This window comes from Nicotiana tabacum, chromosome 23, assembly GCF_000715075.1.
Source record: "Nicotiana tabacum cultivar K326 chromosome 23, ASM71507v2, whole genome shotgun sequence".
Classification (NCBI taxonomy): Eukaryota; Viridiplantae; Streptophyta; class Magnoliopsida; order Solanales; family Solanaceae; genus Nicotiana; species Nicotiana tabacum.
Genome location: NC_134102.1, coordinates 70,704,152 through 70,776,240, shown reverse-complemented (window position 1 = coordinate 70,776,240; position 72,089 = coordinate 70,704,152). Strand labels below are relative to the sequence as shown.

General features: G+C 37.5%; 3 protein-coding genes across 3 annotated transcripts; all 3 read right to left on the bottom strand.

The window, feature by feature from the left end:
* Positions 1-15,614: 15,614 nt before the first annotated feature.
* LOC142177211 (putative mitochondrial protein AtMg00820) lies at positions 15,615-15,920 on the bottom strand. The gene has a single exon (XM_075245677.1). The coding sequence runs from the start codon at positions 15,918-15,920 to the stop codon at positions 15,615-15,617; it is 306 nt and encodes a 101-aa protein (XP_075101778.1).
* A 3,030-nt stretch (positions 15,921-18,950) lies between these two features.
* Positions 18,951-19,984, bottom strand: LOC142177210 (uncharacterized). The gene is made up of 3 exons (XM_075245676.1): positions 19,640-19,984; positions 19,389-19,580; positions 18,951-19,340 (listed from the first exon to the last, which is right to left on the bottom strand). The coding sequence occupies exons 1-3, from the start codon at positions 19,982-19,984 to the stop codon at positions 18,951-18,953; spliced, it is 927 nt and encodes a 308-aa protein (XP_075101777.1).
* Positions 19,985-29,233: 9,249 nt separating this feature from the next.
* On the bottom strand, positions 29,234-44,071 carry LOC107785039 (protein TORMOZ EMBRYO DEFECTIVE). The gene is made up of 14 exons (XM_016606258.2): positions 43,673-44,071; positions 43,143-43,325; positions 42,469-42,627; positions 41,519-41,736; positions 40,481-40,763; positions 33,583-33,717; positions 33,305-33,423; positions 31,944-32,100; positions 31,575-31,821; positions 31,403-31,479; positions 30,982-31,101; positions 30,363-30,493; positions 30,068-30,239; positions 29,234-29,676 (listed from the first exon to the last, which is right to left on the bottom strand). The coding sequence occupies exons 1-14, from the start codon at positions 43,961-43,963 to the stop codon at positions 29,380-29,382; spliced, it is 2,589 nt and encodes an 862-aa protein (XP_016461744.2). The 5' UTR covers positions 43,964-44,071; the 3' UTR covers positions 29,234-29,379.
* Between the last annotated feature and the right edge of the window lie 28,018 nt (positions 44,072-72,089).

Here is a 72,089-nt window from a genome sequence, read left to right as displayed (position 1 = left end):
ACACTCCTGCACATTGCGTGCTGATGTTGGCTATTGTTGTTGCTGTGTTCGATGGTTGCGGGATCTGAAGATGTACCTGCGTTCCTATTGTAGCTGCCTCTTGTTCATGGTAGCCTTAGATTTATAAAAGCTCTAGTTATGTAATATTCAAACAGACTATGTATTTATTTTATTTCCGCTTTGTATACCCTATTCTTAGAAGCTCATGATTTGTACTACCAGTTCTTGGGGGATGTATGAGATTAAGATTTTTATTTACTTAAATTGCTTTAATAATTGTTATTGGAATTAGATAATTGAAAGTTGGCTTACCTAGCAGGATGGGTTAGGTGTCATCACGACTAGTTGGATTTTAGGTCGTGACAAGGTGGTATCAGAGCTCTAGGTTCATAGGTTCTACAAGTCATGATCAAGTGTCTAGTAGAGTCTTGCGGATCAGTACGATGACGTCCATACTTATTTTTGAGAGGCTACAGGGCATTTAGGATATATACTTCCCATCTTTCTTTCCTTATCGTGCGACATTGATTCAACTTGGGATATAACTCTTTGAATTCCTTCCACATATTCGTATGCGCACATGAGCGCTCGGTATCAGCTGTGCATCACCGGCTTGTGATTCTATGAACGAGGTTCGAGGTGAGTATTCTGTGTTTTAGTGATGGGCCAGTCTGGAGGACTTGAGGCCATGGTTAGACCGTAGCTTGAGCTCGGTAGCTTTAGTTGTAACCTGTAAAATTGGACTCATATGTCCGGTAATGACCCTACAGTGGAATTTGTGGCTCGATGAGCGGTGGAATGGCTTTGTGATGAATATGATATAACTGCGGGATGTGTTAAGACGATTTGAATATGACGAGAAGTGTTTCCTTGAAATGTAAAGGAAGGCTACTGGATGCTTGATTTTCGTTTCGATGTGACGTACAGTCTCGAGTGTGAATGTTTTGAAGAATCATTCACGATTGTTAAATTTTGGGACAAATTAAATTCTCATGTATGGTTAGTCAGTTTGGACTCAGATATACTAAGTGATTGCATAGTAATTGTAACTACGAAAGGGTATATTAAGATACCAATTTGAGGTTAAGCATGTGGGTTATTCCCTGCGGAGTAATCTACGTGGATATATTCCTTATGATGTGAGTGGAGAGTTTCTTTTCTGCCAGTGGGGCATATGTGTGGAGATTTGAATTTGAATCTGGCTGAGAATGTTGACTTGAGTGTCAAGAGAATTATTGCGAGCTTAGTGGATGATTTGGGGTATTTTTATGGTTGGCATTGCATGAGTTTGAGAAGAAGTTTCGTTGAACTAACTGTGGCATTATGACAGTAATAGAGTATTGGTATTGTGAGTTATGGAATGTTTTAATCTATGGCTTTGAGCCAAGTGGGGGAGCCTGCTATTGATAATTCAATTTCATGATTATATGTAAAGGTTTAGTTTTGGGCTGAGGCATACTGGTAGGTTAGTTATGACTTGCAAAAGTTGAGATCGATGATGACTCGAATAAGGAAATTCCTGGATACAGGTTATATTGCACTTACGAGTATATGAAAATCGTGGGATGAGTGAGTTGTTATTTGTGAATGATGTAGTATGCACAGAGTATGAATTTGATAGGTGGTATTAAAGTAGAGTTACTTCTTTGAGAGCTGTTATGCTAATGGGGCACGTGTCTTTTAGCCCATTTGGGCGGTGTAATGTGGATTTGAACTAACGGGGTAATTCTCGAGAAAGTTCTAATGGATTCGAGATTTATATGTAACAATTGAGAATTTTTGGCGGATTTGTTTGCGGCTAAAATCTGAGATTTAGGTTGGATGGTATCGAGACTTGTGGAATTTTTGTATATCATTATGGATTTTATATTTTGGTATCAGGAAGGCGAATGAAACGGCCTTAGACTCAAATAAGGTATTTTCAGAGTAGGTGTTTCGGTTGTGGTATTTATATGGGTAATTATGATGTGGTGAGACTCTACAGATGTTTTGGTGGTAATATTCTTGGGTTTGGTGATCTACGTGGTTTGGTCGAGTTATAGGAATTTATTTCTAATAGCTTGGTTATGTGTAAATGGATTTCAAAGTGTTCTTAATGGTTTCTACCATGGTTGGAACCGGATATTTTCTACTGGTGTGAGAAACATGTTGTGTATTGTGATTTCCTCTTGGAAGGAAGCAAGATAAAGGTTTCTAACTAACCGGATATGTAATTTGCTGGTGACTACAGTTGATAATGAGATTCTTGTGCTTTTCACATGATGGCAAGATAGATGTTATGTGTTGTGCAGAAGTTAGATTTACATGTACAAGGTGGCAGTTCAGTCTTGAAGGAAGGTAACGGAGTTTGGGCAGAATGGTCATGAATTCTTAGACAACATGGGCGGTTCCAAATGACTAGATGAATATGATTACTACTTGGTGTATGAGAAGGGTGCGTATTTCAGAAGGCACATTGTATTTTGACTTACGGATGTTTAATTAGTATTGCGGTACTCACGTGGTTGATAGACTGCTGATATTCAAATTTTGCCAAGTGGCACAGAAGAACTTTTAAAGTATTTCTTGTGGGATGATCGTGTATGGGAGAGGTGTTAGGAATTCGGGCGGTGGAGATGGAATCAAATATGGTGATTCGCATGTTTTATGGATTTGGAGATTTGGGAGTTCACAGGAGCAAATTGTTTCATGGTTGTGGACTGTGAAGTTGTGGCCGGAGCTAGCCAGATGATAGAATGTGTTGTGATTCAGTCATTATGGATTTTTGGAGGGATTTTTATCTATTTGTGGGTAACCCGAGTTGATTCGGGGGTCCATTGGTAGGCCCAATTAAGATATGTATTCTATACCGAGCCGGAATGGTTGGCTCCATACTGCTATTGTTGAGGGATGTGTCATTCGGTTGATGTTGAACTTATTCGTGTTCTGAAATGATCTGTGAGTTACTCCTTTATGCTACGAGGAGTTGTGATTCATTGGTTATGTTCACAGATGGTGCGGTTCTATTTGAGCTTTATAGCGGAATTTGAGTGTGATGAGCTTTTGGGTATTGAATGATCGATTGCGTAATTGTTATGTTCTTTCATGTTTTGTGTGGCATGTTTTGTCATTTGCCTCTCTGTGGTTATTCATTTTGAGCGGGGTGGCTCGAGGTATATATTATGGACCAGCGTTTGGATGGGGTCACGCATTGCAGCGGAGTTATGTTAAGGTATGAACCTTGTGTTAGAATCGGGTGATGGTTCTATGGTGTATGATGAATTTTCAGTGTTTTGTTGTGACGGTACTTATTAATCTGGCGGTGCAGTTCTCTCATTTGAGTCATTTTCCATGACTGGGTACATTTGAATTGCTGCGTATTGGTGCACGGATGGCACGGGATGTGGCTCTGAGTTATATTGGTGCAGCATATCTATGGAACAGTTGTGTTTAGTAATATAAGGTCATTGGACCTAGAATGGGTAGTATCAAGTTTGATTTCGGTATATTCGGGAGTATAATATTGAGAGTCGGCTCAGAAAGTGATTATGGTTTCGGTTGGGGCGAGAGAGCTCCATGACTTGTTGATTTGGTAAGTGGTCATGAAATTTCGCATGTTTCGTTTATTATCAACAGTGTACAAAGGTTTCGGGATGAGGTTTGGTTCGATATGGGTTTAATTCTAGTATTTGGTTGGTTTTGGAGTAGTCACTATGGTCAGGAATGGTGCTATGAGCATGCGAGTTGTGTATTATGTTAGGTGATTATGTCTGTAGTTATGGTTATGGTTATGGATTGATACAGCTTGTTCAGACTCATACAGGGTGTAAATGTAAGATTCGTGTCTTGAAAGAAATTCTAAAGGTTGGAAATTAAATTCCAAGGTTTATGGGCTAAAGTTAAATCAATGATTTCAGTTGTATTGTGTTGTCAAGCTCATATGGAATAGGGTGACGTGGGTTCAACCCCGGGTATGTGTTTGGTAAGATGGAACAGTGATTTGATGGCTTGGAAACAACTCTTGGCACGTTCGAGGACGAACGTATGTTTAAGTCGGGGAGAATGTAATGACCCGACTGGTCGTTTTGAGTATTACAACCTCGTTTCCCCATTTACTGCTCAAATTGGGCTTTATAGTTATTGTATGACTTGCTGAGGCAATTGGTTCGGGTCCGGTGAGGTTTTGGAATGAATTGGAACACTTAGTTCTAAAGTTTAAAGCTTAAGTTAAAATAGTGACTGGATGTCGACTTATGTGTAAACGACCTCGAAATTTAATTCTGATGATTCCAATAGCTCTGTATGGTGATTTTGGACTTAGGAGCGTGTCCGGAAAATTATTTGGAGGTTCGTAGTGGAATTAGGCTTGAAATGCCGAAAGTTGAAATTTTGGGAAGTTTGGCCGAGGGTAGACTTTTTGATATCGAGGTCGGAATTCGATTCTGGAAATTGAAATAGCTTCGTTATGTCATTTATGACTTGTGTGCAAAATTTGAAGTCATTCCGGATTGATTTGATGTATTTCGGCACAAGATATAGAATTTAAAAGTTCAAAGTTCATTAGGCTTGAATTTAGATGCGATTCATAGTTTTATCGTTGTTTGATGTGATTCTAGGTTTCAACTAATTTCGTATGATGTTTTAGGACTTGTTGGTATATTTGGTTGAGGTCCCGAGGGGCTCGGGTGAGTTTCGGACCATTTCTAGGACATTCTTAGTTGCTGGTTTTTGGCCACAGAGGTATGCATCGCGATCGCGGATAAATGATCGTGATCGCGAAGAGCAATTTTGTTGTTTGGGCACTATGAATCGCGATCGCGGAAGCCTTTTTGCGATCGCGTAGAGGAAAATCACGCTGCACTGACCCGATTTTGGAAGCTTATATCTCGTAATCTATAAGGAATTTGGAGATGATCCAAAATTCAAAATTGTAGCCCTTTGTGTCTAGTTTGCAGAAAGATAAACCATTTGTCGTTTGGAGTTGTGTACCCAAAGTTATGGTGGATACACTATAGGCTGTCCGGAAAGAATTTGGAAATCTCTGTTGCACAGGGCTGCTTCAGAAGCTTATATCTAGAAATATATAAGGAATTGGGAGATGGGCAACAAATTGAAGTTGTAACCCTTGGTGTCTAGTTTTCAAAACGTTAAGCCATTTGCAATTTGGAGTTTTGTACAAAACGTTAAGACTAATATACTAGAGGATGTCTGGAAGAGTTGCGGGAGTTTGTTCTTCGCGATCGCGATTGGTTTTCCGCGATCGCGAAGAGCAATTTTGGGGCTGAAAAATTTTGTGCTTCGCGATAAGAGTAATTGCCTGGACAAAAGATATATTTTGAGTTTCCGGCCATTTTAACACATTTGGAGCTATGGAGCTCGGATTGAAGCGATATTTGAGGTTATTTTCACCATATGGATTGGGGTAAGTGATTCTAACTCGGTTTTGGTTAAATTACACGAATCTATTATTATTTTTATCAACAAATTAGTGTTTTGGGTTGAAAATAGTAGAAAAATTCATACATTTTAATTGAGGATTTGAAGGCCGAGTTGTGGTCGGATTTGAGTAAATTTGGTATGGTTGGACTCGTGGTTGAATGGGGGTTCGGATTTTGTGAGTTTTATCGAATTCCGAGACATGGGCCCCACGGGTGATTTTTGGGGCGTAATTTCGGATTTTTGGAATATATTAGTATTTTGATATGGAATTAATTCCTATAATTTTTGTAAGCTGAATCAAATTAATTGTGACTAGATTCGAGCCGTTTGGAAGTTAATACGCGCAGAATGGAATTTCTGGAGCATCGCTTAGCTTGCTCGACATTGGATTTGGCTTGTTCGAGGTAAGTAACTCTTCTAATCTTGGAGCTGAGGATATGAACCCTGAATATATGTATTATGTAAATCGTTGGGAGGTGACGCACATGTTAGGTGACGGGCGTGTGGGCGTGCACTATAGAAATTATGATATAATTGTTTCTGTGGAATTTTGTAGTTAAATAATCTTGGCATTTTCCATGCAGTTTTATGTGTTAAAGAAATGGAACGGAAAAGCATATTAAAAATCATGTTGAGGCTATGTGCTAGTATTATTGGGACTCACGGAGGTCATATTGCTGTGAATTATTTGTTTAAATTAAAAATTCATACTCAGTCATATTCATTTCATTGCATATCATATCTCAGTCTCTGTTGTTATTTATTGATACATCATATCATCATTTTTGGGCTATTCTCATGACATTGCGAGCCCATGAGAGAGAGACTGGAGAGATTGATGACTGGGGGAGGCCGAGGGCCTGATTGTGAGGATATTTTTGGGATCGGGCTGCACGCCGCAGCAGGCCGTGTTTGCTTTATATATATTATTACTATTATATAGATCGGGGTTGCCCGCCTGCAGCGGGCCTTATTGGCTTATTATGGCACGTGTGTTGTCCGTGCAGATTCTGATATAATATTATAGCACGTGAGTTGTCCGTGCAGCACGTGAGTTGTCCGTGCAGATTATAGTGTTTGGGCTGAAGGAGCCCCTCCGGAGTCTGTACACACCCCCAGTGAGCGCAGGTGCCTACTGAGTGCGAGTGCTGAGTGACTGGGAGGCATAAGAGATGGTGAGGCATGCCCAAGAGGCTGTTTACGAGTGATTGTGAGGTATGCCCGAGGGGTTGTTTACGAGTGATTGTGAGGTATGCCCGAGGTGCTGTTTATGAGTGATTATGAGGTAAGCCCGAGGGGCTGTTTATAATTTTATCACTGAGTTGCATCGCATTGGCATGCACACATGACATACTGGCATAGAGATGTATTTTCCTCATGTTGTACAACATCACATCATTCATGATTTCTTACACATTTTGACAGATGGGCATAGTGATGCATTTGTTTTTACACGAGTTATCTGGAAGGAAAATGAAACATCTCATTTATTATAGAAAGGATTTTTGGGAAAAATTATTGTTTTCAAACTTATTCATTTTTTTTGACAACTTCGGCAAACGATTTGGGTTTTCACTGATGTACTTGAAAGGAAGAACTATTATTTTTGAAATCATGATTTGGCTGAGCATTTAATCTCTGAGTTACTTCTGGTATTATTTGCTTTATATTGTTATGGACTATTGTGGACTAGTGGTTTTGGACCCGACCTTGGTAGAAGCTCGTCACTACTTTCAACCTAAGGCTAGGTTTATTACTTACTCAGTACATGAGGTCGGTTGTACTGATACTACACTTCTGCACATTGCGTACAAATGTTGGCTGTTGTTGTTGCTGTGCTCGATGGTTGCGGGATTTGAAGATGTACCTGCGTTCCTGTTGTAGCTGCCTCTTGTTCATGCTAGCCTTAAATTTATAAAAGCTCTGTTTATGTAATATTCAAACAGACTATATATTTATTTCATTTTCACTTTGTATACTCTATTCTTAGAAGCTCATAATTTGTACTACCATTTCTTGGGGGATGCATGAGATTAAGATTTTTATTCACTTAAATTGCTTTAATAATTATTATTGGAATTAGATAATTGAAAGTTGGCTTACCTAGAAGGTTGGGTTAGGTGCCATCACGACTAGTTAGATTTTGGGTCATGACACATAGCATTGAAATTGCAGTGGTGCTTGTTGAACTTGAGAAACGATTCTTTTCTTTAAGACATTTCCTATTTTTAGGTACACGGATTGCGCAGTTGTGGCTTGAGTTATATTGGTATGGCATATCTGTGGGATAGTTATGATTAATAATATAAGGTCATTGGACCTAGAATGGGTACTATCAGGTTTGATTACGGTATATTCGGGAAAAGTGATTATAGTTCTGGTTGGGGCGAGAGAGCTCCATGACTAGTTGATCTGATAAGTGATTATGAGTTTTTGAGTGTTTCTTTCATTATTGGTAGTGTACGGAGGTTTTTGAATGAGGTATTATTTTATATGAGGTTTATCACCGGTATCGAGTTCATTTTTTAGCAGCTATGGTGATTAAAAATTATTGCTACGAGTATGCGAGTTGTGTAGTATGTTATGTGACTATATATGTGGTAATGGTTATCACTTGATACAATTTTTTTAGACTTATACAGTGTGTAGATGTGAGATTCGGGTCTTAAAAAGAAATTCTGAATGTTGGGAATTGAATTTCAAGGTTTATAGGCTAAAGTTGAATTAATGATCTTTAGTTATGGTGTGTTATCAGGCCTATATGGAATAGGGTGGTGTGGGATCACCCCCGGGTATGTGCGTGGTAAGATGGAATAACGATTTGAAGGTTTAGGAATAATTCTTGGCACGTTCGAGGACGAATGTATGTTTAAGTGGGGGAAGAATGTAACGACCTGACTTGTCATTTTAAACATTTACGCTCCTTTCAACTATTTGAAGTCTTGAATAGCTTCGTATGATGTATTATGATGTGTGTGAATCGTCGGTTTTGATGTTTCATGTGTTTCGGGATTAGTTTGGAAGAGTAAATTTCATGTTGGAAACTTAAATAAAAAGGGTTGACCGGAGTTTTGAATTTCTTGCAAACGACTCCGGAATAGAGTTTTGATGATTCTAATTGCTCCGTATGGTGATTTTGGACTTAGGAGCGTGTCCGAAAAATTATTTGGAAGTCCGTAGTTCAATTAAACTTGAAATGGCTAAAATAGAAATTTAAATTTGGAAAATTTAACCAGGGAGTTGACTTTTTGATATCGGGGTCAGAATTCGATCCTCGAAATTGGAATAGGTCTGTTATGTCATTTTATGACTTGTGTGCAAAATTTAAGGTCAATCGAACTTGATTCGATAGGTTTCGGCATCGAATGTAGAAGTTGAAATTTCTTAGTTTCATTGAGCTTGAATTGGGATATGATTCAGGGTTTTAGCATTATTTAATGTGATTTGAGGCTTTGACTAAGTTCATATGATGTTTTAGGACTTGTTGGTATATTTGGTTGAGGTCCCAAGGGACTCGGGTGAGTTTCGGGGTGGTTTCGAACCATTTCTAGGCCATTTTTAATCGCTGGTTTTTGTCTACAGAGGTGTGCATCGCGATCGCGAAAATTTGGTCATGTTCGCGAAGAGCAAACAGCAGTTTGGGGCCTTGTGAATCGCGATTGCGGAAGCTCTTTCGCGATCGCGTAGAAGAAAATCTCTGTTGCACTGACCCAAATTTGGAAGCTTATATCTCACAATCTATAAGGAATTTGGAGATGATACAAAAATGAAAGTTATAGCCCTTGATGTCTAGCTATGAGAATATTAAACCATTTGTCATTCGTAGTTTTGTACAAAAAGTTATAACCATTATACCAGAGGCTGTTTGGAAGAGTTGTGAGTTTGTTCTTCGCGATCGCGATTGGTTTTTCAGGATCGCGAAGGGCAAATTTGAGGCTGGAAAATTTTGTGCTTCATGATCGCGAAGAGTAAATGCCTGGACAGAAGCTATATTTTGAGGTTTCGGCCATTTTAACACATTGGGAGCTATGGAGCTTGGATTGAAGTGATTTTTGAGGCGATTTGCACCATATGGATTGAGATTCGAGTCGTTCCGAAGTTGATACGCGCAGAATGGAATTTCTGGAACATTGTTTAGCTTACTCGATATTGGACTCGGCTTGTTCGAGGTAAGTAACTCTTCTAAACTTGGAGCTAAGGGTATAAACCCTGATTATACGGGTTATGTGAATTGTTTGGAGGTGACGCATATGCTAGGTGACGGTGTGGGCGTGCACCATAGAAATTGAGACTCAGTCAATTCCGTAGAGCTGTATAGTCAATTAACTCGTATTTTTCCATGTATTTTTATGTGTTAGAGAAACTGAGCTGTGACTCATGTTACAAATCATGCTTAGGCAAATGTTGATATTATTGGGACCCACTGAGGTCATTTCTGCTGTCGAATTATTTGTTTAAATTATAACTTCATACTCAGTCATGTTTATTCATTTTATATCATCTCTCAGTCTCTGTTGATATTTATTGATTCATCATATCATCATTTTTGGGCTGATTTTCATGACACTATGAGCCCGAGAGACTAGAGAGATTGATGATTGAGTAAGACCGAGGACCTGATGGTGAGAATATTTATGGGATCAGGCTGCGCGCCGCAGCATATTTTATTGATTTATGCCATGATTGGCTTGTTATAGCGTTTGGGCTGAAGGAGCCCCTTCGGAGTCTGTACATACCCTCAGTGAGCGCAGGTACCTACTGAGTGCGAGTGTCGAGTGCCGAGTGATTGGGAGGATTGCGTGACTGGGAGGACTGAGTGACTGGGAGGACTGAAAGACTGGGAGGAATGTGAGAGTATGCATATAGTTTTATCACAGAGTTGCATCGCATTGACATGCACACTTGATATACATGTATAGAGATGCATTTTTCCTCATGTTGTACGATATTGCATCATTCATGACTTCTCCTACATATTGACATGTAGGCATAGAGATATATTTTCCTTATGTTATTTAAAAATGAAACAATTACCTGTTGAATATTTTGGGAAAAATCACAGTTTTCAAACTTACACATAAATTGGTGATTTCGGTAAAGGATTTGGGTTTTCACTGATATATTTGAAAAGCAAAACTATTTTCTAGAACTGTGAATGAGCTAAGCATTTTATCTATGAGCTACTTCCTTTATTACTTCCATTATGTTGTTATGAACTGTTGTTGGCTATTGGTGTTGGACCCTAACCTTTGTTCCAGCTCGTCACTACTTTCAATCTAAGGTTAGATTTGTTACTTATTGAGCACATGGGGTCGGTTATACTCATACTACACTTCTGCACCTTGCGTGCAGATATTGGATGTTGATGTTGCTGTGATCGACGGGAGCTGAATTTGAAGATGTACCTGTGTTCCGATCGTAGCTGCCTCTTGTTCATTGTAGCCTTATACTTATAAAAATTTGTTTATGTACATTTCGAACAGATGATGTATTTATTTCATACCAGTTTGTAAATTCTAATCTTAGAAGCTCGTGATTTGTACTATCAGTCCTTGGGGAGTGTATTAGAGTCAGTTAAATATTAATTGAATTGGATAGTTGTTAATTGGCTTACCTGACATGTTGGGTTAGGTGCCATCACGACTAGGTAGATTTTGGGTCATGACAACCATCCATTGGTAGTGCTACACCAACAGCTTCACAGTTACAGAATCTCTTAAGCCACTTTACAATGACTCTTGGAGTATGTGGAAAGACATTCCATATCATATCAGAGATGGAATGTGGAATCAGTTTAGGGTACATATAAACTTAATTTTTAAATTATTTAGCAAATACCCAATTTCACTCTACTTTATTTAATTATTTTGCAGACTAAGTGTATATGGGAGTGATGTTATGACAATGAAATAGAAGATGTCTTCGAAAAGGAAGCAAAAAAAAAAGGATTGCAGATTCATTGTGTGACGCTGGATTAAAGAGGAAGAAGCCTGATTGGATAAGAGAAGATGTGTGGCTAAATTTTATAGAAATATGGGATAGTGATGCATTTAAGAAGAAGAGTGAACGAGAAAAGGCTGCCCGAGCGTCTCAAAAGGGTCGCTCATTGCACACCGGGGGATCCATGAGTTCTGCTGCACATCGAAAAAGATTTGTAATTTTCACCTTTATTTTCCTTACTTTTATTTAAACACAATTGAACTTTTTTCTAAATTATATATCCTATTAATTTTGCAGGAAATGTTGAAATGGGGGCCAGTGTCTCATGCTGAGATCTTTGCGGAGACACATAAGAAAAAAGAAGAAAGAAGGTTCAAAAGAAGGATAGGTTGAGACACGAACATCGGAACAATATGTAAGATCATAGCTTTAAGACTATTTTTATTTTGCTTTGATATTAATTTATTAATATAATCCTTATTACTTTTATTTCAGGATGGATATCATAGACGCTTGGATGATTGGTGTCAGACGTAACCTGCTTCTGATGATGGTACCCCAATCTAACTGTCACCCGATGATTTGACTTCAATATGGACAGATGTGGCAGGTGGTGTATCCAAAGGAAGCATTTACGGGCTTGGAGTACAACGACCTTCCTCTTTTTGTCCATAGCCATTATTTTCGAATGCTCCTACTTCGCAAAATCAAGAAGAAATGGAAGAATTGCGAAAGCAAATTGAGTTGTGGTCGAAACAGTGTGAAACAGCCGAAGCTCACATTGCTAGAGTGGATAAATACACGAAAAAGTACATGCCCCACTCTTATGATGATGAAGATACTAAATATGATGCATAGTAGTGATTTATGGTTGATTACTATTCTTGGATATTTAGACTTTATATTTAGAATTTATGGTAGATTTGGATGTTGTGGTATATATGTGTAACAACTCGACTTGTCATTTTAAGAATTAATGCATTTTTCAATGACTTAAGATATCAAGCAGCTTTGTAATATGTATTATGACCCGCGGGTGTGGTCGAGTTTGATTTTCTGAAGATTCGGAATTTAATTAAAAGAACAATTCTCATTTTTGAAGCTTAAATGAAAAGAGTTGACCGGAGATTTAATTATGTGTAAACGGCCTCGGATTTGAATTCTGATGATTCCAATAGCTCCGTATGGTGATTTTGGACTTAGGAGCATGTCCGAAAAATTATTTGGAAGTCTGTAGTGGAATTTCGCTTGAAATGGCGAAAATTGAATTTTTGGAAAGTTTGACCGAGGAGTTGACTTTTTGATATCGGGGTCAAAATCCAGTTTTGAAAATTTTCATAGCTCCGTTATGTCATTTATGACTTGTGTACAAAATTTGAAGTTATTCCGGATTGATTTAATGTGTTCCGGCACAAGATATAGAATTTGAAAGTTCAAAGTCCATGTATATTTATTTGAGGTATGATTCATCATTTTGATATTGTTTGATGTGATTTGAGGCCTAGAGTAGGTCCGTGTTATGTTATGGAACTGGTTGGTATATTTGAACAGGATCCCAAGTAGTTCGGGTGAGTTTCGGGTGAGTTTCGGGATGAGTTTTGAGCGAGTCCGGGTATTTTGGCATTATGATGTTGTTCTGGAACGTTAGAAGTGCGGACCACACAATGTCATGTGCTGAGGCACATTTTTGAGTGTTGTAGCAGATAAAAAAGTGCTGCAGTAGATGAAAATGTACGGACCGCAGAGGAAAAATGCGGACCGCACAAATTTGTCTGCGGTCGCACATCAAGGGTTCTGCAGGTTCGATGGTCCGATTCCGAAGGCTTATATCTTTTAATCTACAATGAACTTGGAGATGATTCAAAAACAAAAGTTGTAGCTCTTTGAATCTAGTTTCCACAAAGGTATAGCATTAATAATTTAGACATTTGTACAGAAAGTTATGGGTATTTTACTGAAGCCTGATAAGCTATCACACTGAAGTGCGACCGCACTCAAAATTGTGCGGCCGCAGAACTTAGAAATGTGCGGCATCACTTGAAAATGTGCGGACCGCATATTGGGAGAGCAAACTTGGTACTATATAGCTGAGGGTTAGGTTATTACTTCATATTTAGACTTTGGGAGCTCGGTTTGTGGCGATTTTTCGTGGGATTTTTAAGAAATTCATCGGGGTAAGTGATTCTAACTCAGATTTGGTTAACATACATGAATATATCATTATTTTCATCATGTAATCAGTATTTTGAAATGAAAATTTGGGGAAAATTATAGAAATTTTACAAAACAAATTTTTGGGATTTGAATACCAATTCGGAGTCGGATTTGAGTGAAATTAATATGGTTGAACTCGTAATTGAATGGGTTGTCGGAATTTGTGAGTTTCATCGAATTCCAAGACATGGGCCCCACAGGCAATTTTTGGAGTGTAATTTCGGATTTTTGTGGGAAAATATTAGTTTTTTTATATGAAATTAATTCATATAATTGTGTGGACTGAATCAAATTAATTGTGACTAGATACAAGGTTTTCGGGAGCTAATTCGTGTTACAAAGGCACAACGGAGTAAATAATTTCATTGTTCGAGGTAAGTATTTTTTCTAACCTTGAGTGCGAGAAATACCCCTTAGGCATTGAGTCTTATGTGCAAATTATGTAATTGAAAATCATGTACGCGAAATGACGAGTATGTACTTGATTTATATGTGCAAATTACATTGGTTAAAATCCTTAAACGTTCTTATGTATTAAATTAAAAATTATTGGCACTTATTAAATCCTCTATTTGTCATGGCTAAATCCTTGTTTGTTGGATTTGTTTTTATATGATGATTTGGTGTGATTGCCACCTTGATTTTACGTGAAATATTATTTTATTGAGTTGTTCACTCCCGGATATTTTGTTAAGATTTTTGTGTACATTATAGTCGAGCCATGGGTTCCTTATTGTGGAAAATAATGTATTGTTGATTTCTATGGCAAGTTGTAATATTGAGCACTTGATGTGCAATTTGTGATATGTTGTGATATTTGAGCACTTGAGATGCAATTTATGAGATGTTGTAATATTGGCACGTGATATTGTTGGGAGGTTTGTTCGGATATTTGCATGAGGTTTCTGTCGTGCTATTGTTACTGTTGATTTATGCACATGCGGCATGACAAGGCGGGCTATATATATATATATGGGGGGGGGAGGGTTGCGCATGTGGCGAGACAAGGTGGAAATATTATTATACGCGTGCGACGAGACAAGGCAGGCATTTACTTTATTATTGCGCACGTGGCGAGACAAGGCGGGCTATGTCGGAAATTGAATTGTGATGACTTGTGATGGCCTGGGGGCATTGTTGTTCTTGCACATTTACTTTTGGGACTACGGGATGGTATCTCGGGAGTGCCTTTTTGTTGACATTTCTCTATGGTTGCACTTGTCTTTGGTTATTTTGTATTTCCGTGATAGGTAAATCCTTGTGATCTTCTGTGATGTATTATTTGATTTTAATATGTGTTTGTATTCCTTGATGTATTGTGTTGGCTCTGGCTTTTTAGTATGAGATTCTAAAGAGTTATATTCCTAATTTTTTTACCGATTTTTGATGACTGAGTTGTTTTAAATAAAAGAAGTTACAAATCAGTAGATTATTTGATATTTTATTTAAATTGAAAATATCATTTTTCCTCACTCAAACTATTTCTAAACTAAACTCATTTCTTTGTTGAATTCTTACTTGGTTTAAAAACTGTAACCTTACTTTATTGAAAATGAATTAAATCGTGCAGGTTTTATGTATTGACATATTTGGCACGAGAGTCGTCTGTGCGGTTATGATAGAGATATGGGCACGAGGTGCCGTGAAAATATGAAAGGGGGCTGATAACCATATTTTATGATTATGACATGAGATATTGATTTGAAAGACACCAGTTCACCCATCATGCTCATTTCAAACCCATTCCCCATCATCTCAGCAGATTCCTTGCACATTTCTTAATTAGTAGCCCTAAAAGATAATCTCATCCACATATACTTGTACAATCAGAACATTCTTGCCTTTGCTCCTCAGAAACAAAGTGTTGTCCACCTTTCCTCTTACAAAGTTTTTGGTTAAGAGAAATTTTGAGAGTCTTTCATACCAAGTTCTTAAGAGCATGTTTCAGTCCATACAAGGCTTTGTCTAACTTGAACACATAGTCAGGGAATTCTTCACTTTCAAACCCAGGAGGTTATTTAACAAACACTTCCTCTTTCAGATTAACCATTCAAAAATGCACTCTTTACATCCATCTGATACAAGGTGAATTTCATGTGTGCAGCAAAGGCTATTAGCATTCTTATAGCTTCCATTCTAGCTATAGGTGCAAACGTCTTATCATAGTCAATGCCCTCCTCTTGATTGTATCCTTGAACCACTAGTCTGGCCTTATTCCTTGTGATATTTCCTTGTTCATCCAGATTGTTTTTGAACACCCATCTGATATCTATGATAGTTTTGTTCTTGGGTCTTTGCACCAAGTGCCAGACCTTGCTTTTTTCAAACTGATTTAGCACTTCTTGCATGGCTATAATCTAATCTGTATCCTTTAGAGCTTCCTTGATGGTCTTAGGTTCAACCTGTGAGAGAAATGTTGTGAGTGCACATAGATTTCTCAGAGATGACCTGGTTTGCACTCCTGCATTTGGATCAAAGATGATGTTCTCAAAAGGATGTGAACTTTGATGTTTTCATAGCCTGATCTGCATACCTAGAGATGATTCACCCAAGGATTGACCCAAAGGAACATGTTCAGTAGGTATAGCTTCATCAGTCTATTTAGCAGTCACAGTAGTTCTCTTTTTTTCTCGTTCCTCATGATCACTGTCAATTTCCTTGTGATCTCCGGATCCATCTTCAGATTGAGGTTCAGATTCCTTAGGAGCTCCATCACCAGTGAGTCATATGTCATAGTCTTCATCCTGTAGACCTTTCTTAGCCAAATTGTTAGATTCATCAAAAATAACATAAATATTTTATTCTACATACAGTTCTTTTATTAAAAATTTTATAGGTCTTACTATGTGGAGAGTAACCCAAGAAAATTCCCTCATCAATTCTATCATCAAACTTACCTAAAGCTTTTTTGCCATTATTATACACAAAATATTTGCACCCAAATGCTCTTAGGTGAGTGATGTTGGGCTTTCTCCCTCGAAGTAACTCATATGGAATTTTCTCAAGAATAGGTATGACTATGCATCTGTTCAGCAAGTAACGGGTAGTATTGACTGCCTCAGTCCAGAAACTCTTAGGCAGTCCACTAGTAATCAGCATGGTCCTCCCCATGTCTTCTAGGGATTTATTCTTTCTTTCTACAACCCATTTTGTTGTGGGGTTCTAGGTGCAGAGAAATTATGATCAATACCATGTGAGTTACAGAACTTGAGGAATTTAGAATTTTCAAACTCAGTACCATGGTCTGTTCTTATACTTAATACATTGCAACCTAGTTATTGAATCATTCTGACAAATACACAAAAAACATCAAAAGTTTCATCTTTATATCCCAAAAATAGAGTTCATGTACACCTGTAGAATTCATCTACAATGACAAAAACATACCTATTACCTCATTTGCTCCTCACTCTAATTGGTCCACATAGGTCCATGTGAAGGAGTTCTAGAGGTTTGGAGGTGCTGACAACCTTTTTAGATTTAAGAGCTGACCTTACATGTTTCCCTCTAACACAGGCATCACAAACCTTATCTGAGGAGAACTCAACTTTTGGTAGATCAAGGACCAAGTCCTTTGCTGCCAACTTGTTGAGTTGAGAAAGACTGCATGACCCAATCTTTTATGCCATAGTAGTGGGTTATCTTCCATTACATTTAAGCATGTGTGCTCACTCTGAGGAAGAGACATAATAAATATCTTGTAAACATTGTTATGTCCCTTACCTTTTAACACAACTTCATCAGTATCAAGCTTAGTAACAGTGCAGATTTTGGAATTGAATTTTACTTCATTTCCTTTATCACACATTTGAGAGATGCTAAGACAATTGTGTTTAAGGCCTACCATATAATATACATCTTCAATAGCATGAGAGAGTGACTTACCAACCTTGTCAATACATGTTATCTGGCCCTTTTACCATTTCCAAATGACACACTCTCTCCTTGGAAGGCTGTCACTGAGAGAAAGTTTTTCTTTTCTCCAGTCATATGTCTTGAGAATTCACTGTCTAGATACCAGTCTTGGTTGTTCCCTCTCACTTTAGACTGCACCAAAAACCACAAGTTAGTCTTGGGAATCCAGACAAGCTTGGGTCCCTTTTTGTTTCAAAAGGGATGAATCGGATCTCTTCTTGCCCAGAAGGGAAGAGGATTAGCAGTTATTTTCTTATTAACATTAATCCACTTAGTATGGACAAAAGGCTTTGCTTTTGGTTTCTCTTCCTTCTTCACATTTTTAGCAAGACCAAAGGTATTTCTAAACTGAGCATGAATTAAGGCAGGACAAGTATCTCTAAAGTGTCCTACCTTTCCACAATTAGTGCACATTTTATTATCAGAAATTCCTACATACTTTGAATCAAACTTGGGAACAGGTTTTCTGTAGCCAATTCTTGCTTTGTTAGAGCTGCAGTTTTCATTCAGCCAATTCAAGGCATCTGAAGATCTATGTCATTTTCTTACTCTAGATAGTTCATAATTAGCCTTTTCTAGATTTTTTTGCAGGACTTTATTCCTACATTCAGCATCACAAAGATTATCTTTAGCCCTTTTTAATTTCTTTTCAAGCTTATCCTACAGATCACTCATTTTTCCCTTACCATGTATATCAGGAGACTTCTTACTTTTAGAAGTGAGCTCAAGAATCTGGTTCTTAAGGTCTTTGACATGTCCTTCTAGATTAGCTTTGTCAGATTCAAGCTCTTTGATATCAAGTTTGACACATGAAAGATTGCTTATTAACTGATCATTTCCAGCACTCATTTTATCCATTTCACTCATCATGGTTACAATTATGGCCATCAGTTACTTTTTAGACATAGCATAAATGTTTTCGTTTAAGTTAGAGATACTTACTTGCTTTGTTTCATCTTCAGTTTCCGAATCACTCATGGACATCATTCCAATCACTTCTTCTTCTGTTTGGCTTTCTTCAATTGCCATCAGTGCCACTTCGATATTTTTATCTCCAAAGTCAGCTTCTAAGGTCCTCCATATATCATGGGCAGATATACAAGAGGACACTTTGTAGATAATATTTCTGGGCAAGCCTCTGTAAAGCAGGTCCTTTGCTTTAGCATTTTTCTGGACTAGCCGACGATCTTCATCATCATATTCCTCTTCTCTCTTATTGCACTTGTTACCTTCACCATCCATTTTGATCGGGAGAGTTGGTCCATCACTGACAATTACACATAGGTCAAAGTCAGTGGCCTAAAGGAACATTTCCATTCGTAGCTTCCATTCATCATAGTGATGTCCATTAAATAGAGGAGGTCTTCCAATGTGCATTCCAAGCTGTACTGGAGGCTCTGTCTCCACTGCCTGATGTTCATCAATTACATCATATAGACTTATAGCCTCATCCTCTTTTGTTCCTATTTATCACTTCCATTGTCCTCATATGCTGTCAGGAAGTCCTGCTTTATTGCTTCAGTAAATCCTTTACCTAGGATTTTTCTTTTGTTGGAACCTTTTTCTCTCATCTTCTCCCATTTTTCCTTTTCAGCTCGCTCTTTCCTCCACTCAATTTCCCACATTGGACAGTCCTTGACCATGTGATCTAGCTTGCTACACTTGTAGCACCCATCATAATTAGCTTTTTCAATCGGTTTAGGCTTACCATTGGTCTCTCTCTTAGATGTATTTTTGGAGTTCTTCATGAACCTCTTGAACTTAGGAAACATTGCTAGGTCAGGATCATTACTGTCAGATTCATCTTCCTCGAACGCTTTAAGGACCAAGGCCTTATCCCTCTTTGGTTCTTCCTTGCGCAATTATATCTTTCTCATTTCATGAGTCTTTAAGTTTCCAACCAACTCATCAAGTGAGATTTTGTCCAGCTCCTTGGCTTCCTCGATTGCTGTGAATTTTGATTCCCGTGAAGCTGGAAGGATCCTTAGAACTTTGATGACCAACTCTTCTAAGGTAAACACCTTTCCAAGTGATTTCAGTTTATTAGTTATTATGGTAAACCTAGTCATCATCTCCTGGATTGGCTCATACTCCTTCATGGAGAAGAGAGCTCATAGTTTCTCATAAGTAGTTATATCATTGATCTCTTCACTTGGTTTGTTCCTTCATGAGCAGTTTGGAGTGCATCACATGTCTCATTTGCATTAGAGCGCGCAGAAATTCTATTGTACTCATCAGGACTAAGTCCACATGTAAGAATTTTCTTAGCCTTTGCATTCTTCTCTATCATTCTGAAATCTGCGGCCACAAATTCAAAGGGGTCCTTAGGAACTGTTTCACTTTGTACATTTTGTTTAGTAGCTATGGTCCATAGTTCATAGTCTTCAACTGTCAAAAAGTCTTCCATTCTTGCTTTCCACCAACTATAATATTTTTCATTAAACATGGGTGGTCTGGTAGTTGATTGTCCTTCATCAATTCCAGGTGGAGCACTCATATTGCTTTCAAAATCTCTCTAGGTATTAGTTGTGTATGAGAGAGAACCTGCTCCGATATTAATTTTTAGTTTGAGCGCCCGTATGAATTATTAAATAACTTGGTTCTTTACCGTGTTCCTTAAATGTGAAGTAAAATAAGTAATAAAGTAAATACAATGATTTTTACGTGAAAAATCACCCGGCTTAAAAGGTGCAAAAACCACGACCTACTGTGTAGAATTTTCAACTTCAACTCCACTAGAACAATGAGCCAAAATGTATCAATTATAAGACTGTAATTCAATACTCTCTAGTATTCCTACTAGACTATTTGATTTACAAGTTACTCTAACTTCTAAAGCAAACACTCACTCCAACTCACTAATTATTTGTGACACTTTGATAACAACTCAACTTTCTAAAACACATTCACTAGACTGGCTCAAGAAGAATACAATACTGGTACTTGACTAGAGTGTACAAAATGTAGTTGTTCGGTTGATGTATGAAAGGAAGATCTCAAAAGTCCAAAATAAATAGTATTTAAATGCCCGGACTTCAAGATCTTCTAGGAGTCCTATGCATAGTCAGCTTCTCGTTTGATAGGACTCCTACTGTTTCAAGGACTACATAAGTTTTGGGACTCTTATTTTTTACTGATTTATTCGTATCTTCTTGGGCAACAACCCTTATAACATGTAGTTGCCTTCTTCCACCAAATTCAAACCTGGGTAACTTTGAGATAAAGTTACTGTCTTGCACATACGTTCAATCATCAACCTGAGGGGCTGGTCCTTTACCCTGAGAAGTTGGTTCTTAGAACAGTTAAGCAGCTACGTTGAGAACCTGGTTCTTTAAATATTACATCTAAACAAACTTTGTTTATCATCAAAATCTCAATACTCAACGGTTGTATTGAAGCTTTGGGTGGATCAAAAGAAAAATAAAGTAGTTACGTTGCAGCTGAATCAAAAGTAGATTTTACGTACATACTTCTCACTTTACCAGTGGGAACAATAATTAAAGCAGAGGCCTTTGCTGTTGGTTGTATGAACAACTTGTACCAAAGTGTTGGTGAGGAGAATCTGTACAGAGAGTTTTAGTTGAAAGTTAAGGTGGAAGTATTATCAACTTGCTCATATAAGTGCTATTACATGAATGTTAAGTGCATTTAATTTGTGGAGGGAGGGATAACTAATAAAGAGCTGATCATCCCAAACTATGCCTTATAAAAAGGATTAAGCGGTCGTTGCAAATATAATCCGGTTTACAAGTCCGGAATCGAATCCCACAGAGAATTAAGGCTTAGCTATAGTTATTCAATATTGCTAAGAAACACAAGTCCAAACAATTTCCTAATTATAGAAATTATAATATTTATTTCTAACTAATTAACTAACAATTATTATAAAGCAGTAAAATTATCAACTAACAAGGATGAAATTTGAGACAAGACTAAGGAGGTCTAGAGTTATGATTTCCCCAATTGTCGGAATCCTTCCCGCTATGCCTTCTATAATTCCGCCTAAGTATTTTCTACCGATCGTGAGTACTTCAGGTGTCATAATTCTCTTCCGAGCAACTACCACAATTTACTAGATATATTCTTCCGAACTGCGCTAGCTGGCACTAGTTTACTACTCACTAAGATCGCACCAAGGTTTCGTTATTCCTAATCCCACCTTTAAACTTTTCGTATTGATTCCTCACATACGTCATAAGTGATGTTGTTCAACAACTAGCTAAATATGTATCCTTTTCCAAGAAATACATAATAAATAGGCACAGTCAATTGATGGCCATTCAATCAACAATAATAAACACGTAGTTGAACAAGTAGAGCAATCCAACTACTCAATTATATAGAAACATAACAAGAATTTATCCTACAAAAGGTTCTATCTCTAGATAACAAATTAGCTATTCATAATAGTATGCAAAGCTACAATACTAGAATTCATAATCAATAATGGAAATAGGAAGGAGGAAGTGAAAAAATCGTAGAAGAATTCTCCGCCTTGCTCCTAGTGTGTTCTTGCCTCCTTATGTCAAATCTCCTCAAAATGGTGTTTAATTACTATTTATATATGTAGGAAAAAAACTAGACGAAATAATCAAGTCCAAAATCAAATAGGAGATAAAATAGGCCTGAAACTCGGAACACCCTCGCGACAGACCGCGCTTCGCGAGGCCAAACGCGCGGTGAACCTCACTGCACCCTCGTGTTGCGAGGCAGAACGCCAGGAAATTTTCTTGCCTCGCCTGCTGCTTCTTCGATTCAAATTTTGCTGCCTACTTTTCCCTTCTTTTACGTTTTTGTTTTTTTCTCTTTTCCACTTGACTTTTGTCTCCTTTTGATTTGTCTTCCATAATTACTTTATCATTAGATAATTATAAGCCCATTGTTTTAGTACATGAAATACACTTTAAATATTTATTTTGCTCTAATTTCATTTTTAATGTACCTACACATAAAATAAACTCAATTAAGCACACATATAGTATAGTTTAGCATTAAAGCACCTAAATGTAAGGTAAGTAATGCACTAAAAATATATAATTATAGCCAAACATTACTACCCCACACTTAAACGTTGCTCGTCCTCGAGTCAACCAAAAACTCACACCATCTTTGAGCACTTAACATATTTAACACTTTTGAAGCACACTACACCAATGACCATGGTTTATAGCAACAATTAAACTTTAGCATATGCAATCACATACACTTCCCTTTTCTTATGCCATACTTCACAAATATTCACAATAAAAAAAACATGCTCCTAACAATCCTAACCTCAAAAATCGACTCAATGTCACAATGCACTCATGGCTTGAACACCCAACATCATTGAGAGAAGTCTAATAACGTCACCTATCCCTCGCGAAATCATGTGTCCTCACAACAAGAACAAATGAGTAAGTTGAATCCATACATTCGAATCAAATGCTCAAATATATTTTAAAGACTCAAATAAATCAAATAAACTCCTCACTCTCATAAAGAAGTCACATGCATGCACAAAGTACCATAGGCTTGCTCATTATGTAAACATCCACTAATGTAGGCTTGCTCAATCTAAAATCAGTTAGGACTTTTTCATGGTTGTAACGTGGGCTAAGGGAAGGTTAAGATATATTTTGAATTAGTGGTTCATCCTCCCAAGCACTTTAACACATCACGTAATAACTTTAAGCGCAAATTCCTCAATCCACTTCAATTTTACAAACAAGATCACACCCCAAAAATATTCCCTCATTCTTTAAGTACTACTTTACTTTATATCCCACTAGCAAGAACAAGACAATAATTTATTCATCTATATTTTTTCCTTCTTTTCTACTCTTTTTTTTTCTACTCTTGTTTTTCCCTTTTCAGTTTCCGCTAGTGGTGTATTACTTTAAAAAATAAGTGCACCCTTCTTTCTTTCATTGGTTCCACTCGAAAGTCACCCTACACTTAGTCCTTACTTCTTCTAGCGCTCATTTCACAATTAAAGTGCTTTAAGAGGTAAAAGGATCAAAATAATAAAAATTTAGAACAAAGGGGTATAGGATTGTAATGTGGTTGCCAAATAAAAGTCTATAGGTTCAAAAGGGTTGACTAGGGATAATTTTTATTCATGGTAAGCATTAAGTTCAAAAGAATCAAATAAAGCCTAAAATTATTTTTCAAATCGAGCAAAACCTAAAATTTCGCTTCAACTCACATATCGGGCAAGTTCTAGACTCTAATGCAATGACGCAGACTATACAATTTCTCGCCACACATGGCACATGACTCACTAAGGATGATTACATTCCGATTCTCAAATAATTGCAAGTATTCACAGAGCCACAAAATATTAAGCATTAAGCACAAAGTGAGCACGAGCCAAGAAAATGAGACATAGGCATTAATAGACCTGCTATCTGACTCAATAAGGCATCATAAGCAATTTCAAACTATAGAGAAGGTAATACACATGCTAGAGCCTAAATACGCTACTATCAAACAAGTCAAAAGCGCCTAGGAATTTCATTTTCCTTCTTTTATTCCCTAAATCCTATTCTACTCTAAAAATAAAAACTATGACCCGGTTTAAACTACATCCCATGAAAAAGAACCGAGGTACAAAGAAAAACCACGGGTGACTATTACTACCTACAAAAATAAAAGATATATTTTTAGATTTTTCTATTTTTCAATTTTTTTTTTTGTGTTTTTGGTCAAACTTTAAACCCTCAAAAAAATTGTCTAGGATATCTATCGTCGGTAAAAGTCCAATCTTTTCTATTTTCTAAAAATAAAAACTATTCAATTAAACTAAGACAACTAAAATAGCATAAAAAATCACCCCGACAATCTCCTCACCCCACACTTAAAATTGTGCATTGTCTCCAGTGCACACCATAACTAATAAAAGGGTAAAAGAAACTCCATGGTAGGCCAAAGGTCGAAGCACTAGCAGCTCATGGGGTACTCAGACTTCTCCCAGGCATGGTCCTTCGTGCGGGTACCTCACACTTAGTTCCAACCATCTGGCTTACTGTTGCATCCTTCCAATAGATTTTCTTTCCATGCTCCTACAAAATAAAAAAAACTATACTACAAAAATAATATAATAAAAATTAAAGAAATAAAAATTACAGAAATAAAAACAAAATAAAAAATAAAAAAAAACAGTAAAGTTGGGTTGTCTCCCAACAAGCGCCTTAGTTAACGTCGTGGCACGGCATGAACCACTTTTTGCCTCTACTTCAAACTTATGAATTGGATCCCAAGTTTTGATTCTGCTCTAGGATCATGCTCTTAGGGCGATACAAATTGCTGCGAGCCAAAAATTAAGTGATTCTTTATGCACTTTTTGGCTTTCAATCGAGGAGTGTCACCTTGCCTAGATGGCCTTGAAAATTTCAGAATCTAGGGCTCATCCACTTCTTCCTTTGACTCTTGCATTGGCTCATATAAATCAATTTCCATACCTCCTTCTGAGCACAATGTCGAAAAATAATTGGAGTGAGGACCAATGTGCTCAAACTCAAAATTCAACTTGTTATCGACCTCCTCTTCTTGCCACAAAGAATTAATTAAAATTGTATCTGTAAGGTCCTCAGTTGACTCCAGTACCACTTCTTCAACATCGACATCATCAAATTCTAGTTGGTTGGTTTGGTCATATTCTCTTCTCAACTCCTCCATTATAATGGCAATTTCTACAGCCAATTCATGTTCTTCTTGGCTACTATCCACACTGTAAGCATGTTGTGCTTTACAAGGTTCAATTTGTTTATTCGCTTGAGCCTCCAAGTTGTGAACAGCTGCCTCTTGTCTTTGTATCTGCAGTGGTTTCTCATCATATTGTTCCACAAGGCACTTCAACTTATCTTTGATCTCCTTCAGGTCAACGTCCCCAGGTTCTTTGTTCCTATTAACTTCACATGAAAATGTAGAACCATCATAATAAGGGGTTGGGGGAGGATAAGAAATACAAGTACAATCATAAAAGTGGCCATCTTGACCACCACAAACATCACATATATTCCACACACAAGATTGAGTTTGTGCACATAACTCGCTCTCGGGAATATTTTGATAATTTTGCCACCGGTGGTTTCCTTCACAATATATATGAGGATCAATAGTAGAATTACCAACACCTAAACTCCCATAATTTCAAGATGTCATGTTTCTCAAATCAACAAGTAGAATAAAATAAAATAAAATAAAAAACAAGACTAAATAAAGTTCAAACTTGAAACCTAGCAATATGTACACATATAACTACACCGTTAGTTCCCCGGTAACGACACCAAAATTTGATCACGCCCAATTATGCCTTATAAAAAGGACTAAGCGATCGTTGCAAATATAATCCGGTTTACAAGCCCGGAATCGAATCCCACAGAGAACTAAGGCTTAGCTACAGTTATTCAATATTGCTAAGAAACACAAGTCCGAACAATTTCCTAATTATAGAGATTATAATATTTATTTCTAACTAATTAACTAACAACTATTAAAAAGCAGTAAAATTATCAACTAACAAGGATGAAATTTGTGACAAGACTAAGGAGGTCTAGAGTTATGATTTTCCCAATTGTCGGAATCCTTCCCGCTATACCTTCTATAATTTCGCCTAAGTATTTTCTACCGATCGTGAGTACTTCAGGTATCATAATTCTCTTCCGAGCAACTACTACAATTTACTAGACATATTCTTCCGAACTACGCTAGCTGGCACTAGTTTACTGCTCACTAAGATCGCACCAAGGTTTTATTATTCCTAATATCACCTTTAAACCCTTCGTATTGATTCCTCACATATGCCAGGAGTGATGTTGTTCAACAACTACCTAAATATATACCATTTTCCAAGCAATACATACTAAATAGGCACAGTCAATTGATGGTCATTCAATCAACAACAATAAACACGTAGTTGAACAAGTAGAGAAATCCAACGACTCAATGATATAGAAACATAACAAAGAATTTATCCTACAAAAGGTTATATCAAAACTCTAGATAATAAATTAGCTATTCATAATAGTATACAAAACTACAATACTAAAATTCATAACCAATAATGAAAATAGGAAGAAGGAAGTAAAAAACTCGTAGAAGAATTCCCCGCCTTGATCCTAGTGTGGTCTTGCCTCCTTAGGTCAAATCCCCTCAAAATGGTGTTTAATGACTATTTATATGTGTAGGGAAAAACCTAGACGAAATAACCAAGTCCAAAACCAAATATGAGACAAAATAGGCCTGGAACCCGGAACATCCTCGCGACAGACCGCGCTTCGTGAGGCCAAACGCGCGGTAAACCTCGCTGCACCCTCGCGTTGCGAGGGAGAATGCCAGGAAATTTGCTTGCCTCGCCTGCTGCTTCTTCGATTCAAATTTTGCTGCCTACTTTTCCCTTCTTTCACGTTTTTGTTTTTTTCTCTTTTCCACTTGACTTTTGTCTCCTTTTGATTTGTCTTCCATAATTACTTTATTATTATATAATCATAAGCCCATTCTTTTAGTGCATAAATTACACTTTAAATATTTACTTTGCTCAAATTTCATTTCCAATGTACCTACACATAAAATAAACTCAATTAAGCACACATATAGTATAGTTTAGCATTAAAGCACCTAAATGTATAGTAAGTAATGCACTAAAAATATATAATTATAGCCAAACATCAAGAGCATACACTCATCTGAAAATACTTGTACTTATTTCTCAAAGGAGGGATATCGTTGACGATTTGCAATTCAAGTGTGCCTCTCTGCTTTCTAAGTGACATGAACCAGATGCATGTAGAAGTTGGCAATGACGAGGTAATATCCTTTACCATCTACAAATATGGTCTTGTATGCAATGAATTCATTGATTTTCTTGATTATTCATTCCTATAGGATCAATTGAAGATGGGAGTTGTGGTTTGGGATGCATAGATAAAAGTGTGGAGGCGAAATGGTTCAATACTTATCCAAATATCAAATCACGTATAGTCTTAAGAAGATATTATGGTATTGCCCTTTACCATAAATCGCTGTTGCAAATTTCTGAAACTCAATTCATTGATACCCTCGGAAGTTACCTACCCTCGAAAGTGGATCCGGCCCTATTTTTGATGGTTCACATATTAATTATTTTCAATTTAGGTGATGCCCGAATTCCATCAATTCCTTCAAGGATTGGCTTTCAGGAACACTGCCTGCATCTTCAATTCATTGAGTAGGACTGTAGGAGTAAAGGAAAGTATAGACCTTACAAAGAGCATTTCAGTTCAAGCTTGCTGAGTCATCCTAGGGCCTTGATTGAAAAACACCAAAAACCTTGTTTTCACTTTCATTACATTCAAACAACCAAATATTCTTTGCAAAAACTATAACCAAACACAACTCCAACTTCATTTTTATCAACGGTTGTGTTACAAAAATGGTCGTTACTTAGCTTCCACCCTTTCATATTCAGCATTTAGGAACAACAATGAATGCTAAAGATTCACATCCTACATTTATAAGGTCCTTCAACGTTTTTAACATCAATATCCCATATTCTGGTGGCTAGCGCTGATGATATTGTTAGCTTGATGAAAAATGTGCTATGCATTGCCATACATCTTTATTCTAAAAAAGAAAGAAAGAAAGAATAAAATAATAATACTGTTGTATTTTCTTTAAGTGGGAACTGGCTGCTTAATTCTTTTTTTCATACCGTATATGACTAATAGTACGAAGCCAATAATATATGAGGTTATTTTTAAGAACTAAGTTATACTGTTGTTTTTCAGGTGGGGATGTATTTTTCTTTATACGGTATATGGGGATTTTATGAAGCCAATAATCTAGGTTACTTTTGTTTACGTTTTTTTTTAATTTAATCGTTCGGTATCCGAAACTCAAATGCTGATTATGTATTATTATAAGGGAAGAAGGAAGCTACACTGAAATATAATTTTCCTACGATGGAAAGAGTACGCGAGAGGTTATTTTCTACTTCTTAAACTTCTAATGATTGTGGTCGGTTCACTTCAAGCCTCCAGCAATATTGTAGTTCTTTTTGTGTTTGATATAATTGGGTATATGGATTAGGTTTTACTTTTTTTTTCTTTCATTATGTGTTGTCGTCCTTTTTACTTGTATAGAAAAGAAGATATATATTTATAATTTATATACATACACATTAAATGTCAAAAATATCACGATTTAAATTTTGTTACACATACAACACATAAACTGATCATTATTCAATGTGTGTTGTCGTCCTTTTTACTTGTACGGACAAGATTATATATATATATATATATATAAAATGTCAAAAATATCGTGATTTAAATTTTGTTACACGTACAACACTTAAACCGATCGTATTTTTTTTTAAAAATAATTCTCGTTCTTTACCCATCTTCTAAGAAAAATTAAAAATAGTATCGCCTTAATACATTTCAAGTATCCCTAGAAGACCAAAAACTCTTACGCAGTGAAAAATTAAGAAAAATTATAGAACTAATTGTAGATAATTAGAACATGAAATTTAATCTATTTGAATTTTAGAATTTTAAAGGAATCTTAACATATTTCTTATATTTGGGTATTAGAATAGAATCATTTCGCATATTTAGGTTTCACTAGTTATATCTGAAATCCTCCAGAATAATTCCTCATAGAATTAGTGTAATAATAAATTATGATACGTTCTATTACAGAATTGGGAGAGAGAAGAAAAAAGTGGAACCTTAGTAATTAGAACATATATGCAACTTTGTAAAGGGAGAGAGAAGTGGGAGGATTTATATCCCTAATAAATGCTCTCACATATAAATTATTATGATACGTTCTCCTAATAACCTTATAATAAATCCTCATAGAATTAGTCTAATAATAAATTACAAGTCCCTGTATCTCATTTCTAAAATCTAAAATTACTTTATTGCTTTAACGACAACATACACTGCGTGAGGTATCACTCGGCCCCTTCATTTTCTTACCGGCGACATGTGTTGATATATGCAATTTTCGCTTTTTGGATGATTTTTTCTCACTATCTGCAGCAGTAGAAAGTGTGGCATCCTTGTTCTCAATTTTTTCCTCATTCCCTTCTGGCTCAATGACCAACATACTAGCTAAATTAAAGTCCAGAATGAAACTGTCCCTTTCTAATCTATCTAGTCTCTTGAAATGTCTCCGAGTATAACCAATAACACCTTCAAGCGCTTCTCCAATGCCCTTTATCTATATTAAAACAAAAAAGACTTATAAGTTTAAATAGTTCCAATAGATTGATGTTCGACATGCTTAAGTCAAATGTATGTGTATTCAAGCATTAAGAACAAGCAGCGAATCAACTAAATGAACTTTCTTGCCATAAAGAATGATGGAAATGCCAATACAAGACCAAGCTAATATATGAAACCACTTTTTCTTGATAGAGATTTAGCATGATTTGAAGGCCTGTCAAAGCAATGGAAAAATATTTACGGAGGTCTTACTTGTATGGTAAATCTTCTGGACTATGTAATTCAATGAACCTACTAAGCATTTTAACAATTTTTTTAAAGCCCACATTGTCTATTTTTTTCTGGGGGTGGGGGGGGGGGGGGGGGGGAAGACACGACAATAGTACCTTAATAGTCTCGGTATCAAGAATCTTGACCAATTGGGAAAAAACAAACTGTGCAATATGATATATCTTTGTCTTCGTGTTCCATTCCCTCACATATTCCCAAAGCAAATAGACCTTTTCTTTAGAAAGAGCCTCAAGTGCTTTTCCTATCAGATCTCCAGCATCTCTCTCCCTGCCAAGAGCTAGATGTCAGACAAAAGTAGTGATACAATAGCATTTACATCAGCCATCAATAACCAAAAAGGGAAGACAAATTTAGAACCATCACTTAAAAAAATGGAGAAATCAGGACTACCTGTTGATTTCACCAAATATATCTAGAAGGTCATGCGGTCTTCGAAGCTCCAATGCTATCTGGATGGCTCTGGTGTAGTCAGCATCTATTAGAGCAATTTTTAACTCTTGACCCCGTAGAACGCCTTCCTCCTGCACAAGCAACATAACACTATCACATGAAAGTTTTGTAGTAATTTTCAGTTTAATTAAACAAAATAATAGCTAATTGCACCTAATTAACTAATCCACGATATTCATAATATGCCTGTAAACCCATAGGCATCTTAAATTATTACGGAACTAGTTCTCAAATTCCCTCGAAGATTTTAGCAGACAGAAGCACATAACAAGGTTATACCGTTAATCAAGTAAACTAACAGCATGCGATTACAAACTAGAGCACAAGCAGCATCCTTCATTTTCTTTTCTTTTTTGGCACAAGCAGCACCCTCCAAAATTGCTTTAGACATTTGAGAGACGAAACAAATGTGATCAAGCCATTAGGACCTCACTGGGGCATTTTAAACGCTCATAAAACATCTTTTCTGCCACAGAAACTAATGCCTTAGTAGAATTATAATTATCAAGTAACACCCAACAATTGCTGTTCAATGAATATGATTTCAAGATACACTTACTTCTTTACGAAAAGCTTCCTCTTTATCTAAAGCTGTTGAGTCATGCCACAGATTGATCACCGCATCACCACCGCCAGTTGCAAGCATTTCTGTTTTCTTACCAACAGCCAGGGCCCAAATCTGGATAGCAAGTTAGAGAGAAAACAAGATATTACCAATCCCAACTGTGTGGCAAATATCTGAGAAGAAAATGAACGAGTGTCATTTTGTAAGAAAACAGTAAAATTGTCAGCAACTTTACAATGTAGTCAAATGTCGCTATATTAATGGCAACCATAGCAGCGCTCAAAAACCAAATTAACTGTGCTCAAGTCGACTCATTAATTTAGATCAACTAGTTTTTCCAGGATGGAGAGATAAAAAGATAGCTCTATTATAAGAGAATAGATATTTAAATTAAATAACATAAATACTTAATCACCTTATCCTCATGTTGGTCATATGTTGCAATACACTCATTGGTCTTAACTGTCCACAACTTCATCAAACCACCAGCACCTGGAGAGACGGTCATATCTTTTAGCAAAAGTAGGCTATGAGAAACAGAAAAATCAACATAATGAAGCTATATTGGCTTCGGGATGTCATGTTACCACAAGAAACAAACTGAGTTCCATGGGTAAGAAACGATGCTCTTAACACACTTGATGTATGCCCTTCAAATGTTTTAAGACATGATCCATCAGATATGGCCCATATCTTTATCGTCTTATCTCCAGAAGCTGTTATCACGCAATGATCAACTGGAGAAAACTCCACAGACCATATCCCCCTTTTATGCCCTTTCAGTGTAACCACTGACACTAGGTCTGGAAGTCTCCATATGCAGGCAGTGCGATCCTAGTAAAATATGACGAAATTGGACAAGAATAAAAAAATATACAAGAAGCAAAAAATGCAAATTCGTCTCCTTTGGCAGCTTTTTATGCCAAGATTTAATAAGATGTCTCAATGTTTCAAACCTGGGAACCACTGCAAACAAGACTGTCATTTGGTGCTATTGCCAAAGAGTTAATATCCTTGTCATGTGCTGCTACAACTGCTTTTGCTTTCAGAGTCATAATTTCTTCATTGTTGCCAGAGACACCGTCCATATTCCATACCTTGAGAGTATGGTCACTGGAAGAATGTAGAAAGATAAAGATATAACTTCTAGAAAATATGATAAAGAAACATTTAGATTAGTTTGTGTTAGGATTTCTAGAGAAGAATCGAGTCATAGGACGATGAACAGGAAAATCTAAACCTATTGACGTCGAATTTCCCTTCCATTTGTTTGAGCTCTTAGATCGACCTATTTTGAGTATAATTCAGCTCGTTAAAGGGAAGTTGAACCTTAGAGCTCAATGGAAGAGAGAACTTTGATCTCTTATTTTGGTTGAAATATGACGTGGGTTCAAAATCCCCCTTTAAATAGGGAGTCTTATTAAAGCAGCAGGAAACATAATCCTTCAGAAACTAGGAAACATAAACCTTATTCTAGAGTAATATAAATAGCAAAACAGAAAGCTTGATATAAAATAAAAATCAAATACTTAATTTAATTAACTCCCCTTCGGCCATAAGTCTTGCCTACCAATGCGTCTACAAAATTTTGCTTCAGCAATCATCATTTAACAGATTTTGAAGCCTAAAAAACGTACGATTTAAGGCTAAATAATAAAAATTTTACAGATACAAAGGCGATTTTTATCTTATTTGCATCCAACCAGTAAAAGAAACATCAACTCAAGTCAGCAGAACCGAGGGAAAACTCGATTCAGCATTAATCTTCATCCGTGGAGGAGCATTAATATCAAGCAAGCAGAAGCTTCAGAGTGGCATAACTAGATTAAAAAGAAAAAGAAAGAGGAGCACTGTAATTCAGAAGAGAGTTATTACCGAAGTATCTAGGAGATAAATGGGCTCATTCAAGGGCCAAACGATAGCATAAATATTCACAGAGATTTGATCAATCCACTTTACAACATGGAGGCTTGAACCACTAAAACAATTTTTAGGAGATTAGACAGTCACATTTCACCTGTAATTTTTTAGGCCATATTTTTTGCAATGCATAATAGTTTTAGTTGTAATGGACAACGGTCATGGCAAAGACTCTATTATCAACTATATTCTAAAAAGCACGAGATCTCGAAACTGCGCCTTTACAAATTCCTAATTGTGAGCCAAAATTCAAAACTGATGCTAAACATAGACTTTTAGGACACATAATCTTGATTCCTGAAAATGTAATTTGGATAAGATGCCGGCCCCACAAGTTTATAAAGGCATATGCAGAAGAAGGATATGCTCAATGCAGAGTTCAGGGATAATCACTTACCTACTACCACTCACGAAGAAGTTTCGTTGCTTCTTTGAAAAAGCAACAGCACCAACAGCTCCCATGTGACCTATGCCTACGCCAACACAAGACTTGTTCTCGCAATCCCATAACCTAACCTATGGAAACACCAGAATTAAGAATAGCAGAAAAAATTGGTTTTAATCTTGAATAGTGAAGTAAAATCTTGGTAAACCAGCACATAAGAGAAAGGGAAACGGCATAAATAAAATGCTGCATATTTGTCTAAAGAGCAAAAAGAAATATGACAAACTTACATTGTTGTCCTTGCTCCCCGTTACTATTAGTGTTCTTCCAGAACTTGATACACAGGTATCAAGACACAAAATAACATCAGTGTGCCCAGACAATACATAAGAGCACGACATTGATTCAAGATCGTATACCCGTACCTGTATATATATGCAACATTTTAGAACCTCAGAAAAGAGTCTAATTTAAAGTGTGATGACATGAATGCTTTATCCAAACTAAATTTAAACTATTACTTAGATACATGCACCAATTTTACACCAAAGAAGGCAATTTCTAAATCTATGTCACAATAAATGAATCCGGAAGGGGTAATGCGTATGCATGTTATCTACTCAGATAAAGGCTTGTACAATAAATGAAAAACCAAAGAACTGTTTAGACTATTAAGGCATGTATGTACCATGAGAGGATATCCTCAGTTCTGATCTATATCTATATTATATTAAAAGTTGGAAGCCTTAAACTTCAAGTTAAATTACTAAAATGCCCTTCTAATTATTAACCTAAATATCCTATTTGATTAAAAAAATTAAATAAACTAACGGCTACATAATCAAAACACCCCTTCATAATAGTCACAACTATTTTGATGCCACTTAACCTCTTTTTCTAAGCAAGTGTCATTTCTGTTTTTGCAAATGAAATTTTACAAGTAGTCCTTATTCTTAAAATATAGAGTCAACATGAAAATTAATTGTTTCCCGGTTCATGATGACTTGATATTTGTGCATGCAGTAACACCAATGGCTCTGGCAAGATCTTGGGCAATACAGAGTTCACCAAGCATGGGAAAATAAAAGCGTAATTGTGATTTTCTTCTTATCACATAATGGATAATAGACAATAAACTAGGATCATGAGACAATCCAAAAAGAAAGTCCACCACTTTTTAAAGAACAATGAATGAAAGTTATGGGAGTGTGAGGAATATGTGGTGGATATGCCTAAACTTCCATCCACAATCATGACTTGCTGACACAACGTAACGGTGAGTGTTACCATTTTCATCGATAGGGTAATCAAATTATTTGATGGTAAATTTGTTTTCATAAGATATTAAATAATATTTTACTTGTCATACTTATTGCATCAAAATATTTAACAGAAATATTCTAACAATTTAATGCACTGAGCCAATTAAGTTGGTACTTTACACTTTATTTTCTTCCATTGATAAATGACAAATAATGTTGACTCGCCATTTGTCGGCAGAAATATCTTTCTTTTGTTAATTTTGTCCAGATTGTCACAATAAAGATTCGTATTGTAAATTTAAAGTTGTTTCCCCTTTGGCCCAAAGGGGTCTGAGTGACCCCCTCTCACCTTTTCTCTTCATAATAGCAAGGGCTGAACAACATATTGAAGACTGCACATAGCAATGGGTGGATCAAGGGTTTCAATGTTGCAAGTAGTCAAGTTGAGAGGTTGGAAATTACTCACCTTCAATATGCAGATTATACTCTAATTATGTGTGGTGCAGAAGAACGTCAAGCAAAATATATTAGGATTATCCTTATCCTCTCTAAAGCTATTTCTGGACTTCATATTAATTGGAGGAAAAGTCAGATTTTATCCTGTTAATGAGATGCCTAACATGACAAACATTCTGGGAGGGGAAGTCGGTTCTTTTCCTACTATCTATTTGGGGATGCTTCGGGAGCAAAAAGCAAATACAAAGAAATATGGAATGGAGTTCTGGAAAGATGTGAGCAAAAGTTAGCCGGATGGAAAACACAATACATTTCTTTGGGAGGTAGACTAGTTCTTATTAACTCTGTGCTAGATGCTCTCCCAACCTACATGATGTCCATATTCCCTTCACCTGCAAGTGTAGAAAGGAGAATGGAAGTCATGAGAAGGAATTTCTTATGGCATGGAAATAAAGAGAAGAAAGGATTTCACTTAGTTAAATGGAAAGAGTTAGACCATTAGTAAACAAGAAGGGGGATTGGGAATGAGAAATCTGAGAAGGCAAAACAAATGTCTATCAATGAAGTGGTTGTGGAGATTTACAAGGGAAGAACAAACACTACGGGGAAGAGTGATAAAAGCAAAGTATGAAAAAAAAGGCTTCTGGATGACTAGGGAGGTGAAGAATCCTTATGGAACCAGTTTATAGAGATTAATTAGGAACCTGTGGCCAAATCTTTCATCCAAATTGAAATTTAATGTGAGGATGGAAGGAAAATATTATTCTGGGAAGATAACTGGCTGGGAATAGGATGCTTGAAGGTTTTATTCCCCGACATTTTTACAGAGCTATAATGAAGGATGTAAGAGGGATTCAGGGATGGAACTTAACATTCAGAAGACTACTTCAAAATTGGGAATTGCCTAGAATTGCAGAATTCTAACAAGGCAGAGGATTGCAAGAGGGGGAAGACACTCTTTCATGGAAGAAGCACAGCAATGCAAGTTATACAGTAAGTTCAGCCTACAAAGATTTGAATCAGGTATCTCAAAACAGTTAAAATATGGAAAGTTAAAATACCATACAAAGTGGCATGCTTTACTTGGTTGGTGGCTAAAGTAGTAGTACTTACTCAGGAAAAGCTTAGGAAAAGAGGATTGCCAATTTGTTCTAGATGCTATTTATAAGGACAAGATGCAGAGACAATTAGTCATCTGTTTCTACATTGTAGAGTGACCAGGCAATTGTGGGAATTGTTCATCAACCTAAGGGGTATTAGGTGGACAATGCCAGAAAGAACCTTTGAATTCTGGAAAGTTGGAATACAGGGGGGAACTCTACTTCTAACAAAGACAGATGGAAAATTGTCCCCGCAGCTATTTGGTGGACAATATGGAAGGAGAGGAATGCAAGGTGCTTTGAAGATACAAGCAGCCCTACACAAAAGATTAAGATGAATTGTATTCTTCTTTTTAGTTATTAGTGTAAATTAGAATATATTGATGACCATGATTCAATCATAGAAGTCTTAGGCTCCTTGTGAGAAGAACAAGGATGTTACGCTTTTGGGTTTTGTCTAAGCTCTCCATGATGCACATTCCGGCTCCCAGCACAATTTTTGTTTGGAAAATGATAGGGACCCGTAGAGACAGCATTACAGAATAAAAAATTGCTTCTCACAATGTTGGGGAAATGTTGGGGAAAATTACTTCTTAGACTGCCAAGTTTTTATCTTATTCTGGGAGAATTCAGCTGATCAGAAGTGTATTACTTTCCATTCAAATGTACAGGTCTCAAATCTTTATCCTCCCTAAGAAGATTGTGAAAGTCATTGAAGCTATTTGTAGACAATACCTTTGGACTAGTAATACTAATGTGTCAAAGAGGGCTTTAATTGCTTGGGAAAGATTAAGCTATCCCATTTGTGCTGGTGGCTTAAACTTGACAGACATGCAAAGCTGGAACAGGGCTGCTATATGTAAATTGCTATGGAATTTATGTGCTAAAAAGGACAAGCTATGGGTTGCTTGGATCCATAATTACTACATCAAAGGGGGTTCTATTTGGGATGCTCAATGTAAAGCAACCATCTTGGATCATTCATAAAATCCTTGATGCCAAGAAATATTTAGATAATATTACCTGCAAGGTAGCTCAGTTGGTTGAGCATGGGGCTTCCATAATGAGGTCTCAGGTCTGAAACCTGGGTTGAGCTCGTCGCACGAGGCTTGCTTAGTGCGGGTTATCTCTCTTGTGTGGTTTGCGGGATATTGCACAGAAGCGAGATTTACCCAGTGCGTACCCAAAGGGTAGCGGTTGCGGGTTCCCTTGTTGGTGGAATGAAGTAGACTTGCTCCCAGTTTCCAAGAAGCTTTACACGGAGATGAGAGGAGATTTCATTAAAGTGGAATGGAGAAGGTTAACTTGCAATAACCAGGGCTGTCCTAAATGAATATTTATACTGCAACTGGCTATCATGGAGAGACTTTTGACACGTGATCGACTGGCAAAATGGGGTGTTGTTGACAGCGGGACCTGCCCATTATGCAATGCTATGTCTGAGAGCCACAGTCGCTTGTTTTTTGACTGTGTGTTCTCTGCTAAAGTATGGGACAGTTTGCTACAATGGCTAGGTGTTTCCAGGGGTATCTCAATTGGCAAAATGAAGTGCAATGAGCAGCACATATGCAAGAGGTATGAAGGGGCAACATGAGATATATCGAATGTCTTTGGCTGGTGCAATATACCATTTATGGCAGGAAAGAAACCAGCGTATTTTCCAGCGAAAGCAGAGACCTGAAGCAACAATTATTAGGCAGGTTATACAAGAGGTGTTCTGTCGAGGAAGCTTGAAGATGAAGATTGCAAGGAGCTTGGAGCATATGAATTTCTATCCTAATTAAGCTAGGATACAAATTTGATTGACATTTGATTGGCAGATTCTGAGCCTAGTTGGTCAGATCTATTTCTTTGTACTGAACCTTGTCACTTTGGTAATAATACTACTTATTTAAAAAAAAACTTCTCAATTTCCAGGGGCCGGGGAGATTGGCGAGGATAGTACGCACCGTATAGGGGTGGGGTGGATGAAATGGAAGCCAGCGTCTGGTGTCTTGTGTGACAGGAAGGTGCCTCCAAAACTTAAAGGCAAGTTCTATAGAGCGGTGGTTAGACCGGCCATGATATATGTTGCAAAGTGTTGGCCAGTCAAGAATTCTCATATCCAGAAGATGAAAGTTGCAGAAATGAGGATGTTGAGATGGATGTGCGGACACACTAGGCTGGATAAGATTAGGAATGAAGATATCCGGGTGAAGGTGGGCGTGGCTCCCATGGAAGACAAGATGCGGGAAGCTAGGCAGGCTTAGATGGTTCGGGCACGTGCGGAGGAGAAGCCTGGATGCCCCAGTAAGGAGGTGTGAACGGCTGGCCTTGACGGGTATGAGAAAAGGTAGAGGGCGGCCAAAGAAATATTAGGGAGAGATGATCAAGCAGGACATGGTGCGGCTTCAGATTTCCGAGGACATGGCCCTTGATAGGAAGTTGTGGAGGTCGAGCATTAAGATTGTAAGTTAGAAGGTAGGAGGCTAGTCTGATAGTGCTTCGTCTTAGGCTGCTAGTAGCTTCAGTTGTGTCCATATTACTTCTTTAAGGTTGCATGTTAGGTCGTAAAAGGCTAGTCTGATAGAATTTTGTCTTAGGATGCTAGTGGCTCTTGTTGTACCCATATTACTCCATTGTGTCTGTAGTACTGTGCCATTATTACTGCTTATTGTTATTGATTCTCTCTCTATTTTCTGGTTATTATGTTGTTGGCGTTATCTTTTTTGCTTCCTTTGCTATTACTGCTCCACTGCCTCTTTTCATCTTCTTGAGCAGAGGGTCTATCGAAAACAGTTTCTCTACTCCTCCGAAGTAGGGGTAAGGTCTGCGTACACACTACCCTCCCCATACCCCACTTGTGGAATTCCACTAGGTGGTTGTTGTTGTTGTTGTTGGGGTAAGCCGGTAAGGTCTGCGTACACACTACCCTCCCCAGACCCTACTTGTGGAATTCCACTGGGTTGTTGTTGTTGTTGTTGGTTTTTTAACCCTTTACAAACTTTTTTTAGTTTTATGACCTTTTTACAAGAGATCATTTTTTACACAGAGAGATCTGAAACGGTCATTTTCTTTGTTCAAATTGTAAGAGGGCAAGAGACATCAATTATTATTGTTAGTTGTTGTTGCTGCTACTTATTTCCCCCCCAAAAAAAAAGCTTCTCACAAAAGATTTTTTAGCCCTTTACAAACTTTTTTTAGTTTTATGACCTTTTCACAAGAGATGATTTTTTACACGTAGAGATCTGAAACGGTCATATTCTTTGTTCAAATTGTAAGAGGGCAAGAGGCAACAACAACAACAATATCTACATTACTTTATTTGTCACAAAAAAACAACCCAGTAGAATCCCACTAGTGGGGTCTGGAGAGGGTAGAGTGTACGCAGACCTTACCCCTACCCCGGAAGGATAGGGAAGTTGTTTCCGGAAGACCCTCGGCTCAAGAAAACGATTTATTTGTCACAGAAATATCTATATTTGCTTTTATATTGAAGACAAATTATCTTCAGGATGGCATTGTGAAGAGTGGAAAAAATATTTTGCTTCTATTCAACAAATAAAAGATGTAGCCTTAACAGAAACATGATTGAAGATGCAAAACATAAAATGGTTACTTAAGGCTTTTATCAGAAGAGTAGGGAATAAGGGAAATGGAGATATGTTTAATGCAATAATTTATAGTTTAATGCAATACGTTTTGGTTACATTTTACGATTAATATTAGGATTTAATATTAATATTTTCTATGTGAATTTAGGATCTTCTCAAGTTGCAAAAAGTTCCTGATTGCATCTTTTGTCCTGCTAAAATACGAGCCTTCAATATTTTACTGAGCAACTTTTGTAATTATAAAACTAAACAAGGTGTCAGAGAAATATAAAATGAAATAGAGTTCCTTTTCTTTTTGGGTTAGCCAAATAGACTAAAAGGGCAGCCCGGTGCACTATGCTCCCGCTATGCGCGGGGTCCGGGGAAGGGCCGGACCACAAGGGTCTATGTAGCTAAATAGAATCAACAATCATTATTTTGTTTTACTTATACTTTTTTCGTTAACTTTTATTTTCTGTCTCAAACACAATTTTTAATAAGTAATAGCTATATGTTTTGAGACGGTACACGCACAACGCGTGTGCCGAGAGACTAGTTTATTGATATTTATTGAAAATGCATATAATTATAACAAAGTATAAAGCATAACCTAATAATGGGTCAAATTGTAGATCTCACGCCCCCCACAACTCATTCATTTAATTTCGAGAAAAGATATTCAAGGATGTCAAATTCTGAAGAGAAACTTCAAGATGGGCCAAACAAGCTGGACCATTATCTGCAGTATTCCATACATTACTCAATAGTTTAAACCCAGAAAAGCATTAAGGAACTTACCTGCTCTACACTTGTTGCGACGGCAAGGAACTGTTCATCATCACCCAAAAATTTCATGTCTGCAATCTCTTCATTGTATCCAACAAACCTCTTCCTAAGAGGTAGATTCATACTACCTACAGATTCCTCTGGATAGTAGAGAAAAAACTGCTGGTCTGCTGTAACACAGAGCAACTCTTGACTTGCAGGCAAAATCAAAGCAGAAATAAAGCCCCTCTTTGAATATTCATTGTCAGAGCTTATGGTGATATCGGAGTTTTTCTGCTCAAAGAGGCACAGTGCCCTGTTACACAAGCATATCGAGTGATTTAGTAAGCCACCGTATTTTAGGAGGATTGAAGCAAAAAAAATATTGAACAGAGAATGGTTTTAAAGTTCTGAGTTTCTAGTCACACCACTAATATAGGCAACTATTTTGATTCACCGATCCTCCTTCTCCCTCTTTACATACCAAAATAAACCTCTTAAAGTCTTTCTATAAAAAGTAATGGATGCCTTAAATACCTTCTACTTTCACAAATTCTGAGTATTTATTTTTACAGTGAATGCCCATTTCAAACCCTCTATCTCACATTGTCTCTCCCTGAATTTGGATAATCAAACTAAAGAGCCCAAAAGTTATTCTCAAGATCTGCACAAACTATGCCTCTTCTTTTCTTTTTGAGAAGGAAATCATGCCCCTTCATTCCGCCTAATGTTTATTTTAAGTTGTCATGATATCTCACAGAAATGCAGGAATCGCATGAGTGAAGTGTCTACTATGATACATATTGAATTTATAAATTATAGGCATGATAATGGATAGGTTATCTCTAAAATATGATTTCCCAGAGAGCTGTTCACATGAGTAGCACATGGAAAACTCTAGTTACTCACTGCAAGAGAAATCAACAATAAATGAGAACACTTTAGAAGACAACAGATCAAAGAAACTGCAGTTGGAGAAGGCAATTAAAGAGATGAATTCCTGTATCTTTCAAGTTTCGACTGGGTTGAACGTTCAATCTTCTTAAGAACATTAAAGTGATTCTCACGTACCTATCAGAACTCCATATCCGCACCAATCCACGCTCACCAACTGTGATGAAATTAATTGATGGTACATCACTTCTGTTCTTTGCCTGCGGATGTTTTGATGAAGCTAGGCATGCAGCGAAAGGAGACTCTGAACCAATTATACACACGGTTTCAACTGACTCAAGTGTTAGTATTGTGGTCAGGCAGCCGTAGTCATGCAAGTTAAACAAATTCACAACCTGTCATTAGTATCAGTATCAACAAGTGCCACAAATGGCATTAAAGGTGTTCCCATAAAGAATTAGAAAAGAAAAGAAAAAAAACTTCCAACCTGATGATTTTAAACAGAAACATTCAATTAGTTACCTGCAATCTAGAAGTCTCCCCTAGCATGTATAATACAGGTAACTACTTGACAACAAGATATTCTTTAATATTTTCTTGTTTTGGTGACTAAGATAAATCCCGCTTGACAAAGCGTGAAAAAAAATACCAGGTACTCAATAAGACCAGGATATAAAAATGCTCATTGACTTTACAAGTCCCTCTTGATCAAATTTTGTGGAGCATACCTTCGCAGGTAACTCCCAACCCAGACCAAAAAGTCAAGGAACTACATTCATGTCTAGCAAGTTGACAATGGTGTATGCTCAAGCCTTACATACTGAAGGTCGACTGTCCTTGTTGATAACTTCATATCAATCTGGAAATCCAAGTTTTTTTGTTTGTCCGGGACGAGGGGGAATTTTTTTTGGTAAAGATAGTTAGAAGCTCTATACCGGTTTATACGTTGCATGATTCAAGCTACTACTTTGTGCTCAGATTCTTGGAGTCATCTTTCAAAGGCCTCAAGATGGATAAAGTTTACTGTAGTCCTTGTTACATTATTTATGACCTCAGTAGCAATTATTTCCTCAACCTACCAGTCAAATAAAAAGTGGGAGAAAAAGATGAGTAAATGGAGAACATGCCTTGTCTCTCCCTGCAGTGATCAAAGTCCATCCATCATCGGATATTGCCATGGAAGTGACGGTTGATTGATGTTTCTCTAGTTTTGCCAGACATTTCTTTTTTGCCTTTTGTGTCAGATCCCAGACCCTTACTAAACCATCATCACCACCAGAGAACAACTATAGACAATTACAAAACACTTAGTTCAACAAGAAGAGAAGAAACACAAAGATTAGGAGCAGTTACTTTAACATTAAAACCCCTCTTTAGCAAATATGTGGAAGAAGTAGCACAATGACTCAGCTAACAACAACATACCCAGTATTATCCCACACTGTGGGGTCTGGGGAGGGTAGTGTGTACGCAGACCTTAGCCCTACCTTGTGAGGATAGAGAGGCTGTTTCCAATAGACCCTCGGCTCAGGAAAGCATAAGCATAATGACTCAGCTAACAGCTACATAAAAATGGCTTACTTGATAGCCAATTGTAGTATAGAAGATGAACAGTTTGATTAAAAACAAAAATCACCTAAAATCTAAATAGGAGCTTTTTCACAACTTTTTTCTTATTTGATCCTCAATATCTAACACTTAATACAAAATGGAGTTTGCAAGTGATGTCACAGGCCACTAGAACATCACCAATTCATGATAAAACGTATAACAGCAACAACTGGATAATATTGGCAATCACCTGCAGGCGGTCCGGGTGAGGATGAAACATAACGGTGGTGACAACCCCTTTATGACCTTGGAACTGATGAGTGCAGAATCCCCCATCCACATCCCATACGCGAACATTCCCGTCAGACCCTGATGTTGCGAGCAATCCACCTGATGCATCACAAGCCATCCCCATTACAGGTCCTTCATGCCCCTGTAAAAACCAGCCACTCAAAGTCATGTTTCATTATTCTTTTTCACTCAAAACTACAACTTGGCTAGTCGTGAAGAGTTATTCACTTCAATAGAGGAGGTCACCTTTAGCATTTAGTATCACTTCTCCACAAAGCAACAACATAAAGAAAGATAATTAATACTACTCCCTCTGTTTCAATTTATGTGAACCTACTAGGGTCAAACTTAATAACTTTGACAGTAAATTTTGACATAGATTTTTCATACTATAAGTCATGATAATTTATAATTCAAACAACTTAGTCAAAGAACCACCTCAAATATTAAAAGGTTCACATAAACTGAAACATAGGGAGTAGTACATACCTTCCAAGAGCGTAGGCATTTGAGGGTGGAAAGGTCCCAAACTGTAATTAGGCGACTATGGCTAGCAGAAAAGAGGATATTATTAGTATTAGGGTTAAGAGCAAGAGCTGTCACTGGTTCAGAATCGCCTTCTATTGTAGATTTTATCATCGAAGAGGATAACTCGACCAGCTTAATTGTGTCATTACACGCACATACCATAAACGAACCATCCGAGGCAACAACATAAGGGCCTCCAGTGTAGAATTGCTCAAGAGACTTGACACACTTGTAACTCTTCTTCAATTCCATTATTATAAATTCATAACCACAATAATCGAGAATTTGCACCAGTTTGCTCAACACAAACAAGGAGGAGAGGGGTTAAGGGTTTTATATTTCAACGAGTGCTAAAGCCATATATTTATAGGTTTCGACCTTTTATAAACTGCTTACAGAAGGCCGTACGGGCCCAAATTCCAAATATTACTATTTTTCCTACAAGTTAATAAAAACAGTCTTATTTATTATAAACCAAAATTATTTTAAAATATTATTTTCTATAACTAACTTTTATATTTTATAACAAGATAAGTATTTTATGGTATATACTATCATTGAGACATGAAATAAGGCATAAAATACGTTACTTATGTTCTTCCTCTCTATTATTAAGGGATTGTTGTTACTCTATTCATAAATACATGCGCGCGAATACATGCGCATACAGCTATATTCATGAATACAGCAGCGCGAATACATGTAAATACATGCGCGTACAGCTGGACTACCCTGATTTTAGGCACTTTTTGTTGTTGTATTCGTGAATACATGGCGCGAATACATGTGAATACATGCGCGTACAGCTGGACTGCCCTGATTTTAGGCGCTTTTTACTGTTGTATTTATGAATACATGACGCGAATATAGACTCTTTTTGTTGTTGTATTCATGAATACAGTATCGCGAATACATGTGAATACACTACCGTAACAACTGAATAGTAATTATAGAAAGTTAATAGCCACTAAACAATAGATGTTTATCAAAATTTCTTTTAATAAAAAGGAGAGTTCAAGAGCTTCCGGTCGTCATTGTGCTTGCGGTCAAAAGGTAAAGTTGACATTGCAGATTTTTGAGCTACTCTGATTGGTTAATTTTGTATTGGTACTGTAGCATCTTGATAAATTTTTGTCGTGTGGGACATTTTGACGATGTTTTGATATACTCTTTTATTTAGTGTCTTACGCGTGTCTTCAGATGCAATATTATGTCAGCCATTACAGTGGGCCCACAAGAACGATGGACTCTACTGACAAGTTTGTCTTTGGATTGTTGATAATTTACTCTACAGACAAATTTATTGATAAGTTTGTCTTTGGATTGTTGATACTTCATTAGGCTTTTGGGCCCACCTTAATACACATAAACTCTTCCTAATTGAAAATTTACATGGTATAACTAAATTATACACTATACTTATCATAAATAAATACACTTTAAACTAATTATAATACATAGCCATATTTTGAATTTTATAGCAAATGCCCTCTCTAAGGGATTTCTAACCTTAAATTAACCTTTTCCTCTCTTCCTCCTTTCATCTTCAGCCGCCTCCCCCATCTCCCTTAAACTCTCTATCTCTCCGGTGTTACAATCTCGTCGGAGAACCACCGCCGGCCTTGCCCGTTGGAACACTGCCGTCCGTCCTCATTTTTATTTTGTCTCTCCTTTGTACCCTTTATTCGCTCACCCGCTATTAAAAATCCTCAATTTAGTATCTCAAATTCCTCAATCCAGATCGGTTTCGTCATTACCTCCGTCGTTGTCGTCATCGCTGGCTGAAATCCATGGCCAACCAACCGGATTTCTCTGATCCGAGTATATTTTCTCAAATCTGAGTGTATTTCTCAGATTTGAGTATATTTTATTTCTTGTGGCCGAATTAAATACAACAAAACACACATTATGGTCGGATTTTTATTTGTCTGACCGAATTTTGGTAGATACTAGTGTATTCTCAGATCTGGCCGAATTTTGTTTGTTTCCCTTTTTTAGTTTAATATAATATATGCAGTATTTTGCTTGGCCGTAAGAAGTCATCTTGTAACGACCCGACTAGTCGTTTTAAAAATTGTAGCCCCGTTCCCCCATTTACTTCTTATTCTGTACTTTATAACTGTTATGTGACTTGCCGGGTAGTCGGTTCGGGTCCAGAGAGATTTCGGAATGAATTGAGACACTTAGTCTCAAGGTTGAAAGCTTAAGTTGAAAAGGTTGACCGGATGTTGACTTATGTGAAAATGACCCTGGAATAGAATTTTGATGATTCCAATAGCTCCGTATGGTGATTTTGAACTTAGGAGCGTGTCCAGAAAATTATTTGAAAGTTCGTAGTAGAATTAGGCTTGATATGGCGAAAGTTGAATTTTTGGAAAGTTTGACCGGGGAGTTGACTTTTTGATATCGGGGTCGGAATTCAGTTCTGAAAAATTTTCATAGCTCCGTTATGTCATTTATGACTTGTGTGAAAAATTTGAGGTCAATCGGATTTGATTTGATTGGTTTCGGCATCGAATGTAGAAGTTGGAAATTCTTAAGTTTCTTAAGCTTGAATTGGGGTATGATTCGTGGTTTTAGCGTTGTTTTATATGATTTGAAGTTTCGACTAAGTTCGTATGATGTTTTAGGACTTGTTGGTATGATTTGACGGGGTCCCGAGGGGCTTGGGTGTATTTTTGGATCATTGGTTGAGAGACTAGTAAAATTAAGAAATTTGGGAGTTTGACCATGGTCAATATCGGGTCAAGACGACCTCTTTTCAGTATTTTGAGTGCGTGAGCAGGTTCGTAGCGTGTTTTCTGATTGAAATTCATATATGGTTTGTGTCCGAGAGGTGCCGGATGAGTTTTGGGGTGGTTTCAGATCATTTTGGAGAAGTTTGAGTTTGCTGGTTTCTGGTGAGGTGTTGTTCATTCGCAATTGCGAACACTGTTCATTGGAGGTTACTGTTCACTCCCAATTGCGAACAATTTATCGCAATATGCGATGATTTTGGATTTTAGTGTAGTTCGCAATTGCGAACAATTTATCGTAATTGCGGACAATGTTCATGGGAGGTTATTGTTCATTCGCAAATGCGAAGTTTTTGTCCGCAAATGCGAACCTGGACAGAATGTTTAAGATCTGAAAATGGGACTTTGTCCCATTTTTTATTTTTACCAAATTGGAGCTCAGGAAGAGGCGATTTTCGGGATATTTTCAAGGAAAACAACGGGGTAAGTGTTCTTAACTCAATATTGGTCAAATTACCCGAATCCATGGTTGTTTTTAACATTTAATTGGTGAATTAAGTTGGAAGATTTAGAAAAACCTCTTGGATAAAATTGAGGATTTGAGGGTCGAATTGTTGTCGGAAATTAGTAATTTTGGTATGGTTAGACTCGTGGTTGAATGGGTTGTCGGATTTTATGAGTTTCGTCGGATTCTGAGACATGGGCCCCACGGACGATTTTTGGGTTAAAATTCGGATTTTTGTTAGAAAAATTGTGTTTTCTTATGGAAATTCCTATAATTTGTATTGATTGAATCGAATTAATTATGATTAGATTCGAGCCGATCGGAGTCGGAAAATCGAGGAAAAGGCATACTACTTGACTGATTGAGCATGGTTCAAGGTAAGTGACTTGTCTATCTTTGTGTGGGAAAAATTTCTCTTAGGATTGGTATTGATATGATAATTGTAATGTGTTGAAAGTCATGTCATGAGGTAACGAGTGTGTACACGGATTAAATGTGGAAGATTATATCTTTAAATTGTGTAGATCACTGTTGCATATTAATTAAATTATTTATCTTGTTATATTCTTCATCATTGATTTAATTTCTATACTTTAAATTTGCTTGACCTTTTCTTGCTAATTGTTTTACCTGTTTAGTTGAAACTTGGTTTCTTTTATTCTGTGCATTATTTGAAGGTTGAATTTCTTTAATTTAAATATTATTAATACGAAGTAACTGATATTTTAAATTTGGTATTGAGGCAACGTGTTAAAAATTATGAAAATATTATTTTTGCTGAGTTATTTATTCCCAAATATTTTGTGAGATTTTTGTACTCATTGTGATTGAGCCGTGAGCTCCCTATTGTGGAAAATATTGTTGTTGTTGATTTATATTGGCAATTTGAAATATTTGAGCACTTGAGGTGGAGATTGTGATAAATTGTGATATTGATACGCATGCGGTGGTATAAGGTCTGGGTGTTGAAACGCATGCGGTGAGATAAGGGTGGCTTGATACGCGTGGCTAGTAGAGGAACTACTAGAAGTCATGCGGTGTGATAAGCGTGGCTAAAACGCGAGATTCTATTTCGGGAAAAATGATTTCTTTAAAATTTAATGTGAAGGCTCCCACGGTGATATAAGGAAATGAGATATTTTATTTATGATTTGGGACTACAAGGCGGTATCTCGGGAGTGTCCTTGTTAATGTTTCTTTATGGCGGCATTGCCTTTGGTTATTTTTGGTGTTTTCCTTAAAGTTGTAAATTTCCGTTTCCCTTCCGCGAGGTGTTAATTGCCCTTATTCTGTATAGTTAAATTGTGACATACTACTTACTTGATTTATCCCCATTGTCATTCTTGTGATTATATAGTTAAACTTTTCTCCATGTCTTTTATTATTCCAGTAGGGCCTGACCTGACCTCATCACTATTCTACCGAGGTTAGGCTTGACACTTACTGGGTACCGTTGTGGTGTACTTATACTATGCTTCTGCACATCTTTTTGTGCAGATCCAGGTACTTCCTACTAGCCCAGATATCAATGAGTTACCTGTGTACGGAGACTTCGAGGTTTATCTGCCAGCGTCCGCAGACTTCGGAGTCCCCAGCTTCTATCCTTATTATATTGCTTCTTTATTTTCTTTAGACTCTGATATATAGAGACCTTAAAGGAAAAATTCTTAGAAGCTTGTGACTTATTCCTACCGGATTTTGGGAGTTGTAATTATGTGAATTTCAGATTTATTTATTTCACATTTTTATTGTTATTACGCATTGATATGCTTACCTAGTCTTAGAGACTAGGTGCCATCACGACATCATACGGAGGGAATTTGGGGTCGTGACACATCTCCAACGAACTTTCTTCTCTTCTTTGCTATTGAGTCACATACAATGATACAAATATATGATATTCTATACAAATACACTCAAATTTAAGTGTATAATGTATTTTTCAATGCAAATACAGTTAATTGTTTTGTATTTTTGCATGTATTTATGTATTCCGAAGGTTATTTTTTGTGGCAGATGCCTGTAATTTTTTGAATTTTTATTGTTTGAATACAACCAAATTAAATACGGTAAATTGAGTACACTGTAAAAGTAGCTATGAATAAATACCGTGAATTGAATACAACCGAATATCACTATTTTTTGTTGTTTGAATACAGACGAATTGAATACAGTGAAATTGAATACAATGTAAAATAGTTATGAATGAATATAGCCGAATTGAATACAGTGTATACAGCTGAATTGAATAGAGCGGTATACACCCTATTTCTTAATTTTTTGTTATTTGAATACAATTGAATTCAAATTAGTGAAATTGAATACAATGTCAAATATATAAGAACGAATACTTCTGAATTGAACACAGTGTCTACAACCAAATGAATAGAACATTAGCATATTGAGGAGCTTGGGGTGGTCCTGCCCCAGGTTGTGCTTTCGCATTGATCACATATACTCTATGATATATTGTAGCTGCTTCAATAAATTTTATGTGTATAAATATAGGGCAAAATACATAGTATACCCATCGACCTTGCACCCAAATCTATGTTATATACCTTTTTATCACGTGCAATCTTTTACATACCTAATCTTTCTAGAGTGTTCTAAGACACACCATTTTAACCACGTGGTCAGTGCGTGTTTTTACCACAAATGAAGTGCGTGACCAAGAGAATTTTTATATCAAATGTCAAATTTTTAGTTTCTTTTTTTATTAAATTTTAAATAGGATCATCTTCTTCCTTGTTTAAAAAAATCACCTGATAAACCCACCAAGATTTCTTATATCTTTTTCTTATTGATTAGTTCTTAGCTTTCTAGATTTTGTTTTGAGAAATTATAATTAAAATTCAACTATTAAAGCTCGTTGTAGCTCCTCAATTGTGATGACCCGATAGGTCATCTAGAGTTTTAACCCTTAATTATGTATTTTGAAATCTCAAATAGCTCCTTTTAGCCTTTCTCGATTTACGTGCGCAGTCCGAGTCTTTTTCCGAAAGGCTCTTATGTGAAAAATTTAATTAAAATGTGAATTCGTGCCTTAAAATTTTATTTAAGTTGACTTCGGTCAACATTTTGAGCAAACAGACCCGGATCCGTATTTTGGTGATCCCGGTAGGTCGTATCATAATTTGGGACTTGGGTGTATACCCGGAATCGAATTCGGAGGTCCCTAGCTCGAGTTATCGCAATTTGTTAAGAAATTGAAGTTTAAAGGTTTAAAGAATTTATAAATTGGACTGATGTTTGACTTTATTGATATCGGGTCTAACTTTTGGTTCCGAAACTTAGTATAGGTCAGTTACTGTATTTATTTCTATAAAATTTCATGCAAAACGGAAGTGATTTGACGTGATTCGGACATCCGGTTGAAAAATTAAAAGTTATTAAGTTTCATTGAAAGTTTCATTCGTTTTGGTGTCCGAATCATAGTTCTAGGAGTTATTTTGGTGTTTTGATCGCGAGCGAGTTTGTATAACGTTTTTGGACTTGTGTGCATGTTTGGTTTGGAGCCCCGAGGGCTCGGGTGAGTTTCGGATAGGCTACGGAAGTTTTGAACTTAGAATTTCTGGTTTTTGACTTATGCTGGTTTCTGGTACTTCCTTATTCGCGATCGCGAAGAAAGTCCCGCTATCGCGAAACATATCTGGGACTGGGGGTGAGTTTACTCAGTGCGAACGCAAGTTATTGGTCACGAACGCGGAGCAGTGGGGGGGACTGCCCTTCGCGAATGTGGCCATACCATCGCGAACACATTGAATTAGAGAGGCGGGGGCTGGGAAATGTGTTACTCTACGCGAACGCGAGCCCAGGCTCGCGAATGCGGAGGTGGGGGGATTAAGCCTACGCGAACGCGTAGAGTGCATTGCGATCGCGAAAACCAGATAGGCGGTGCTCTTCGCGAATGTCACGACCCAAAATCCTAATATGTCGTGATGGCGCCTATCTAAATGCTAGGCCAGCCGACAACCTCAATAAGCCACATTTTCTCTTATGTTTGAAAGCATAATATTTGAATTTCATAGAAAACCACACAATTCACTGACATAAAATACATTCCCAAAATCCGGTGTCACTAAGTACATGAGCATCTAAATGATAACAAAGTCTGACTGATAAAAACACTGTCTGAAAAATGTAAAATAATACAACAACTGAAAAGAAGAGAGTCAAGGTCTGCAGACGCCAAGCAGCTACTTCGATAGTCTCCACAAATAAAACTCCGAAAAACTAGCAACAGCCGTGTCCAGAGGTACCTGGATCTGCACATGAGGTGCAGGGTGTAGTATGAGTACAACCAACTCATCAAGTAGCAATACTAAATAAAGAACTGAAAGTAGTGACGAGCTTCACAGCTGAGTCCAATTACAGTAATTTCCAACATAATAAGGTAGGCATGCTTTCAAGTTTAACATTTAAGGCCAAAACAGTAATTTCATGTCAAGTTCAACTGAATCATAAGATAATATCTCTCAGAAATTTCCAAACAAAAAAAACAATGATATATGACAGCCAAAGTGCAACAGTAATGAAATCAAATGCATCCTCTCGGGACCACAATCACTCAGCCATTCCATTCACTCAGCACTCAGCACTCGCATTCAGTAGGTACATGCGCTCACTGGGGTGTGTACAGACTCCGGAGGGGCTCCTACAGCCCAAGCGTTATAATCTGCATGGACAACTCATGTGTTGCACGGACAATTCACGTGCTGCACGGACGACTCACGTGCTATAGTATCAACATCTGGATCCGTACGCACAACTCACGTGGTGCACGGACAACTCGCGTGCTATAGTATAATATCTGGATCTGCACGGACAACTCACGTATTGCACGGACAACTCACGTGCTATAGTATAATATATGGATCCACACGGATAACTCACGTGCTGCACGAACAACTCACGTGCTATAGTATAATATATGGATCCGCACGGACAACTCACGTGCTGCACGGACAACTCACGTGCTATAATATAATATATGGATCCGCACGGACAACTTACGTGTTGCACGGACAACTCACGGCTATAATATAATATCTCACAATCAGGCCCTCGGCCTCACTCAGTCATAAATCTCTCCAGTCTCTCGGGCTCTCAATAATCATGAAATCATCCCAAACAACAATGATATGATGCATTAATGATGAACAATAGAGACTGAGATAAAATAAATAAGTAAACTATGACTGAGTATAAACAATAATTAAACAGATAGTTCAACATGTACACGACCTCTGTGGGTCCCTACAGTGCCAACATATAATCTAAACATGATTTGTGGATCAATTTCTCTAGTACATGGAGAATGTACAGATAACAACAAATTATTCAACTACACAATTCCATGGAATTTGACCAAGTCATAATTCCTACGGTGCATGCCAACACGCTTATCACCTAGCATCCCGCAGTCAATTCCACGAAAAGTTTTTACAAGCTCAGGTAACACAAACCATAAAATACCTCAAATCATTTACTAAGCTCGCCTTCATTCTTTTAATACTCAAGTCAACTTTCTCAACTAGATTCAAATTCAAATCTCAACACACATACCCCGTTGGCAGAAAAGAAACTCTCCGCTCACATTATAAGGAACACACATACGTAGATTACTCCAGGGGATAACCCACCCACTTAGCCGCAAATTAGTATCTTGTTATACCCTTTCGCAGTCACAATTACTATGCAATCACTTAGTCTATCTGAGTTTGAACTCATCAATACGACATGAGATTTAATTTGTCCCACAATTTAACAACGTGAAAGATCCCTCAACACATTCATACTTGAGACTATACGTCAAATCAAGATTCAGACCATCTTAACACATCCCGCATTCACATCATACTTATCATATAGCCATTTCACTACTCATCGAGCCATGAATTCTTCTCGTAAGGACATTACCGGACATATGAGTCCAAATGTACAAGTTCTCACAATCGAAACTGTCGAGTATAAGCTGCGGTCTAAACCTGGCCTCAAGTCCTCTAGACTGGTCCATCACCAAAAAACAGAATATACATCTTGAATCTCATTCACGGAATCACAAGCCAACGATGCACAGCTGATACTGAGCGCTCACATGCGCACAGAATGCGTGGAAGGAATTCAAAGAGTTATGTTTCAAGTTGAATAAATTCCACACGATATAATACAACATAGTGAAAATTTCCTAAGAGTTCGGCAGCCTCTCGAAGATAAGTACAGATGTCTTTGTACCGATCCACAAGACTCTACTAAACCTGCTCATGACTCGTGAGACCTATGTAAGCCTGGGCTCTGATACCAATTTGTCACGACCCAAAATCCTAACATGTCGTGATGGCGCCTATCTCAATACTAGGCAAGCCGACAACCTCAATAAGCCACATTTTCTCTTAAGTTTGAAAACATGATATTTGAATTTCATAGAAAACCACACAATTCACTGACATAAAATACATTCCCAAAACCCGGTGTCACTAAGTACATGAGCATCTAAATGATAACAAAGTCTGAATGTGTCATGACCCAAAATCTAACTAGTCGTGATGACACCTAACCTATCCCGTTAGGTAAGTCAATTTCCAACTAACCAATTTTAATAATAATTATTAAAGCAATTTAAGTAAATAAAGATCCTGATCTTATACAATCCCCAAGAACTGGTAGTGCAAATCATGAGCTTCTAAGAATAGAGTATACAAAGCGGAAATGAAATAAATACATAGTCTGTTTGAATAGTACATAAACAGAGCTTTTATAATTTAAGGCTACCATGAACAAGAGGCAGCTACAACAAGAACGCATGTACATCTTCAAATCCCGCAACCATCAAGCACAACAATAACATTAGTCAACATCTGCACGCAATATGCAGAAGTGTAGTATCAGTACAACCGATCACATGCACTGAGTAAGTAACAAACCTAGCCTTAGGTTGAAAGTAGTGACGAGCTTCTACCAAGGTCGGGTCCAAATCCACTAATCCACAACAATTAATAACAACATAAAGCAAATAATACCAGAAGTAACTCGGAGATAAAATGCTCAGTCGCATCATGATTTCAACAATAATAGTTCTTCCTTTCAAGTACATCAGTGAAAACCCAAATCTTTTGCCAAAGTTACCAAAAATGTGAATAAGTTTGAAAACAGAAAAATTTCCAAAATCCTTTCAATAATAGATAAAATATCTCATTTTTTTTTTCAGATAACCATTGTAAAACAAATGCATCACTATGCCCATCTGTCAACATGTGTGAGAAATCATGAATAATGTGATACCGTACAACATGAGGAAAACACATCTCTATGCATATATGTCATCTGTGCATGTCAATGTAATATATCTCAGAGATTGTACTCATGTACTCACACTCTTAGAGTACTCAATCTCGTTGTCTCGCATTCTCTCTCACTGTGCTCAGCACACTCAATCACTCAGCGATATACAATACCTGCTGCGGCGTGCAGCCCGATCCCTGTTTATAGTCGACTGCGCTCACTGGGGGTGTACAGACTCATGAGGGGCTCCTACATCCCAAGCGCTATAAGCACGGACAACTCACGTGTTGCACGGACAATTCACGTGCCATAATATAAATATCTGGATTCGCACGGCCAACTCACATGCTGCACGGCCAACTCACGTGCAATAATAATATAAGGATCTGTACGACCAACTCACGTGTTGCACGGCCAACTCACGTGCAATAATAATATAAGGATCCGAACGACCAACTCACGTGCTGCATAGCCAACTCACATGCTACACAGCCAACTTACGTGCAATAAGAAGCCAATAAGGCCTGCTACAGGCGGGCAGCCCTGATCCATAAAATATCCTCACAATCAGGCCCTCGGCCTCCCTCAGTCATCAATCTCTCCAGTCTCTCTCTCATGGGCTCACAATGTCATGAGAATAGCCCAAAATGATGATATGATGTATCAATAAATAACAACAGAGACTGAGATATGATATGCAAAGAAATGAATATGATTGAGTATGAATTTTCAATTTAAACAAATAATCCACAGCAATATGACCTCCGTAGGTCCCAATAATACTGGCACAAAGCCTCAACATAATTTTTAATATGCTTTTCAGCTCAATTTCTTTAACTCATAAAATCGCATGGAAAATGCCAAGATCATTTAACTACAAAATTTCACAGAAACAATTATGTCACAATTTCTATATTGCACGCTCACACGCCCGTCACCTAGCATGTGCGTCACCTCCCAACAATTCACGAAATACATATATTCATGGTTCATACCCTCAATTCCAAGATTAGAAGAGTTACTTACCTCGAACAAGCCAAATCCAATGCCGAGCAAGCTAAACAATGCTCCAGAAATCCCATTATGCGCGTATCAACTCCCGAATGGTTCGAATCTACCACAATTAATTTGATTCGGTCCACACAATTTATAGGAATTAAATTCCATATCAAAATACTAATATTTTCCAAAAATCAAACATTTCGCCCCAAAAATCACTCGTGGGGCCCACGTCTCGAAATCCGACAAAACTTACAAAATACGACAGCCCATCCAATTACAAGTTCAACCATACTAATTTCACTCAAATCCGACTCCAAATCGGTATTCAAACTTGAAAAATACGTTTTGTGACATTATAGAAATTTCCTTCTATTTCTCTTGAAGATTCAATAATCTTACATCACAAATGAAGATTAATTCATGAAATATAATCACAAGGGAGTTAAGAACACTTAACCCAAGTTGTGTGGAAAATTTTCTCTCCAAAATCGCCCAAACCGAGCTCCAAAATATCCAAAATGAGAAAAAAATCTCGGAACCCTCGTTTTAAACACTGCCCAGGCATTTCCGCACCTGCGGTGCCTGGGCTCGCACCTGCGCATCCGCATTTGCGGAACAAATTGTGCGCCTGCGAACAATGCCAACCTTTCAAAACCTCGAATCTGCGGCACCCTTCTAGCATTTGCGGGCTCACAGATGCACAAACCCTTCGCACCTGCGGCCTCGCAGATGTGGAAAAATTCCTCGCACCTGCGAGCACTGCCCAGTCCCACTCTTGGCCGCTTCTGCGACTTATTTCACGCACATGCGGCTTTGCACATGCGATCAAAATCTTCGCAGGTGCGATCACACCAGTAAGCAACAGTTCCAGCATTTCCTTAAGTCCAAATTTGATCCGTTAACCGTCCGAAATTCACCCGAGCCCTCCAGGACCTCAACCAACTATATCAACAAGTCCCATAACATAACACGGACCTACTCGAGGCCTCAAATCATACCTAATAACCTCAAAAATACGAAATACACACGGATTCAAGCCTAATAAATTTCCAAATTTTCAAATTCTAAAAACGACGCCGAAACCTATCATATCACGTGCGATTGACCGCAAATTTTGCATATAAGTCACATTTCACATTACAGACCTATTCAAATTTCCAGAATTATATTTCGACCTCGATATCAAAAAGTCAACCCCCAGTCAAACTTCCCAAAAATGCATCTTTCGGCATTTCAAGCCTAATTCCACTACGGACCTCCAAATAATTTTTCGGACATGCTCCCAAGTCCAAAATCACCATACAGAGCTATTGGAATCATCAAAATTCGAATCTGAGGTCGTTTACACATAAGTCCGCATTCGGTCACTATTTTAACTTAAGTTTTAAACCTTGGAACTAAGTGTTCCAATTCATTCTAAAAACCTCACGGGACCCAAACCAATTACCCCGGCAATTCACACAACAAGTGTAAAGTATAATTTGAGCAGTAAATGGGAAAACGGGGTTATAATACTCAAAACAATCGCCCGGGTCGTTACATTCTCCCCCACTTAAACATACGTTCGTTCTCGAACGTGCCAAGAGTTATTTCCAAGCCATCAAATCACTGTTCCATCTTACCACACATGTACCGGGGGTGAACCCACGTCACCCTATCCCACATAGGCTTGACTACACAAGGCAACTGAAAATCATTAATTTAACCTTAGCCCATAAACATTGGAGTTTAATTTCCAACCTTTAGAACTTCTTTCAAGACACAAATCTTACATTTACACACTTTATGAGTTTGAACAAGCTGTATCAAGCCATAACTATCACCATAACCACGAACATAATCACCTAACACATTACACAACTCGCATGCTCGTAACACCATTCCTGATCGCAGTGACTACTCCAAAACCAACCACACACTAGTATTAAACCCATATCGAACCAAACCTCATCCCAAAACCTTCGTACACTATTGATAATAAAAGAAACACGTAAAATTTCATGACCACTTACCAAATCAACAAGTCACGGAGCTCTCTTACCCCAACTAGAACCATAATTGCTTTCTGAGCCGACTTTCAATATTATACTCCCGAATATAGCAAAATCAAACCTGATAGTACCTATTCTAGGTCCAATGACCTTATATTACTAAGCACAACTGTTCCATAGACATGCCTCACCAATATAACTCAGAGCCACAACTCGGTCCATCAGTGCACCAATACGCAACAATTCAAATGTACCTAGTCATGGAAAATGACTCAAACGAGAGAACTGCCCTGCCAGATTAACAAGTACCTCCACAACGAAATACTGAAAATTTATCATACACCGTAGAATCATCACCCGATTCTAACACGAGGTTCATGTTATATACCCCGAGCCACCCTGCTCCAAACTAATAACGACGGAGAGGCAAATGACAAAATACCACACAAAACCTGAAAGGACATAACCATTACGCTATCGATCATGCAATACACCAAGTACTCATCACACTCAATTTTTGCTATAAAGCTCAAATAAAACCGCACCATCTGTTCACATAACCAATGAATCACAACTCCTCATAGCATAAAGGAGTAACTCACAGATCATTTAAGAACACGAATAAGTTCAACATCAACCGAATGACACATCCCTCAATAATAGCAGTATGGAGCCAACTATTCCGGCTTGGTGTAGAATACACATCTTAATTGGGCCTGCCTATGGACCCCCAAATCAACTCGGGTTACCCATAAATAGATAAAAAAACACCCTCCGAAAATCCATAATGACTGAATCATAACACATTTCATCATCCGGCTAGCTCCGGCCACAACTTCACAGTCCACAACCATGAAACAATCTGCTCCTGGGAACTCCCAATCTCCAAATCCATAGAACACGCGAATCACCATATTTGATTCCATCTCCACCGCCCGAATACCTAACACCTCTCTCATACACGATCATCCCACGAGAAATACTTTAAAAGTTCTTCCGTGCCACTTGACAAAATTTGAATATCAGCAGTTTATCAACCATGTGAGTACCGCACTACTAATTTATACATCCGTAAGTCAAAATAATATGCGCCTTCTGAAGTTCGCCCCTCTCTCATACAATACCAAGTAGTAATAGTATTCATCTAGTTATTTGAAACCGTCCATGTTGTCCAACATTCGTTACCTTCTCTTTAAGACTGTACTGCCACCTTGTACATGAAAATCTAGCTTTCGTACAACACATAACATCTATCTTGCCATCATGTGAAAAGCACAAGAATCTTATTATCAACTTTGAGTCACCAATAATTTACATACCATTTTAGTTAGAAACCTTTCTCTTGCTTCTTTCCAGGAGAAAATCACAATTCACAACATGTTCTCCACACCGGTAGAAACTATCAAGAATACTTTGGAATCTATTTGCACATAATCAAGCCCTTAAAACTAAATTTCTCTAACTCGACCAAGCCACGCAGGTCGCCAAGTCCAGGTGTATTGCCACAATGCACCTGTAGAAAACTCCCACATCATAAGCACCCAAAGAACCGATCATATCCATTACCATATTGATCCAACCTACTACCCAGTTGTCCTATTTTCTCCGAGTCCCTTCCGAATTTATCTTCAGATTGATACTTCTTCTTGCTAAAATACCATGATCTTTAACCACAACTCACCCTACAAACCTTAGCATAGAACCACAATGCCCTACGGCCCATAAGCAATTGTATTCTTCTTAAGCACCTTCAAAAATACCACAACTATAACACTCACTCTAAGAATACCTTATGTGAATTTGAAATTGTTCTTCTTACCTTCCTCATACAAAAATGTAGAATCTATAGTCGTATAGAATTTTCGCAAGTCCAGGCACCATCAAATGCAAATCTCGGATTGTATCCATACACAAGTCCGGAAACATTCTCAATTGCTATATATAATTCTCAAACCCATTGGAATTTTCTTGGGAGTCACCCATTTTGCTCACATCTAATTGTACCGCCATTTGGGCCAAAAGACACGTGCCCCATTAGCACAACAACACTCAAAGAAGTAACTCTACTTTAACACCACATATCAAATTCATACTCTGTGCGCACTATATCCTTCACCAATAACAACTCACTCATCCCGCGAATTTCATTTACTCATATGTGCAATATAATCCTTAACCGGGAATTTCCTTATTCGAGTCATCCTCGATCTCAACTTCTGCAAGTCATAGCTAACCCACAAGTGTGCCTCAGACCAAAATTAAAATTTAACACCTAACCATGAAATCAAATTGTCAATAGCGGACTCCCCCACTTGGCTCAAAGCCATAGATTAAAACATTCCATAACTCATAATACCAATACTCTCTTACTGCCATAATACCACAGTTAGTGCCACAAAATTCTTCTCAAGCTCATGCAATGCCAACCATAAAAATACCCCAAATCATCTGCTAAGCTCGCAATCATTCTCTTGATACTCAAGTCAACTTTCTCAGCCAGATTCAAATTCAAATCTCCACACATACGCCCTGCTGGCGAAAAAGTAACTCTCCACTCACATATAAGGAGCACACCTACGTAGATTACTCCCCAGGAGATAACCTACCTCCCTAGCCTCAAATTGGCATCTTGTTATATCTTTTTACAGTCACAATTACTATGCAATCACTTAGTCAATTTGAGTCCAAACTCATTACCTAGACATGAGAATTTAATTTACCCCAAAATTTAACAATGTGAAAGATCCTTCAAAACATTCATACTCGAGACTGTACGTCACATTAAAACAAAAATCAAGCACCCAATGGCCATTTCTTTACATTTCAAGGAAACATTTCTCATTATGTTCAAATTGTCTTAACCCATCCCGCGGTCACATCATACCCATCATACCGCCATTCCACCGCTCATCGAGCCACAAATTCTACTGTAGGGTTATTACTGGACATATGAGTCCAATTGTACAAGTTATAACTGAAGCTACCGAGCTTAAACTACGGTCTAACCATGGCCTCAAGTCCTCCAAACTGGCCCATCACCAAAACATAGAATTCACATCTCGCACATCATCCCTGAAATCACAAGCCGGCGAAACACAACTGATACCGAGTGCTTATGTGCGCATATGAATACGTGGAAGGAATTCAAAGAGTTATGTCCCAAGCTGAATCAATCCCGCACGATAAGGAAAGAAAGATGGGAAGTATATATCCTAAATACCCTGTAGCCTCTCGAAGATAAGTATGGACGTCATCATACCGATCTGCAAGACTCTACTAGACACTTACTTATGATTTGTAGAACCTATGAATCTAGAGCTCTGATACCACTTTGTCACGACCCAAAATCCAACTAGTCGTGATGGAACCTAACCCATCCCGTTAGGTAAGACAATTTCCAACTAACCAAATTCAATAATAATTATTAAAGCAATTTAAGTGAATAAAGATCCTGATCTTATACAATCCCCCAAAACTGGTAGTACAAATCATGAGCTTCTAAGAATAGAGTATACAAAGCAGAAATGAAATAAATACATAGTCTGTTTGAATAGTACATAAACAGAGCTTTTATAATTTAAGGCTCATGAACAAGAGGCAGCTACAACAAGAACGCATGTACATCTTCAAATCCCGCAACCATCAAGCACAGCAATAACATCAGTCAACATCTGCACACAATGTGCAGAAGTGTAGTATCAGTACAACCGATCCCATGTACTGAGTAAGTAACAAACCTAGCCTTAGGTTGAAAGTAGTGACGAGCTTCTACCAAGGTCGGTTCCAAATCCACTAATCCACAACAGTTAATAATGACATAAAGCAAATAATACCAGAAGTAACTCAGAGATAAAATGCTCACTCGCATCATGATTTCAGCAATAATAGTTCTTCCTTTCAAGTACATCAGTGAAATCCCAAATCTTTTGCCAAAGATACCAAAAATGTGAATAAGTTTGAAAACAGAAAATTTTCCAAAATCCTTTCAATAATAGATAAAATATCTCATTTTCTTTTTAGATAACCATTGTAAAACAAATGCATCACTATGCCCATCTGTCAACATGTGTGAGAAATCATGAATAATGTGATACCGTACAACATGAGAAAAACACATCTCTATGCATATATGTCATGTGTGCATGTCAATTCAATATATCTCAGAGATTGTACTCATGTACTCACACTCTTAGAGTACTCAATCTCGCCTTCTCGCATTCTCTCTCACTGTGCTCTGCACACTCAATCACTCAGCACTATACAATACCTGCTGCGGCGTGCAGCCCGATCCCTGTTTATAGTCGACTGCGCTCACTGGGGGTGTACAAACTCATGAGGGGATCTTACAGCCCAAGCGCTATAAGCACGTACAACTCACGTGCTGCACGGACAACTCACGTGCCATAATATAAATATCTAGATCCGCACGGCCAACTCACGTGTTGCACGACCAACTCACGTGCAATAATAATATAAGGATTCGCACGGCCAACTCACGTACAATAATAATATAAGGATCCGCACGGCCAACTCACGTGTTGCACGGCCAACTCACGTGCAATAAGAAGCCAATAAGGCCTGCTGTAGGCGGGCAGCCCCGATCCATAAAATATCCTCACAATCAGGCCCTCGGCCTCCCTCACCCATCAATCTCTCTAGTATCTCTCTCATGGGCTCACAATGTCATGAGAATAGCCCAAAATGATGATGTGATGTATCAACAAATAACAATAGAGACTGAGATATGATATGCAATGAAATGAATATGACTGAGTATGAATTTTTAATTTAAACAAATAATCCAAAGCAATATGACGTGGGTCCTAGTAATACTAGCACATAGCCTCAACATAATTTTTAATATGCTTTTCAGCAAAATTTCTTTAACTCATAAAATCGCATGAAAAATGCCAAGATCATTTAACTACAAAATTCCACATAAATAATTATGTCACAATTTCTATAGTGCACGCCCACACGCCCATCACCTAGCATGTGCGTCACCTCCCAACAATTCACGAAATACATATATTCAGGGTTCATACCCTTAATTCCAAGATTAGAAGAGTTAATTACCTCGAACAAACCAAATACAATGCCGAGCAAGCTAAACAATGCTCCAGAAATCCCATTATGCGCGTATCAACTCCTGGATGGTTCGAATCTACCACAATTAATTTGATTCAGTCCACACAATTTATAGGAATTAAATTCCATATCAAAATACTAATATTTTCCAAAAAATATCCGAAATTGCGCCCCAAAAATCACCTATGGGACCCACGTCTCGAAATCCAACGAAACTTACAAAATACGACAACTCATCCAATTACAAGTTCAACCATACTAATTTCACTCAAATCCGACTCCAAATCGATATTCAAACATGAAAAATTCGTTTTGTGACATTATAGAAATTTTCTTCTATTTCTCTTAAAGATTCAATAATCTTACACCAAAAATGAAGATTAATTCATGGAATATAATCACAAGGGAGTTAAGAACACTTACCCCAAGTTGTGTGGAAAATTTTCTCTCCAAAATCGCCCAAACCGAGCTCCAAAATGTCCAAAATGAGAAAACAATCTCGGAACCCTCGTTTTAAACACTGCCCAGGCATTTCCGCACCTGCGGTGCCTGGGCTCGCACCTGCGCATCCGCATTTGCGGAACAAATTGCGCGCCTACGGACAATGCCAACCTTTCAAAACCTCGCATCTGCGACGCCCTTCTCGCATTTGCGGGCTCGCAGATGCGTAAACCCTTCGCACCTGCGGCCTCGCAGATGCGGCAAATTCCTCGCACCTGCGAGCGCTGCCCAGTCCCACTCTTGGCCGCTTCTGCGACTTATTTCACGCACATGCGGCTTCACACCTGCGATCAAAATCTTTTAGGTGCGATCACACTAGTAGGCAGCAGTTCCAGCATTTCTTTAAGTCCAAATTTGATCCGTTAACCGTCCGAAACTCACCCGAGGCCCCCGAGACCTCAACCAACTATATCAAAAAGTCTCATAACATAACACGGACCTACTCGAGGCGTCAAATCATACCTAACAACCTCAAAAATACGAACTACACATGGATTCAAGCCTAATAAATTTTCAAATTCTACAAACGATGCCGAAACCTATCAAATTAGGTGCGATTGACCTCATATTTTGCACACAAGTCACATTTCACATTACGGACCTATTCAAATTTCCAAAATCAGATTTCGACCTCGATATCAAAAAGTCAACTTCAAACTTCCCAAAACTTCATCTTTCGGCATTTCAAGCCTAATTCCACTACGGACCTCCAAATAATTTTTCGGACACGCTCCTAAGTCCAAAATCACCATACGGAGCTATTGGAATCATCAAAATTCGAATCCGAGGTACACATAAGTCCGCATCCGGTCACTATTTTAACTTATATTTTAAACGTTGGAACTAAGTGTTCCAATTCATTCTAAAAACCTCACCGGACCCGAACCAATTGCCCCGACAATTAACACAACAACTATAAAGTACAATTTGAGTAGTAAATGGGGAAACGAGGTTGTAATACTCAAAAAAACCGGCCGGGTCATTACCGAATGATAAAAACACGATCTAAAAAATGTAGAACAGTACAACAAAGAAAAAGAAGTGAGTCAAGGTCTGCAGATGCCAAGAAACTACCTCGATAGTCTCCACAAATAAAGCACCGAAAGACTAGCAACCGCCGTGTCCGGAGGTACCTGGATCTGCACACGAGGTGCATGGTGTAGTATGAGTACAACCAACTCAGCAAGTAACAATTCTAAATAAAGAACTCAAAGTAGTGACGAGCTTCACAACTGAGTCCAGTTAGAGTAATTTCCAACATAATAAGATAGGCATGCTTTCAAGTTCAACATTTAAGGCCAAAAAAGTAATTTCATGTCAAGTTCAACTGAATCATAAGATAATATCTCTTAGAAATTTCAAAAACAAATAATGATATATGACAGCTGAAGTGCAACAGTAATGAAATCAAATGCATCCTCTCAGGACCACAGTAACTCAGCCATTCCATTCACTCAGCACTCGCACTCAGTAGGTACCTGTGCTCAATAGGGGTGTGTACAGACTCCGGAGGGGATCCTACAATCCAAGCGCTATAATCTGAACTGACAACTCACGTGCTGCATGGACAACTCACGTGCTATAGTATCATCATCTGGATCCGCACGGATAACTCACGTGGTGCACGGACAACTCACGCGCTATCGTATAATATCTGGATCCGCACGGATAACTCACGTGCTGCACGGATAACTCACGTGCTATAGTATAATATATGGATCTGCACGGACAACTCACATGCTGCACGGACAACTCACGTGCTATAGTATAATATATGGATCCGCACGGACAACTCACGTGCTACACGGACAACTCACGTGCTATAATATAATATGTAACAATTAGGCCCTCAGCCTCACTCAGTCATAAATCTCTCCAGTTTCTCGGGCTCTCAATAATCATGAAATCATCCCAAACAACAATGATATGATGCATCAATGAAGAACAATAAAGACTGAGATAAAATAAATAAGTAAACTGTGACTGAGTACAAACAACAATTAAACAGATAGTTAAATATGTACACGACCTCTGTGGGTCCCTATAGTGCAAACTTATAATCTAAACATGATTTATGGTTCAATTTGTCTACTATGTGGAGAATGTACAGATAACAACAGATTATTCAACTACACAGTTCCATAAAATTTGACCAAGTCACAATTCCTATGGTGCACGCCCACACGCCCATCACCTAGCATGCGCGTCACCTCAAAACCGATCACATAACTCATAATCCGGGGTTTCATACCCTCAGGACCAAATTTAGAACTGTTACTTACCTCGAACTATGTAATTCTTTATTCTGCTATGCCTTTGCCTCACGAATCGGCCTCCGAACGCCTCAAATCTAGCCATAGTTAATTCAATTCAGTCAATATTAATTATAGAAATTAATTCCATATGAAAATACTAATTTTCCAACAAAATCCAAAATTTAACTCAAAAATCGCCCGTGGGCCCCGCGTCTCTAAATCTGACAAAACTCAAAAAATCTGACAACCCATTCAATTACGAGTCCAACCATACTAATTTTATCAAATTTCGATAGCAACTCGACCTCCAAATCTAAAATTTTCGTTTTTGAAAAAATTTGCAAAAAATTTGATTTCTTCCATTTAAATCCGAAATAAATGATGAATATAACCATGGATTTATGAAATATAATCACTTTTGGATATAGGAAACTTACCCAAGTCGAAGTCGTGAAGAAATCCTCAAAATCTCCCAAGAACCATGCTCCAAAAATCCAAAACGAAATGAAGGAAATGACTATTTTTAGTCCTTAAATTTCTGCTCATCCGTCACTAAAAGTCCATTATCCGTCACTAAAAGTCAATTTTCCGTTACTAAAAGTCCACACCAGAACTTGCTTGCACCAACAATTATAGTTTTTCACTAAAAAGGCTCTAACTCCATCATACGAACTCGAAATTCGACGATTCTTGTTCCTATGAGTCACAAATAATAATACGAACCTAGTCGTTCAATCGAAACTCAATTCGGAGCTCATTTGCTCAACGCAATACCAATTTTTCTCGTTAAATAATTAACTCATATTTCGCGCTAAAAACCCAATCACGACTTGATGAAATTAGACCAATTTCCAGATCACTCCTATAATTCATTATCAAAATTTTGGAAGTCTCGAAATCGAATTTCGATCTCTAAAACTAAAAATGGACCTTTGGATCATTACATGCTTATGCTGAAAATAACACTCTTCCAAAACTCATCCGAGCCCATGGGACCCTAACCAAGTATACTAACAAGTCCCATAATATGACACAAACTTAGTCGATGCCTCAAATTATATTGAACAACAATAAAACACGAATCACACCCCAATTCAAGCCTATTCAAAACTAACAATTTCCAACTTCTACATTCAATGCCGACACCTACCAAATCAAGTCCGATTGACCTCAAATTTTGCACACAAGTCATAAATGACATAACAAAGCTATTTAAATTTCCAGAACTGGATTTCGACCCGGATATCAAAAAGTCAACTTCCCGGTCAAACTTTCTAAAAATTCAACTTTCGGCATTTCAAGCCTAATTCCACTACGGACCTCCAAATAACTTTTCGGACACGCTCCGAAGTCTAAAATCACCATATGGAGCTATTGAAATCACTAAACTTCAAATCTAAGGTCGTTTACATATAAGTCGACATACAGTAAACTGTTTCAACTTAAGCTTCCAAAACAAGAACTGTTCTTTCAATTAAATCCCAAATCATCCGAAAACCAAACTTCACCATCCTCGTAAGTAATAATACACATTTTAAAGTTGCTCGAGACCCTAAGCCACCGAACGGAACGCTAATTCTCAAATTGACAAGTCGGGTCATTACAGCGAATGCGTCAGGTTTCACGCGATCACGATGAACACCTCACGGCCAGTGACTTAAATATTTCAAAAACGGGATTTCACCCATTTTTCATAATATTTCCATTAGAGCTCGACCTAGAGGCGATTTGTAGGAGAAAGTTCAACACCAATTCATAGGTAAGTGTACTTTAACTCATTTTCTTTTATTTGTAACATCACCTATTAATTTCTAGCCTTAATCTTTATTCTTCCATGGTAGAAAACTACGGATTTAGGAAGAATTGGGTGTTTTTGCAAATTCGGGATTTAGACCTCAATTTGGGGTCAAATTTTGAAACTAATTACATAATCGGGCTCGGGGGTGAATGGGTAAATGAGTTTTGGTCCGAACCTCAAGTTTTGACTAAGCGAGCCCAGAGTTGACCTTTTTTGACTTTTTGGGGAAAGTGTAAAAATCTTATCTTTATGTGTTGTAATTGATTCCCTTAGCTTTATTTGACGTTATCGAGTTGATTGTGGTTAGATACGAGCGGTTTGGAGGCAGATTCTAGAGGAAAGGCCCCGGTAGAGCTCTGAATTGACTAGGGAGTGAGGTAAGTGTCGTGGTTAACCTTGACTTGAGGGATTTGTTTGCCTATTTGCTACGTGTTTAAATGTTTGGATACAACGTATATGTGAGGTGACAAGTTCTTATGCGTTGTTGTTGGGTTAAGGCATGCAGGTGGGACTTATTTCCTTATAATTTATTGCCTTCTTAGATTATGATATCCATGCTTAGCTTAGTTGATTACTTACTTGATCGTTCTTTCCGTATTTATGGACTAATTGTGATGGTTGAGTATTTTTGAAAGTTGAGGTTTGGTATTTTGGAATCATTATTGATGTAAGGATTATTCTTGATTATTCTATCTCCCAATTTTTTCATATTTATTAATACATTGTAAGGGAGAGTGTTAAAGCACAGAGAGTGATGTCGTGTCGTTTACTGCTTCATTTATTGATTAATACATAGTGAGGAAGAGAGTTAAAGTATGAAGGGTGATGTCGTGCCGTATTTATCGTTTCATGGTGAGGTTGAGAGTAAAAGCATGAAGAGTGATGTCGTTCCATTATTATCATTTGATGGTAAGGTTGAGAGTAAAAGCACGATGGGTGATTACGTGCCATCTTTATTCATTATGTTTATCCGTTTTCATTGGTTGAGGATTTATTTGAGTGTCTTATGTTGTCATTCCTGTTGTAGTTATCGTATCTTGTTCCCCTTTTCGCATGTCCCCTCCCAATCGTACATATTAAATCTTTATTTGTTATTATGTTGCGCATATATTTACGTTTGTTCAGGTTAAATTACATAAGTGCCCTATCATAGCCTCGTCACTACCTCGTCGAGGTTAGGCTCATCACTTACGGAGTACATTGGGTCGGTTATACTCATACTACACTCTGCACTTCTTGTGCAGATTTTGGTACTAGTTCCAGCTGTACGTAAGGTGCATCGGCTCGGATTAGCACATTTGGAGACTCGAGGTAGATCTACTAGTGTTCGCAGACCTTGAAGTCCCCTTCCTCTTTCCTCATTTACTATTCATTTCATTCAAAACAGTTGTATTTATTTCAGACTCTATTTATAGAATTTCTAGAAGTTCATGTACTTATGACTCCAGGTCCGGGTTGTACTTAGGTATTTTGGATTATTATGCCACTTCATACTTTATTTTAGTTTCATTTCAGTTTAATTGGTCTTAATTATTTGAATTGGTTAAATCTTAATAATTTCTCTAACTTGGCTTGCCTAGCGAGTGAAATGTTAGGCACCATCACGATCCCGAAGGTGGAAATTCTGGGTCGTGACACCAACCACTAAATCTTGGATCAAGATTATGTACATAAGATTCTTCTTCTTCTTTTTTTCCAGAAAAGCTTAGCTTGAGCTTTTGCCATGGATACAATAAATATTTCGAAATGGTAAATTTTTTGAAATTATCCCAGCCATTAAAGCTCGGCTCAAGCTTTTGTAGTAAGCATATTCTTTAATTTTGTTTATGGTGAATTTACAAGTAACTAAATCGTAAAATTCTTAATCTTCTTCGCTAAGAAATACACTTTTCTCTTTATTATCATTATGTCGCTGCTTCAATCGTGGGAATCGAAAGAGCACAAATAGAAAATGAGCATCGTGTTTGTAGTTATGGTAGACAAGATGAAGAAGATGAGGATATAATTATAATTTTATGTGCTGCTTTTTATTTTTAGTCAGTGACACGAGTTATGACTTTATTGGCGCGTGACAATACACATGTTTTTAAAATCTGGTTAAGAAAAAAATGGTGTGCCTTAGACACACTCCACAAAAGTTGGGTGTGTAAAAGGTTGCCCGTGGTGGAGAGTGTAACAGAGATTTGGATGAAAAGTCCATGAGTATACTATGTATTTGGCTTAAATATAGACACATATTGCTCACGTAGGGTGAATGTTAGAAATAGGACATTTCTGTGGCACTATTGATTTTTTTGATACTATGTGCCTCGTGGGCAGAATTTCAAGTTCAACAAGTATTGTCCTCGCTTGGCCCGTAGGCAATACTTTAAAATTTTGGCCTTAAAGGTTTATCCATGGGCAAACATGGGTCAAAAAATCAAGACCATCCATTTTTAAGACCGTTAGATATAATTTCCTGGCTCACATAGTCATTAGGCCCGAGCAAATCTCGGGCATAACATCACTAGTTACTACTATACGAAGAAGTTTAGAAGCTGGAAAGGGTCGTCATGTGTGCTTGCTAAAGGGTATTTTAGTCATTTTAGGTTTACTCCTAAATTTTGCTTAAAGTTAACGCGGGTGAATCCAATTGACAGGTGGTACAAATCTAAGAAGTATGTGGTACTTTTGTCTCACTGAAACTAAAATTAATTAGGTCCATCTCTATCTTTATCTATCCATATTTCTCTCTCTCTCTACGTTTTACTTCATCTTCTGATTTCTTCTTTGTCTCAAGTGAGTAATGAATTTGTTATCAGTGTAATCTATGAGTTTGTTATGAATTAATTAAGCTCTTTGTTGCTTTGATACCAATTTCGTTGCTACTTTCGATTTTAGCCTTTAGTGGTAATTATCTGTATCTTCCCCTTCAAAGTTGGTTTTTATCGATCTCATTGGTGCTTTTTTCGGGGGTTTTGTAGGGTTATCGTTATTGAAGTTGTATATACTATTAACAATGAGTTTGGTTTGGATATAGTATTTATTATAGAATAATTATTTATTCAATTTTAATAAAGTTTTAAATGGATCATATGTAGGATGTCATGATGACACCTAGTCTCTAAGATTAGGTAAGCCTATCAATGCAGAATAACAATAGCATTATAAAATAAATAAATATGCAATTCACTTAATTACAACTCCCAAAACTCGGTAGAAATAAGTCACAAACTTCTAAGAATTTATCCTCAATGTATCTATATATTATGGTCTAAGGAAAATAAGGAAGCAACGTAATAATGATAGAAGGGGACTCCGGAGTCTGCGGACGGTGGCAGATATACCTCGAAGTCTCCGTACACAGGTAGCTCACTGATGTCTGGACTGGTAGGATGTACCTGGATCTACACAAAAAGATATGCAGAAGCGTAGTATGAGTATACCACAGCGGTACCTAGTAAGTATCAAGCCTATCCTCGGTAGAGTAGTGACGAGGTCAGGTCAGGCCCTACTGGAATAATAAAAGACAAGGTGAAATATTTAACAATATAATAAAAATTAAATGACAATGGAAATAAATCAAGTAAGTAGTAAATCACCAATTAACTACGCAAAATAATGGCAAATAAAATCTCGTGGAAACAAAACAGAATTCTTTTCAACTTTAAGAAAATCACAACAATAATCAAAGGCAACTGCGGCCATAAATCATTATCAACAAGGGCACTCCCGAGGTACCGCCTCAAAGTCCCAAATCATAAATAAATTCACAATATCTTATTTTCTTATATCACCGCGGGAGCCTTCACATTTAATTTTAAAGAAAAATATTTTTTCCGAAATAACATCCCGCGTTTTAGCCACTCTTATCACACTGCATGACTTCTAGTAGTTTCCCTACTAGCCACGCGTATCAAGCCATCCTTATCTGAACACATGCATTTCAACACCCAGACCTTATACCACCGCATGCGTATCAATATCACAATTTGCACCTCAAGTGCCCAATTATTTCAATTTGCCAAAATAAATAACATCAACAATATTTTTCTCAATAGGGAGCTCACGGCTCAATCACAATGAGTACAAAAATCTCACAAAATATTCGGAAATAAATAACTCAGCAAAAATAATATTTAAATTTTTTTAATACGTTGCCTCATTTCCAAATTTAAAATATCAAATACTTCATATTAATAATATTTATATTAATAAAATTCCACCTTCAAATAATGCACAGAATAAAAGAAACCAAGTTTCAGCTAAACAGGTAAAAATAATTAGCAGGAGAAAGTCAAGCAAATCTAAAGTATACAACTCAGACTAATGATGGAGAATATAACAAGATAAAATAATATAATTAATATGCAACAGTGATTTACACAATTTAAAAACATAATCTTTCACATTTAACGCGTGTACACACTCGTCACCTCGTGTACACGACTTTCAACATATTACAATTTTTAAATCAATACCAATCATAGGAAAAATTTCTCCCACACAAGGTTAGACAAGTCACTTACCTCGACTTGCTCAAATTTAATCCACTACTAGGCCTTTTCCTCAATTATCCAACTCTGAATAGCTCGAATCTAGCCAAAATAATTCGATACAGTCAACAAAAATTATAGGAATCAATTTCATAAGAAAATACTACATTTTTCAATAAAATCCGAAATTAGCTCAAAAATCGCTTGTGGGGCACACATCTTGGAATCCGATGAAACTCACAAAATCCGATAACACATTCAATTACAAGTCCAACCGTACCAGTTTCACTCAAATCCGACTCCGAATTGACACAGAAATTTCAAAAATTCATTTCTATGAGATTTCTAAAATTTTCCCAAATTTCCATCTCAACACACTAATTAAATGGTGAAAATAATGATATATTTGTGTATATTAACCAAATCTGAGTCAGAATCACTTACCCAAATATTTTTCCTAGAAAATCTATCAAATATCGCCTCTCCTCAAGCTCCAATTCGTCAAATGGCAAATGGGACGAAGTCCCCCGTTTTATAATTTTGTCTAGGCAGCTCTCGGTCCTGCCTCGATCCTGGCCCTCGATCATGGCTTCGATTATGGCCCTCGATCCTGACCTTCGATCCTGGGCATCGATCATGGCTTCGATCCTGGCCCTCGATCCTGACCTTCGATCATGGCCCTCGATTCTGGACTTCAATCATGGCCCTCGATCCTGAGCCTTCGATCATGGCCTTTGATCCCGA

Coding starts and splice junctions, on each gene's coding strand:
- LOC142177211 (XM_075245677.1), bottom strand. CDS start 15,920: ATGCAAGAAGTGCTAAATCAGTTTGAAAAAAGCAAGGTCTGGCACTTG.
- LOC142177210 (XM_075245676.1), bottom strand. CDS start 19,984: ATGAGTGCTCCACCTGGAATTGATGAAGGACAATCAACTACCAGACCA. Junction 19,581..19,639: donor CTCATGAAGGAACAAACCAA/GTGAAGAGATCA, acceptor TTCTCCATGAAG/GAGTATGAGCCAATCCAGGA. Junction 19,341..19,388: donor AAATCTCACTTGATGAGTTG/GTTGGAAACTTA, acceptor TAATTGCGCAAG/GAAGAACCAAAGAGGGATAA.
- LOC107785039 (XM_016606258.2), bottom strand. CDS start 43,963: ATGGAATTGAAGAAGAGTTACAAGTGTGTCAAGTCTCTTGAGCAATTC. Junction 42,628..43,142: donor CTCACCCGGACCGCCTGCAG/GTGATTGCCAAT, acceptor AATTGTCTATAG/TTGTTCTCTGGTGGTGATGA. Junction 33,424..33,582: donor CGGGGAGCAAGGACAACAAT/GTAAGTTTGTCA, acceptor GTGTTTCCATAG/GTTAGGTTATGGGATTGCGA.